The sequence below is a fragment of the Prionailurus viverrinus genome, chromosome B4, assembly GCF_022837055.1.
Source record: "Prionailurus viverrinus isolate Anna chromosome B4, UM_Priviv_1.0, whole genome shotgun sequence".
In the NCBI taxonomy this organism is placed as follows: Eukaryota; Metazoa; Chordata; class Mammalia; order Carnivora; family Felidae; genus Prionailurus; species Prionailurus viverrinus.
The window spans coordinates 106,993,232-107,065,320 of NC_062567.1; positions in this window are offsets into that span (position 1 = coordinate 106,993,232).

The window sequence follows — 72,089 nt, forward strand, 5'->3', positions numbered from 1 at the left end:
AGGTGCACATTTATGAAGCGTATCTGATATATTCAGCAACAGTCAACAGATTAATGTCACTGCTCGCAATCCTTGTTAGAAGAAAAGGGAAAACATTGATATAAAAATAAAAGTACCTCTTCCTTCACACATTTAAAGAACATTTTAGACAATGTGTTGAGATAGTCTCTCCAGACCCCTTAATGACAGCAGGTATTAGATTTCTCAACCTAATTCCTAGACCCATTTTGGCTTTAAATATATTAATCACTTGTTCATTTTCCTTAAATTCAACTGGACTATAGATAGTGGCAAAGACGAAGGAGAATAAAACATAAATTAAAAAGATACAAAAGTTATCTTTCCAGTCTATTTATATTACCTTCTATAAATGCCACATGAATTCTAAAATTGACCATTTTCTTTTTCCTTACTTTGTTCATTATAATAATAATAGTAACAACAATATCCAGGAAATGTGAATATTTTCTAACTTTTCAATCTTAGCAAATTTCCAATTTTCTTCCCTTTTATTTTCCCATCTTTGAATGTAATAGTTTGTTTCTTGTTTAAGGTTGGCATTTTGCTTCTCAGAATAAAGATTACATTTCCCAAACTTGTTTTCAGCTTTATGTGGCCTTGTGACTAGTTTTTGGCCAATGAGATATCAGCCAGAAAGGTTGCAGGACAGCTTCTGGAAACCTTTCCTTAAAGGAAATTCTATGTGTGTTCTTTGCCTGTAATTCTCCACCCCTACCTTCAATATGCTACATGGAATCTTCAGGCTCTTATATTGCGCACTGAGATAGGTGTGTACAATAGGGTTGAACAAATAAGTAAAAGAGTAGATGATAGTGAAAGCCAGGTTTCTTGCTGTCGTAGAGGGAAATTACAGCTGAGTAAGAAAGTAAATTTAGAATAAACCATGTGTTACTGGATTAGAATCATGGACATAAGAATAAACTCATATTTATTTAATATATATATGCATGTATGCACATATATGTGTTTACACATATACATATATTTGTATACACACAGAGGATATATAAGTAATTATAAATATCTGCATATACATACATTAGTATACATTCATATATTACCTAGTTCTGTCCATTGACAGCCTAGAAACATGCACAACTCATGGGGAACAAGCACACCTACCACCCACATATTGATTTCTAAGTATCCTTTTCATAAAAGGAACTAGAGGTAATTGGAGAAATGGTTATTGTAGAGTGTGGCCAGGGAAAACACAAGATTATTCTGGAGTATCCTGAAGTAAAGACAAACAAAAAACAAGATGGTGACATGTCAAAGAAAAATTGAGACCAACCTTAAAAAGCTCCCAATAGTTAAAACTGGAATTATCTGAGCAACAAAATGAATAATTTATCATTAGATTATAACCTATAGTATAAAATAAATATCAATGAACTGAAATGATATAACTAAATGATTAAATAAATAATTAAATGGAAGAGAAGAGATATGTTTTCCTTACTTCCTTATAAACTTCATTTTAATATATGTACATTCTCCCCATGCCAGGAGGTAGAGCTTAGTGCCCACCCCTTAAAGATGTGCTTTTAAATGTGATTGCAAAGACTATAAAGGTATGACTATAAAGAATAGAGCATAGAAAGGAAAACAAGGTAACTTTAGAGTGATGAAATCTGGCAAACACTACTTTAACCAAGTGATGGTTAATGTCAGTAACAATGTCATCTATCCACTTATAGGATGTGATGACAAAGGCACTCCACTTCTAGTATTCTTGCTAAAACCCAATAACCCCAATTAAATCCCCCCCCCAAAAAAAATCAAAAAAAACCTCCAATTGGGGAATAGTCTACAGAATACCTGGCCAGTGTGCCTCAAGATTATCAAGGTCATGGAAAAGTTGGAAAGATTGATAAAGTCTCACACACCAAAGGAGACTACAGAGTCATGACAAATAAATACCATGTGGTATCCTGGATTGAATCCTAGAACTGAAGGAGACATTAGTGAAAAAAAAAAACTAGTAAATCCAAATAAAGTCAGGATTTTAGTTAATAGTAATATATCAATGTTGGTTTCCTTTTTTTTTTTAATTTTTTTTTAACATTTATTTATTTTTGAGACAGAGAGAGACACAGCATGAACGGGGGAGGGGCAGAGAGAGAGGGAGACACAGAATTGGAAACAGGCTTCAGGCTCTGAGCCATCAGCCCAGAGCCCGACGCGGGGCTCGAACTCACGGACCGCAAGATCGTGACCTGGCTGAAGTCCGACGCTTAACCGACTGCGCCACCCAGGCGCCCCTCAATGTTGGTTTCTTACATGGTGTAAGATGTTAACAATGAGGGAAATTTGGTAAACGGTATTCATTAACTTTTTGTATTATCTTTGTAACTTTATGTAAATCTAAGCATATTCCAAAATCAAAAAAAAATTAAAAATGTATAGTAGAACAAAAAGAAACTTAGATTCTAACACCATGGACTCCTTTATAGCTGTGACCCCAAGAAATAAACTTGTAACTTATATAATGGCTACTACTTGGGGTCTTCTATTACTCACAGCCAAACTTAAACTCATATCCATTGAGTAAACAAACACAAAACTTAGCAAAAAGTAATCAATCGGTTTCCAGAAAACATATTGCAAATACAATGTGGTTTTGTTTTCTGTTGCTTATTTTTAGCAGCCCATCAAGCCCTAAATTCACTTTGTAACTATCAAGACTTTCTGTAACTAACTTTGTTCATTCTCATTTATATGTTCAACTGAGTAATAAGCTATAATACATGTCAAATACCCCTATATTTATAAAGGAAACATAGAAACTTGAAAAGCTGAAGCTCATATTCTTTTAGAAAAACATTTACAAAATTAAACCTTAAATGATGTTTGATACTGTACAATAGACTGGTTTAACTTATTATGGTCCCAGTTAAGAGCCTTCCTATCTCCAAACCCTATGTTATGGGACCTCATAAGCTCCTCCCTTCAAGAGGTGGAGTTTTGTTTTATTGTGCTTTATTTTGCTTTGTTTTGTTTTTTCTTCCCTCATGATCCCTTGAATCCGAGTTGGACTTATTACTTACTTTGGCAAAAAAAACAACAACAAAAAAAAAAAAAAAAAAAAAAAAAAAAACAAGCAAACAAAAACAACCAGCAGGAGTGAAGGTGCATCGTTTCTAAGCTCGGGTTTCAAAGACCTTGTGTGCTACTGTCTCCATGGAATTCCCATTTCAGCCACAAAAACAAATCTGGGCCAGCCCACAGGAGAATGAGAGAATATATGGAGGAAAGCTAAAGTCTCCCCATACATACCCCGGAAACAGAGGTAATCCTTGCTAATACATAAGTGAGCCCACTCATGATCAGCAGAATCTGGCTTACATCAGGACTGCCTAGCCAACTAATAGGCTAGTGAGAAATAATAAATTGTTTTAAGTCACCATGTTTTGGAGTGGTTTATGGCCCACTGATAGCTTATTGATACAAGGCTCTACTTTTTCGTGTTTACTGCATGTAAATCTCTTATCAAAATGATTCATTCTCAGAGCAGCGTAAGTCAAAATATCATACACAGAAATAAAAAGCAATGTCAAACTAACTATAATAATGTGAACAAATCTATAAAGCAGTGTGTTTTAAAAATTCTACTCTTGTTCCCTATTTACCACTTAATTCAAACTCCAGCTCAATTCCAATAGGCATATTTCCCCATATCTTTTACTACTACAAACTCTGCATTTAAACCCCATAACAAATCCCACACTAGGACTCTCCTCTGAGGTCGGAAAAGGGCAAAGAAAATAAATTTAAAAATTCCAAAAATTCAGGGCACCTGGGTGGTTCAGTCTGTTAGGCGTGCATGGGTTTGAGCACACCACCCGCCCCCCGCACCCCGGCCCCTGTGCGGCCTCCAGCTAAAGGCTCTGTACTGACAACTCAGAGCCTGAAGACTGCTTCTGATTCTGTCTCCCTCTCTCTCTGCCCCTCCCCCACTCACACTCTCTTTCACAATAAAATAAAGGTTAAAAAAAATATGTGTTTTTTTTATTCCAAAAGTTCTTTAGCAAACAAAGAAAAAAGTTGGGACCACTCATGTATAAGAAAGCTTTCTGATTATAGTCTAAATGCAGTTAAATGGATGAATTACATACTTTGTTAAAAGACAAAATAATACACATTTAATGAAATCCCTATCAAAACACCAACAGGATTTTTTATGGAACTAGAATAAACAATCCTAAAATTGTATGGAACCACTAAAGACCCCGAGTAGCCAAAGCAATCTTGAAATAGTAAAGCCAAGCTAGAGGCATCACAATACCAGACTTCAAGTTATACCACACAGCTGTAATAATCAAAATAGTATGGCAGTGGCACAAAAAGAGACACATAGATCAATGTAACAGAATAAAAAACCTAGAAATTAACCACAATTGTATAATGAATTAATCTCCCACAAAGCAGGAAAGAATATGCAGTGAGAAACAGACTGTCTCTTCCACAAATGGTGTTGGGAAAACTAGACAGCAACATGCAAAAGAATGCAACTGGACCACTTTCTTACACCATTTACAAAGATAAATTCAAAATGGACGAAAGACCTAAATGTGAGACCTGAAACCATAAAAATCCCAGAAGTGAACATAGGCAATAACTTCTTTGACATTAGCCATAGCAACTTCTTTCTAGATATGTCTCCTGAGGCAAGGGAAATATAAGCCAAAATTAAATAGATAGATAGATAGATAGATAGATAAATAAATAAATAAATAAATAAATACTAAAATAACTATTGAGACTACCTCAAAATAAAAAGCTTCTGCATAGGGGCGCCTGGGTGGCCCAGTTGGTTGGGCATCTGACTTTGGCTCAGGTCATGATCTCACGGTTCATGGGTTCGGGCCCCGCATCGGGCTCTGTGCTGACAGCTCAGAGCCTGGAGCCTGCTTTGGATTCTGTGACTCCCTCTCTCTCTCTGTCCCTCCCCCGCTCATTCTCTGTCTCTGTCTCTCTCAAAAACAAATAAACGTTAAAAAAAATACAAAAATAAAAAAGCTTCTGCATAGTGAAGGAAATAATCAACAAATCTAAATGGCAACCTGTGAAATGGGAGAAGATATTTGCAAATGATATATCCAATAAAAGATTAGTATCCAAAATATATAAAGAACCTATAAAACTAAATGCCCAAACAATGAATAATCCAATTAAAAAATCAAAAACACAATGATATATCAACTCATACCTGCCAGAATGGCTAAAATAACAACACAAGAAGCAGCAGGTTTTGGTGAGGATGTGGAGAAGGGGGAACCCACTTGCACAGTTGGTGGAAATGCAAACTGGTGCAGCCACTCTGGAAAACAGATGAGAGGTTCCTCAAGAAGTTAAAAATATAATTTCCCTACGACCCAGCTATTGCACTGCTAGGTATTTATTCAAATAATACAAAAATACTAATTCAAAGGAATACATCATGCACCTCAGTGTTTACAGCAGCATTATCTATAATAGCCAAACTATGGAAACAGTCCAAATGTTCATCAATTGATGAATGGATAATGAAGATGTGGTAAATATATGCAATGGGATCTTACTCAGCCAAAAAAATGAATGAAATCTTGCCATTTGCAATGACATGTTTGGAACTAGAGAGTATTATGCTATGCAAAATAAGTCACTCAGAGAAAGAAAAAAATACTATATAATTTCACTCATGTGGAATTTAAGAAACAAAACAAATGAGCAAAGGGGAAAAAATGAGAGGGAGATGCAAACCAAGAACCAGACTCTTAACTATAGAAAACAAATTGATGGTTACCAGAAGGGAGGTGGTGGGGGGTGGGTTAAATAGGTGATGGGGATTAAGAAGTATATTTGTTGGGGCACCTGTCCAGCTCAGTTGGTAGAGCATGAGACTCTTGATCTCAGGGTCATGATTGAAGTCCCACATTGGGTGTGGAGCCTACTTAATTTTTTTTTAAAGTGCACTTGTGATGAGCACTGGGTGTTATATGGAAGTAATGAATCACTAAATTGTACTGTATGTTAACTAACTGAAATTTAAATAAAAACTTTTTAAAAGGACAAAATAAATTGCTACTGTAAAATGTACATGTCTGTCTGTTCATATCTCCAATATAGACATTTTGCTTACCTCAGTCAATTTTAACTAAGCAGCCAATTTACATTTATTCCCTAGTCAGTGAGGTATCATTTAGAATTAATTATTTTTAAAGTTGCCTTAATTCAGGTGACTATTTTAGGTAGTAATGAAAGAAAGCATAATAGTACAACCAGGGGGAAAAAAGTGTTAGGAATTAGAAGATGCCAGGTTCTCTTCTTAGTAGAGTCCATGTTCTTATTTTTTCCATAAGAAGCCCTCTATTTTGCTTAGCTCAGTACAAACTTCTAGGTATATTTGTTTTTGTCCTAGTACCCCATTTTTTCTTCTTTTTTTAAAAGACATGCTTCCCACAGCATACTCATATTTAATTGTAGTTTGGGATATGTTTAAATTATTATTTTTTAAATGAAATATGGCCTTTTGTAGCAACGTGGATGGAACTGGAGAGTGTGATGCTAAGTGAAATAAGCCATACAGAGAAAGACAGATACCATATGGTTTCACTCTTATGTGGATCCTGAGAAACTTAACGGGAACCCATGGGGGAGGGGAAGGAAAAAAAAAAAAAAAGAGGTTAGAATGGGAGAGAGCCAAAGCATAAGAGACTGTTAAAAACTGAGAACAAACTGAGGGTTGATGGGGGGTGGGAGGGAGGAGAGGGTGGGTGATGGGTATTGAGGAGGGCACCTTTTGGGATGAGCACTGGGTGTTGTATGGAAACCAATTTGTCAATAAATTTCAGAAAAAAAAAAAAAAAAGATTACAATGTAAAAAAAAAAAAAATTATTATTTTTTAAATCTAAGCCTTGGAGAACTTTATTTTACAACTAGAAAAACAATGGCATGTTATTTCTGTTTTAAATTATCCCTTAAAAATTATGACTTCATTAATATAGAATAAAAAAATCAGTTAAAAATTATTTTTGTTAAACACAGATAACAGAAAACCACATGAAACAAACATAGAGCTTAATGAGATACTATGAGGCAAAACACAAACCAGGTTAAGACATACAACTTGAACAATGACTCCAGGAACTCCTCCATGTGCCCTGCTTCTATCTTAACTCCTTACATCTCCATGAAGTAAACATTACCCTGACTTTTATAGGAATCATTTCTTGTGTTTATTTTGTACATACATATACATGTGTATAAACATATACATACACACATATATATAACCAAACATGTTACATAACATAATGTTACATAAACATAAACATGTTTAATGGTGTTTATATAAACATAAACATGTTTAATGGACATATATATGTGTATGTGTGTGTGTGTGTATGTGTTCTCTTTCTTACAGTTTAGCTACAAAAAAATCTGTAGATTTTCCCATATTATAGGTTTTGCTGATTTCATAGTCATGATACATTCAACATGTACCATTGTCCTCTGTATTTTCTACAAATTAGCAGCTAAATTCAGAGTTTTGTTAAGATTCACATTCAATCCATTAGTCAAATCTGTAGGTGATGGTATATATACTTTGTTGTTGTTTATGTTTTAGGGTTTTGTTTTGTTACGTTTTGTTTTGTAGGAAACCCGAAATGTCTAATTTCCTGTTTGTGTATGTGATATTAATAGCTGTTGATGGTAAGGCCTAGATCCATTAATTAATCACGTATGCCAGAATGTTGATCATTTTATTATTTTTTTTTTAATTTTTTTTTTTAACATTTATTTATTTTTGAGACAGAGAGAGACACAGCATGAATGGGGGAGGGGCAGAGAGAGAGGGAGACACAGAATTGGAAACAGCCTCCAGGCTCTGAGCCATCAGCCCAGAGCCCAACGCGGGGCTCGAACTCACGGACCGCGAGATCGTGACCTGGCTGTAGTCGGACGCTTAACCGACTGCGCCACCCAGGCGCCCCGGTCATTTTAATTCTATACTGAATATTAAATATTAAGTCTCTGTATATTTATACTCCCATTTTTCCAATTAAAATCCAGTAGTATAGAATTTTTCTTAATGTTCTCTGTGTTATATCTCTATTTATTTTAATCCATACCAAGTATCCTGGTTATTAAGGACACAGGGATGATCAAATCAGAATTTCTTATAATTAATAATTTACATTATCTCATATTACACAGAGAATAGTAGTAATACTACTACTACCACTATCAAAATATTTACTAAGAATTATTTATTGAGAAATACTTTTTTCTTACGATGTTCCCAAACCCTATGATACTCATACTTTATCTACATTGTTTGAATTTATAGTAGTTGCATACTACATACTTTTTAAGCCTCATTCAACCTTAGCTGTACAAATAACAATGTTTTTCATGCTCACATAAGCTCTTGTTGTCTCCAGGCATTTTGGTTGCCTGAAACTCATTCTGTAATAGGTTCTTAAGAAGATATCATTGTAACAGTATTTCCTGAGTTAAGATGAGTTTGTGAACTTTATACTTCAAAGTAATTTCTATGAGATATTAATTCCTTGAACATGTTTTTCACTGACTGTCTTAAATATAATACTCTATTTTGATCTTTAATGAAGCATCACTGCCAAAGAGCCCAATGATAACCTAATTTTCTTTTGTTTGTAATTTACTTAGTATTCCTGCCTAAATACCCTCCTCCTGGAATTTGTGTGTATGTGTGTGTGTGTGTGTTCTGTAAAAGCCAATAATTTTGTGAAATATATATTGAAATTGGCTCTTCTAGGTCAGTATTCTCATATTAAGCATGTATGCTTTTATTATGTAATTCCATTGTTTTGTTTTTTAACTTTTATTTCAGGAAAGTTTCTTCCAGTTAGTTTTAGTATTTGTTATATTTCTTTACTGTGGTTTTCTTCGTCAGGGAATCCTTTGATATGTAAATTGGATCTTCTTTACTTAATTCATTATGTGTCATGTCAATATAAAGAAGCCATGGCTTTGAATGACACGCTGGACTGGATGGACTTAACAGATATATTCAGACCATTTCATCCTAAAGCAGCAGCATTCCTCTCACGTACATGGAACTTTCTTCTTGTCTTTAAAATTTTCTTCCTTTTTACAATATATCTTTTAGAGCAGTATCTCTTTTAATTTGATATTGTATTTTTTAGGTTATGCCTAAATTCTGAAAATGATTTTTTCTTTTATATTATTCTTTGTTATGAATATAATTTATTGTCAAATTGGCTTCCATACAACACCCAGTGCTCATCCCCACAAGTGCCCTACTCAATGCTCATCACCCATTTTCCCCTCTCCCCACCTCCCTATCCACCCTCAGTTTGTTCTCTGTATTTAAGAGTCTCTTATGGTTTGCCTTCCTCCTTCTCTGATTGTGACTATTTTTTCCCTTCCTTCCCCCCATAGTCTTCTGTTAAGTTTCTCAACATCCACATATGAGTGAAAACATATATCTGTCCTTCTCTGACTGACTTATTTCACTCAGCATAATACCTTCCAGTTACATCCACATTGCTGCAAATGGCATGATTTCATTCTTTCTCATTGCCAAGTAGTATTCCATTGTATATATAAACCACATCTTCTTTATCTATTCATCAGTTGATGAACATTTAGGCTCTTTCCATAATTTGGCTACTGTTGAGAGTGCTGCTATAAACATTTGGGTACACGTGCCCCTATGCATCAGCACTCCTATATCCTTTGGGTAAATTCCTAGTAGTGCTATTGCTGGGTCATAGGATAGTTATAAATTTTTAATTTTTTGAGGAACCTCCACACCGTTTTCCAGAGCAGCTGCAACAGTTTGCATTCCCACCAACAATGCAAGAGGGTTCCCATTTCTCCACATCCCCGCCAGCATCTGTAATTTTCTGATTTGTTCATTTTATCCACTCTGACTGGTGTGAGATGGTATCTCAGTGTGGCTTTGATTTGTATTTCCCTGATGATGACTGATGTTGAGCATCTTTTCATGTGTCTGTTGGCCATCTGGATGTCGTCTTTGGAAAAGCATCTATTCATGTCTTCCCTGGATTATTTTTTAGCGTGTGGAGTTTGGTAAGTTCTTTATAGATTTTGGATACTAGCCCTTTAACCGATATGTCATTTGCAAATATCTTTTCCCATTCTGTTGTTTGCCTTTAGATTTGTTGATTTTTTTTTCCTTTGCACTGCAGAAGCTTTTTATCTTGATGAGGTTCCAATAGTTCATTTTTTGCTTCTAATTCCCTTGCCTTTAGAGATGTGTGGAGTAAGAAATTGCTGTGGCTGAGGTCAAAGACGTTGTTGCCTGCCTTCTCCTCTAGAGTTTTGATGGTTTACTGTCTCACATTTAGGTCTTTCATCCATTTTGAGTTCATTTTTGTGTATGGTGTAAGAAAGTGCTCTAGTTTCATTCTTCTTCATGTTGCTGCCCAGTTCTCCCAGCACCACTTACTAAAGAGACTGTCTTTTTTCCATTGGATGCTCTTTCCTACTTTGTCAAAGATTAGTTGGCCATACATTTGTGGGTCCAATTCTGGGTTCTTTATTCTATTCCATTGGTCTGTATGTCTGTTTTTGTGAAAATACCATATTGTCTTGGTGACTACAACTTTGTAGTAGACGCTAAAGGCTGGGATTGTGATGCCTCCTACTTTGGTTTTCTTCTTCAATATTACTTTGGCTATTTGGGGTCTTTTGTGGTTCCATACAAATTGTAGGATTGTTTGTTCTAGCTTTGAGAAAAATGCTGGTGTAATTTTGATTGGGATTGCATTGAATGTGTAGATTGCTTTGGGTAGTATTGACATTTTAACAATATTATTCTTCCAATCCATGAGTATGAAATGTTTTTTTTTCATTTCCTTGTGTCTTCAATTTCTTTCATAAGCTTTCTATATTTTTCAGCATACAGGACTTTTACATCTTTGGTTAGGTTTATTCCTAGGTATTCTATGGTTCTTGGTGCAATTGGAAGTGGAATCAGTTTCTTTCTTTCTCTTTCTGTTGCTCCATTATTGGCATATAAAAATGCAACCAATTTCTGTACATTGATTTTGTACCCTTCACCTTTGCTGAATTCATGTATCAGTTCTAAGAGTCTTTTGGTGGAGTCTTTCGGGTTTTCTATGTAGTGTATCATATCGTCTGCAAAATGTGGAGATTTGACTTCTTCTTTGACAATTTTGATGACTTTTATTTCATTTTGTTGTCTGATTGCTGACGTTAGGATGTCCAACACTATGTTAAACAGTAGCGGTGAGAGTAGACATCCCTGTCGTGTTCCTGATCTCAGGGGGAAAGCTCTCAGTTTTTCCCCATTGAGGATGATATTAATTGTGGGCTTTTCATATATGGCTTTTATGATATTTAAGCATGTTCCTTCTATCCTGACTTTCGTGAAGGTTTTTAAGAAAGAATGTTGTTTTTTGTCAAATGCTTTTTCTGCATCTATTGACAGGATCATATGGTTCTTATCCTTTCTTTTATTAATGTGATGTATCACATTGATTGATTTGCAAATATTGAGCCAGTCCTTCATCCCAGCAATGAATCCTGCTTGATCATGGTGAATAATTACTTTTATATGCTGTTGAATTTGATTTGCTAGTAGCTTATTGAGAATTTTTGCATCCATGTTCATCAGGGATTTTGACCTGTAGTTTCCTTTTTGTGGGGTCTCTATCTATTTAGGAATCAAGGTAATGCTGGCTTCATAGAATGAGTCTGGAATTTTTCCTTCCATTTCTGTTTTTTTGGAATAGCTTGAGAAGGATAGGTATTAACTCTGCTTTAAATGTCTGGTAGAATTCCTCAGGGAAGCCATCTGGTCCAGGACTCTTTATTTTTTGGGAGATTTTTGATAACTGATTTAATTTCTTCATTAGTTATTGGTCTGTTCAAATTTTCTATTTCTTCCCATTTGAGTTTTGGTAGTGTATGGGTGTCTAGGAAATTGTCCATTTCTTCCAGGTTGTCTTGTTTATTGGCACATAGTTTTTCATAGTATTCTCTGATAATTGCTTGTATTTCTGAGGGATTGGTTGTGATAAATCCATTTTAATTCGTGATTTTATCTCTTTGGGTCCTCTCTCTTTACTTTTTGAGAAGTCTGACTAGGGGTTTATCAGTTTTGTTTATTTTTTTTCAAAAAACCAACTTTTAGTTTCATTGATCTGTTCTACTCTTTTTATTTTTTATTCTATTTGGCTTATTTCTGCTCTGATCTTTATTATTTCTCTTCTGTTGCATTTGGGGTTTCTTTGTTACTCTGCTTCTAGTTACTTGAGGTGTGCTATTAGATTCTGTATTTGGGATTTTTCTTGTTTCTTGAGATAAGCCTGGACTGCAATGTATTTTCCTCTTAGGACTGCCTTTGCTGCATCCCAAAGGGTTTGGATTGTTGTGTTTTCATTTTCATTTGTTTCCATATTTTTTTTTTAATTTAGTCTTGAATTGCATGGTTGACCCACTCATTCTTTACTAGGATGTTCTTTAACCTCCATGTATTTGGAGGTTTTCCAAACTTTTTCCTGTGGTTGATTTCAAGTTTCATAGCATTGTCATCTGAAATTGTATTTGCCATGATCTCAATTCTTTTATATTTATTGAGGGCTGTTTTGTGACAGAGTATGTGATCTGTCTTGGAGGATGTCCCAGGTGCACTCAAGAAGAATGTATATTCTGCTGCTTTAGGATGAAAAGTTTTAAATATATATCTGTCAAGTCCATCTGGTCCAGTGTATCATTCAGGGCAATTGGTTTTTTTAACTGATTTTCTGTCTACATGATTTGCCCGTTGTTTTAAGTGGAGTATTAAAGTCCCCTGCAATTACCACATTCTAACCAATAAGGTTGCTTATGTTTGTGATCAATTATTTTATATATTTGGGTGCTTTCGAATTCAGGGCATAAACATTTATAATTGTTAGCTCTTCTTGATGGATAGACCCTGTAATTATTATATAATGCCCTTCTTTATCTCTTGTTACAGTCTTCAGTTGAAAATCTAGTTTGTCTGCTGTATGTATGGCTACCCCACCTTTCTTTTGACTTTAAGTAGCATGAGATATGGGTCTCCATCCCCTCACTTTCAATCTGAAGGTGTCTTCAGGTCTAAAATGGGTCTCTTATAGACAGCAAATAGATGGGTCTTGTTTTTTTATCCATTCTGATACCCTGTGTCTTTTGATTGGAGATTTAGTCCATTTACAATTTAGGGTTATTATTGAAAGATACGGGTTTAGAGTCATTGTGTTATCCATACGTTTCATGCTTATAGTGATGTCTCTAGTCCTTTGTGGTCTTTGCAACACTCACAGAGCCCCCTTAGGATGTCTTAAAGTCTGGTGATGAATTCCTCCAGTTTTTGTTTGGCAAAACCTTTATCTCTCCTTCTATTCTGAATGACAGTCTTGCTGGATAAAGGATTCTTGGCTGCATATTTTTCCTATTCATCACATTGAAAATTTCCTATCACTTTTTTCTGGCCTGCCAAATTTCAGTAGATAGGTCTGCTACTACACTTATGTGTCTACCCTTGTAGGTTAAGGCCCATTTATCCCTTTCAAATTTCTCTATCTTTGTATTTTGACAATTTCACTATGATATGCCATGCAGAAGATCGATTCAAATTACATCTGAAGGGAGTTCTCTGTGCCTCCTGGATTTCAATGTCTGTTTCCTTCCCCAGATTAGGGAATTTCCCAGCTATGATTTATTCAAGCACATTTTTGGCCCCTTTCTCTCTCTTCTTCTTCTAAAACTCCTATGATGCAGATATTGTTCCATTTCATTGAATCACTTAGATCTCTAATTTTCCCTTCATGATCCAGAATTTTTATTTTATAAATTTTTTTTAAAGTTTATTTATTTTTGAGAGACAGAGAGAGACAGAGTATGAGTGGGGAAGGGGCAGAGAGAGAGAGAGAGAGAAAGACACAGAATCTGAAGAGGCTCCAGGCTCGGAGCTGTCAGCACAGAGCCTGACATGGGGCTCAAACTCACAAGCTGTGAGATCATGACCTGAGCCGAAGTCGGATGCTTAACCGACTGAGCCAACCAGGCGCCCCCATAATTTTTTTTTATCTTTTTCTCAGCTTCCTATTTTTCCATAATTTTATCTCCTAATTCACCTGTTCTCCCCTCTGCCTCTTCAATTCTGGCTGTCACCACCTATAGTTTATTTTGCACCTCATTTACAACATTTCTTAATTCATCATGACTATTTTTTAGTTCCTTGATCTCTGTAGCAATAGATTCTCTGCTGTCTTCTCTGATTTTTTCAAGTCCAGTGATTAATCTGATGACTGTTATTCTAAATTCTTGTTCAGTTATATTTTTTATATCTGTTTTGACCAATTCTTTAGCTGTCATTTCTTCCTGGAATTTGTTTTGAGGAGAATTCTTCTATTTAATCATTTGGGCTAGTTTTCTGTCCCTTATATATTTTAAAAGCTTGTTATGTGCTCTACACCTGGGAGCACTACTATATTAAAGAGGGGTCATACACTGTCCAGGGCCTGGCCCTTCAGGAGGTGTTTTTCTGGGACTTTTACTTGCTCTCTGTTGTTGTGACTTTGGTTACTTTATCTCCCTACACATAGTGATGTTTTGAACCCTCCACTAGGTGTGCTTTGATTTGTTCATTTAAGTAGCCCTGGAAAGGAAAACAGCAAACAAACAAACAAAAAACAGAAAACAAAAAATGCAAACACCCAAACAAAAAACCCAAAAACAAAACAAAACAAAACAAAACAAAACAGAAACACCAGCTACAAGTAAACAACAGGCTGGAGGCAGTGCTGATGGAAGAGTCCTTATCCTGTACAAAGAGAGAAATGACAGAGGTGTAGAAAAAGAAAAAAATAAAAATTTACCAGACAGAGAAACTATATGGTTTAATCTAGAGAGAGAGAAAAAGGAAAATAAAAAAGGGTGGGAAAAAAGAAGATTAAGTTGTCCATAAAGAGAGACTATACAGCCTAATCCAGAGAGAAAGGAGAATAAAGGAGCTGTGGAACATGTATCAAGAGAATGAATTAAATATGTCTGCTTAAATAAGCCAACAAGGAGAGTAACCAGACTAGAGGAGGGAAGAGATAAGAAGGAGAAAGGGAAGGAAGATTATATCTATATAATAATTGTCTGAGAGTTAAACCAGGCAATGCAGCAATGCAAGTCTGGAGCAGGGGCTATCTGGTTCACCAGCATCAATCCAGCTCCAGTAGATATGCAGTTACCAGGTGAAGGGGGAGGGGGGTTGTGTAGGTGGGTCCCACCTAACTGTGGGCTCTGTTGTCTGTTCCCTGAGGCCCCACCTTGGTGATGGTGGGTAGAAAAATGGTGAGCCCTCAGTCTCTCCTCCTCAGACCAGGTGCCCCAAACCACTCTGTTTGAGCTGTCCTTGCTGTGCTGTGGGCACAAATGAGGTGGTTTGTCTTGCTCCCCCAACTCCCATGCCCTGGCGCTTGGCTGGGATTCAAACTCTTGCTCCACACACCCCAGTACTGGGGAAGTGCTGCTCCGTACCTCCCTGTCTGTGGTCTCTCGCTGGTAGGCACAGGCAGGTTTTGTCCGATCCTATAGCACTGTAGGGGGGAGACTGCTTTCTCCTACTGTGGACTGCACCCCTGACCTAGTCATTGAGACTGGAGCTGGCGCCCCTCTTTTTCAGGTGTGTAATCTGGGCAGCTGGCTCCAGTCGGGAGAAAGCCCCTCAGTTAGAGATTGGATCTTTCTCCATGCCGGTCCGTGTTTTTTCTCTTGTCCAGATACAGTCCTATGTTTCCCTAGCCTCTCTTTCTCTTTCTCTTCCCTTTGTCTCTCCACAGAAGGGGATCCCTCCCCTCTGTTCATTTTTGGCCCATCAGGTTGTCCCCGTGTCCCTGGAAGTGACTATCTCTTTGTCTCCTGGGCTCTCAGAGTTCAAAGTCCTTTAGCTTCAATACTCTTTTGTTTGAGATAGGAGGGAACTTCAGATCTCCCTACTTCCCCACCATGTTGGCCCCTCCTCCCCTCTTTTATATTATTCTTTACTAAATTCTATTATCTCAATTTTGGGGTTTTCTAATTCTGATGTGCATTATTATTTTATATGGTGTAGCATGTTCTTAATATCTTCAAGTTCATTTTGAAATAGAAGTCCTGATCTCTGAGCATCTTATTCTAAGGTGATTTTACTATCTATAGGCAACTTATTCTACTAATTCTCCTTTTATTTACAATAACTTTGAATAGGATTTAAACTTGATCATTTTCTGGTGCCAGTATATGATATAAATTAATTTTCCTGAACTTTTAGAAAAAGGCAAGGTTCAGTATACCTTTTCGAATTTTATAAACTCCCTCTTTTAATGTCTGTGTATAGGATACCTAAATAAAGCAAATATTCTTTGAAAGGTTTTCTTTTTTCTTTTTTTCTGCTCAGAATCCCTCCCCTACTCCTATGCGAACCATCTATTTTCTCAGTTATCCCAAACTGTTCAATTTATAACCCATTAAAGCTACAAGACATTGTTAAAAGAAATCAGATACCTAAATAATTGGAGAAACATTCTAAGTTCACAGATAATAAGACTTAACATTGTTAAGATGGCATAACTCCCCAAACTGTTCTCCCGATTCAGAGCAATCACTATCAGAAAACCAGCTTACTTCTTCATAGAAATTGACATGCTGATTCTTAAATTCATATGGAATCACCAAGAACACAGAATAGTCAAAACAATATTGAAAAAGACAAAAAAGTAGAAAACTCACACTTCCTGATTTCAAAAGCTAAAACAAACCAACAAAAGTCAAGACAGTGTGCTACTGGCACAAGGAAGACATACAGATCAATGGAATTGAACTTATAGTCAAGAAATTAACCCATACATATATTTTCAACTGATTTTGATAAGGGTAACAAATGCTGTGACAATTGTATAGTCACTTGAAGAAGAATGAAATCGGACCATAACTTAAACCATAAAAAAATTAACTCAAAATGGCCAAAGATCTAAATATAAGAACTAAAACCATATAATTATTAGAAGAAAACATAGTGGTAAACCATCATGATATGAGATGTGGCAAAGGATTCTTAGACATGACACCAAAAGGCAGGAGCAACAAAAGAAAAAAACATATAAACTGGACTTCACCAAAATAAATAAATAAATAAATAAATAAATAAATAAATAAATAAATACCTTTTGCTTCCAAGGACAGCATTAAGAAAGTAAAAATATAATCCTTGCAATTAGAGGAAGTATTTGTAATTCATATAACTGATAAGGGACTTGCATCAACAATATATAAAAGACGAATATAACTCAATAATATACACAAGTAATCCAATTAAAAATAAGCAAAGGATTCAAATAGACATTTCTTCACATAAGATATACAAATGACCAATAAGCACATGAAAAGATGCTCAATGGTCATTAGTCATCAGGGAAATGCCAATTAAAACTCCAATGAATTTGGGGTTTCATACCCCATTAGAATGTATAACATCAAAAAGTCAGATAACAACAAGTGGTACCTAGTAAGGGTGCAAAACAGTGCAGCCATCTTGGAAAATATCCTGGCAATTTCTTAAACGAATAATATAGAGTTACCAAATGATGTAGCCATTCCATTCCTCAGTGTATACCCAAAATAAATAAAAGTATATGTCAATACAAAAATGTGTACACAAATGTATGCAGCAGCATTATTTATAATAGTGAAAAAGTGGCAACTCAAATATCCATCAACTGATGTATTGATAAACAAAATGTGTTATATTCATACAATGAACTATGATTTGGACATGAAAAAGGAATAAAGTACTGATATATGCTACAACATGACTGACCTTTGAAAACATGCTAAGTAAAAAAAGGCAGGTACAAAACATAGTATATAATATGATACTATTCACATGAAATGTCCAGAATAGGACTCTATAGAGACAGAAATCAGATTAGTGCTTTCCTATGGCTGAGTAGGCATAAATAGCTAAAAGGTATGGGTATTCTTTTTAAGATAGGAAAAATGTTCTAAAACTACCTGTAGTGATGGTTGCACATATCTGTGAATATACTAAAATCCACTTAATTGTACCCTTTACATGGTTGAATAGTATTGTATGTGGATTATATTTCAATAAACTGCTAAAAAGTGTTAAGTTCTTTTGTTTTGTTCTGTTTTTTAACATATGCTGCTGAGAACAGTGTTTGAGAGTTTTGGTTGCTTACTTTTTTCTGTGTATTTTTCTTCAGATATGCCTGATGGCTATGCAGTATTATTATATCATGATTTTAATTTGATTTCTCTGATGGCAAATAAAATGACCACTTTTATATGTTTATTGTTATTTAGATATCATCCTTTGTGAAGTACACATTTAAAGTTTTTGCTGTATTTTCTGTCTTTTTTTTTTTCCTTATAGATTGATAGAAGTTATTCATATATTCTGGAGTCAAATCCTTTGTTTGAAATATGTACTCTAATATCTGCCCCATTCTGTTGTTTGTTTTTAAACTCCTTTAGTAATGTCTTTTAATAAACAGAAATTATTACTTTTAATATAGTCCACTTCACACTTTAGTCTTTAACACTTAATGCTGTTAGTATCTTATTTAAGGAAACTTTGCCTTCAACAGTCATGAAAATATTCTCCTATGGTTTCAAATTGAAACATTAATATTTTGGGGCACCTGGGTGGCTCAGCTGGTTGGGCGACCAACTTCAACTCAGGTCATGATCTCACAGTCTGAGTTTGAGTCCCATGTCGGGTTTTGTGCCGACAGCTCAGAGCCTGGAGCCTGCTTCAGATTCTGTGTCTTCCTCTCTCTCTGCCCCTCCCCTGCTCACGCTCTGTGTCTCTCTCAAAAAATAATCAAAAAAAGAAACATTAATATTTCACCTTTTATATTTATATGTACATATGTATGGTTTGAGGTAATCATCAAGTTTTTTTTTTTCTTTTCCCATATGGATATACATTCGACACTATTTAGGGAAAAAAAGTCCATCTTTTTCTCACTGCACTGCTGGTTCACCTTTATCACAAATGATACAAAACAATATATGTACAAATCTATTTTCTGGCTTATCTATTTTTGACTTGCAAGAAATATGTATTTTGCAATCATTGGTTAACTAGTGTTCTACTAATATTAATTAGGACAAGGTTGATAGTGTTCAGCTTATCTATGTCTTCATGGATTTTTAAAAACTATATGTTGTAGCAATTGTTGAGAAAATAATGTTACAATCTTCATCTATAAAAATCTGAATTGTCTATTTTTCCTTTTATTTTTTGTATTTTCTACTTTGTATGTTTTGGTGCTATTCATTTCTCAAATGTGCAAAGCAGTTAATGAGTGACTTATCTGTGCCTATAGTTTTATTCATAGCAAAGTATTTAATTTCAGATTTAATTGTTAAAATAAATATAAAACAATTTCTACTTTGTCTTTTTGTTTCTATTTTTTCTTGTGTCATTTTTTAAAGTTGGTATTTAAAGATGATTGTCAATTTTATCTAAATGGTCAATTAATTGGCATGAATTATTTGTAATATCCTTTTATTATCTTTAAGATATATAGTGATATCCTTTTTTTCATTTCTGACATTGGAGATAGCTTATTGATTTTCATACCTTCTTCTTTCCTAAAATATAAATTCAAACCTAAAATTTTCTATGGAGTCTTTTGGTTGATTCTTACAATTTTTTAAAGTTTATTTATTTTTGAGAGAGAGACAGAATGCAAAATGAGTTGGTGGGAGAGAAAGAGATGGACAGAGAACCTGAGGTGGACTCTGATATGACAGCAGAAAGCCCGATGTAGGGCTTAAAGTCAGAAACCATGAGATATGACCTGAACCAAAGTTGGATGCTTAACCAGCTGTGCCACCCAGATGCCCTTTACAAATTTTAATCGTATGCACTTAATTATAATTCAGATTCTAAATATTTTCTAATTTCCATTTTTTCATTGATTTTTGAGTTGTTTAGAAATATATAATTTTGTAGTTTTGGGAAATTTCTAGCTAATTTTAATGTGGTCAGAGAATATGCTTTGAATTATATCCACCTACTGAAGTTTGTTGAGACTTTCTTTCTGAACCATAATATGGCCAAATTGATGAATTTCCTAAATGGGTTTTCAGAAAAGAATGTATTTTCTATCATTGTTTGGTGCAATGCTCTATATATTCTAATTAGAACAAGTTCATTAATTTTGTTATTCCTTTGTTCTTTTGTATCCTTAACTGATATTTGTTTTTGTTATTGTTCAGTTTCCTCTATCAGCTACTGAAAAAAGTACATTGAAATCTTGGACTATGAATGTGGACATCTAATCCATTTAGTTCTATAAAATTTTCTTTAGATATTTTGAAGTTCTGCTATGGAATGCATGCAGGTTTTGAATTAAATTGTCTTCTTCCTGGTTTGATCACTTCATCTTTCTGAAACGTTCTTCATTAGATCAAGTGATGCTTTTGCCTAAAGTTTGGAGATGAGCAATAACATTTAGGTTGGATTTGTAATGATGTAAAAGCAATTAAAAGTGTGCTCTCAAGAGGGCATATAAGACTGGGATTGCTGTATGAAGCCAAGGACTGGTTTCAAATTCTGCTATTTTGGAAGATGTGTTGGGACTATGGCCTATAGAAAGTTATGAACTTGGAGAAGTAAGAAGTCATAGATATGGACTCAGGACCAAGATATAGGTCAAGCCATCTTATCATGCTCTGACTTGATTTGCTTAAGATATGTGACTATGGAACTAATGACTACCATTATATCCTGGTGCTTGAATGGGGAAGGCTAGCCATGGTAAAGTCAACTGCTAAACTGATAGGGAAACTACACAGAAAGAAAAAGGGAGAAGAGAGAGGAAAAGAGAGAATAAGAGATCAATCAAAAGGGAGTGTGGAATATAAAATTCAGTAACACATGAAGAGATATAATTCCTCAAAAAGTAGATAAAAATAAAATCAGAAATAAATTCTCTCCAGGTCCAGATAATTTTATTAAGCAGTTGAACAAATACTTCAAAACTGGCATGTTTTCCATGGTCAAAAGTTTAAACAAAGATATGTTACATTTGCAGGGTGCCTGGGTGGCTCTGTCGGTTAAGCATCCGACTTCGGCTCAAGCCATGATCTCACAGTTGATGGGTTGGGCCCCGCGTTGGGCTCTGTGCTGATAGCTCAGAGCCTGGAGCCTGCTTTGGATTCTGTTTTCCTCCCTCTCTGCCCCTCCCCTGCCTGCATTCTGTCTCTCTCTCTCTCTCTCTCAAAAATAAATAAACCTTAAAAAGTTTTTTAAAAAGATACATTACATTTGCAACATGAACTAAAAATAGAAAAAAAAGCAAAAATTCATTGTGGTAAAGACAATAAAATGTTAGAAATAAAATCATAAAGACTAAAATTTTTAAAAATGCAATAAGGCTGCCTTGGTGGTTCAGGTGGTGAAGCATTCAACACTTGATTTAAGCTCAGGTCATGATCTCACAGTTGTGAGATCAAGCCCACTATCAGGCTCAGTGCTGACCATGGAACCTGCTTGGGATTCTTTTTCTCTCCCTCTCTCTCTGCCCCTTCCCCACTCATGTGAATAAATGCACACACTGTCACTCTCTCTCGAAATAAATTTTAAAAACCTAAAAAAATAAGAATAAAATTTAAAAATGCAATAAGTCATATACATCCATAAGTTGATCCAGTCAGGAAGATAATTAATAATTTGGAAATTTATATTGAGATAGCATGCAGTATTGCACAGAGGCACAAAAATAGACATGAAAGACAGGCATGTGGAGGTCGTGAGGATAATTTATGGCATAATTACTTTTTATGTGTTGTTCTCAATTCCCTATTTTTTGTGTTTCTTGTCACTCATGGATTTACCAGGTAAGCTAAGCCGAGGTATCCCATGGGTGAAAAGGCATCTTTCTGTGTTTCTCTAAGAGCCATACATCATTCAAATGAATGTTTCTATGCTACACAAATATCTCTGAAATAATTACAAATGTAGGGGCGCCTGCGTGGCTCAGTCGGTTAAGCGTCCGGCTTCAGCTCAGGTCGTGATCTCGCGGTTTGTGAGTTCGAGCCCCGCATGGGGCTCTGTGCTGACAGCTCAGAACCTGGAGCCTGCTTCTGATTCTGTGTCTCCCTCTCTCTCTGACCCTCCCCCCATTCATGCTCTGTCTCTCTCTGTCTCAAAAATAAACGTTAAAAAAGTTTAAAAAAATAATTACAAATGTAAACAAAATTATTAAAAAATAGGTAAAGACTACTGTCATGCCTTTGATCTCACCATTTCAGACTCTCTTTGCACTGCCAAGCTCTCGCACCTCTCATGGATTTTGGTCTAACCTCCTGGGTTACACCAATGTGGAACCACAACAAAGCCATCATTTCTTGACAAAACTGTGGACATTACCAAGCATATTCCCTCTCCCTTTTAAAATATATTCCGTAAACTTCCATTTGTTTATTCATAATTACTTTGACAATCTAAATTATTTTAAAGAGGTGGTTAAAAATAATTGAGGTTTTACTTTTCCCTATAGTTATCAGGTATCACATATTTTGACTGGCTCCTAAGTAGCTACATTAGGATGTCTATATGCCATACAAGTAAGTCTTTGGAAAGTTATGTTTTATTCTTTACCTATCATACTGCTCTTTTTTTTCTTTTACCCCTTCCCCCTTACACACACACACACACACACACACACACACACACACACACACAAGTACCCTGTTCTGTTTCTTTCAAGGTTTTAATAAGAAAGAATCTTATTATATGTTTCAAAACTTAAGTCTTTAATCATTTAGTAGCATTAGGGTCTCAGTTTAAGACAACCTCCCTGAGATAAGGGACTTAGCAAAATCTTACTACTTATTGAAAGAGTGAAGAAGGCAATTTCAGGCAACTCCAAATATCCAATACTAAATCTAATTAGCTCCATATCAACTCTTCTCTGAAAACCCAAGTGCCATGCTGTTAGCAATAAACAGAGAGTCTAATGCTTTTCCAGAACTCCAAATTACAATATGTAAATCCAAGTGTAAATAATTAAATGTACATATATTTAACCTGAATTTCTCTGTAGACGTGCTGTTCTCACCTCCTGCCTTCTACCAAACCTTGTCAGTTGTTGGTAAAATACTAACATGGCACTAAAGAAGAAGGAGAAACAAAGGTAGTTAGAACATTATAGCCCCTGCAGTGCTTAATCCATAAAGCAGGGAACGCAAATTGGTGAATTGGAGCAATGACATGGTTACACTGAACTACAGAAAAAGGACCCTTAGGGAACTAGCAGGAAGTAAATTGGGTTCTATTTTGAGATGATGGTTCATTTACATTGTTATAATTATTTAAATAATTAATTTTGTAATGAAAGAAGCTTATAAAAGCCAAAACCCCACTGAGCTGCAAATCCAAAATTCTCTCATGCTAAATCAGAGCTGTTTATCCTCCATAATACAACGATAAATCTATTTAGGAAAAAAATGCCTCTATCTATCTATCTATCTATCTACCTACCTACCTACCTATCTCTCTACCTACCTATCATCTATCTATCTACACACACATACATATATGACACAAGACTTAAATTACATATGGCTTAGTTGGTACTTCATTATGAAAATGTTTTAGTCTTACAGTATTGTAGGAGCTGTCATTGTAGAGTCTTCTTCTAACATAGAACAAGTAGATTTCTTTTTTCAGCCAGAAAAAAACATGAAATGTTCATTCACATCCAGCTTAGGTAACCAAGAGCCCTACAGGGAGTGTCAGGAAGATATAAAAGGTCAGGACCAAGGAGACTAAAGGAGAAGAAGGTTGCCAGAATACAGTTAACTGGGTCAGTCAGGCAGCTGGAAGTCTATAATAAACAGGGTCAAGATTAAACTTGAATTAGAGCATATTAAATAAAGCCTGTGGGTTAAACACCCTAAGGTCAAGTTAGATAACTCTAGAAGTTTCTCAAAAGCATAAGGTCAAAAAGGCTGAGAAAGTTGGAGAGGAAAACTATAGAATCAAACACACAGAAAGAGAATCAACTTGACTTTTTTGGCAGTTCACTCTCTCTCTCTCTCTTTTTTTTTTTTCTTGCCCTGTTGGAAGTGGGTCAGGGGGACAAATGAGTGGTACTGGTCTTGAGCACTTAAATAAGAGGTATAAGGGGAAAATTTGAAAATTGAATAAATGTATCACATAATTATTTCCCTTATCTCTGTAATAGCCACACCTCCTAGATAAGTCCTACCCTCCAATTCTTTGAAGATGGTAACACTGATATAATCCTCTTTTTTCAAGAAACTCAACATCTGCCTTGCCCTCCATTCTATGCATGTAGCATTTTGCAACATAAACACGGTTCTTTTCTATTCTATTGATCTTCACCCTGCTGAACTTTAGCCACTCACTCCCAATACCACATCCTCAATTGTCTCATTTCCTTAACTGCTTCATCTCTTAAGTTTTAAACACATGCTACTCTACTTTCAGGCTACAACAGCCTATTCTGCACCTAACTTTAAAACCCCACCACTGTTCTTCAGTGTGGTCAAGATTTGCAAACAATTCATTTTTGTATCCTCTAAATTTTTGTAGTTGATGTTCTTTTTCTTTCCCTTTTATGGTTATTCTTGGAAGCAGGGTAACTCATAGTTGATGGTATAACACATAGGTCAAGAATGCTTGAATTTGAACTCCAACTTCTTCACTTTTTACATATGCAACATTTGGGAAATTTTTAACATGATAAAGATTCAATTTCCTTTCTAATAAAATGGTTATAAAATATTACTTCACCTCATAAGGCTAAAATAAATATTAAAGAGGTATTTCATATAAAGGACTTAACATAGTGCCTGAAACACTGTAAACAGACATTATATTTTACTTGGTATCAGTATTAGTCTTTACCCATATTTTATCCTTTCAACTATTCTAATATACAACTTGGGTATCTAATATGTGTTATTAATTCTTGCCTTTCCATTTCTACTCACTATCCATGGATACATTCATCTAAATATATAATTTCACCCTCAAATGTTGATGACATCCCTTTTATGTTGAGTACTAAATGTCCTCTTTTGGCTCCACAACAGGTATAACGTATTCTTTTGGACTGGTTCCATATGAATATTACACCAAATCACAGCCTCAATATACATAAGTGTAAATACATCATTCACATCCTCACTCTATGTTATTCTCTAGTGTTTTTCACAACTACGATGAATGTGCAAGCCAAATATCCAACCACCAAGAAAAAAATGAGGAAGCAAGTATGAATATCCATTCTTCCTAAATACCTATATATAATCACTTATTTAGTTCTATAGACCTATATTGTACATAACTTGAAAAATATGTCTTCTGTCAAACATCACTACCTCAGTATAATTTCTTATTTTTCTTGTGTAAATTTCTGCAATAGCCTTTAAACAGTCCTCCTTGACTCCAGAATTTCTTCTCAGAACAAAACTAAATGAAAGCCATCTTTACTGCTTTCAAAATGTTCTTTATGAAATTGAAATCCTTAAACTCTTTCAGTGGTTCATCATAGTCTTTAAGAAAAAAAAATCCTCTAGCATATATATGCAGGCTTTCTTTTCTGTTTAGCATGATGGTATCTAACCACCAGCATTCAAGTTCATGCTCAAATCCACTTAACTCTATGGTCTCAGACAAGTTATTTTATCTATCTAATGTTCAATAATCTAATACTGTAATGTAGTTTTATTTATCACTACTTAGGCTTTTAAATTCTGGAGTTGTGTTCCTAACATACATTTTCATATTTATTTAAAGCAATATCTGGTACTTTGGCTCCACACAATAAATGTTGGATGGTGACTAATGTTGATGTGTCAATCGCTTTACAGTTATAACTCATGAGATCCTCTCCACAAGTCTATTTGGTAAGCACTTTAATCTCCTCGTAAACATAAGGAATACTGTGAGTTAGAGAGGTTAATATTTTTCTCAATGTCACATGTCCAGTTAGAATAACTATGATTCAAATTCAGATCTTTCAGTGGCCAAAATCTCTGCTTTTACTTCTGCTTTACTATTAGAGGAAAAGTAGCTGATACAATAATAGATGCTTTCATTACTATTTTTAATTAAAACTGTCAACTGTCATGTGGGATTTTGAATTGAATTGAATTTTCAACTGGGTAAGCACATGAGAATTTCATGCCCCTAGATCAGTGTTTCTCAAAGCATCACTTATGAACAACTTTCAATAGACTCCCTAAGGTGATTTAAAATACAAACCCCTAACCCACAACCTCCATCTTCACATTAAGAATTACTGGGACTATTTCCCAAGAGGATGCTAATGGACACAAAGAGAACCACCGACTAAAAGTGAGGAATAAATACGCAAGATGTAAGCTCCAATTTTCCAGTTGCTAAATGTGATTCCCATAAGAGTAAAGAATATGCTTATTGACAGATGCTTTTATCAACTTTATGACTAGAAAGAGATCAAGAAAATAACTCCAATAGTCATTCTCTGGAGTCCACCTAAACTGGGAAAAAGAAAGAGAAAAGAATTTGATCTTTTTCTCTTTCTTTCTTTCTTTCTTTCTTTCTTTCTTTCTTTCTTTCCTTGTTTCTTTCACTATGTGACATACATTGAAAAAATTCATTGGCATCCTATTTCTCTCTAATCCAGGAAAGTGAGGGAATTGTATCTTCCCATCTCTGAAGACATGGTCACATGAATTGTTCAGAGCAATGAGTGGAATTTATATTTGATACGTCTGTGTGGAATAATTTGTTTTCAGTTAACTTTCCATGTATCTCTTCCCTGACTCCATGTGTAGATATTGACATAGACAATGAGCTATCACATGGATAACCACTCTCTGGGCTGAAGATCACACTGACATCAAAGAAGTGGGAACTAAACCTCTGAGATTTATTTTATATTTTTTCTTTTATTTTTTGTTACCATAATATAAACTGTATCTGTATCCTAACTGATACAGGATGTTTATGTTTATTAAATGAATTTTAAAAAATGAAACCTCAAGTAACTAAATGAAAATATTCAAATTAATTATAACCAAAGGAGACCATTGGTCAGCTGATTCATTTCAAAGAGTAGGTTCAATTACCTTTAGAAAGAAAAAAAAGATTCTCCTAACTTTGTTTCAAATAGCAGAATCCCCAAAGAGCAAAATGAAAACAATTAAGTGAAATAATCTTCAATACTGGAATTGTCATCAAATAATTAGATTAACTTCAGGATGCATGCCACCATGTGAGGTGTCATGGGATTTTCAAGGCTTAAAATTAATCTCTTTTGAACTCCATTTGACTCGGAACAACCTTAATTACAATAGCATTTCCCAAGACTAAGCTTCCTAATGCTATTCCAGACAGAGCTGGTTATTAAAAGATTTCAAAGATGTTTATTGATATGTATATGGCACAATCTTAAGAAAAAAAAACGATTAAAGAGAAAATGTAAAAAAAGGTAATATAATGCAAATTATTTTATGTTTGGAATACCTTTCATATACAGTACAGTGCATGAGGAATGAGTTTAAATGGATTCCATTTAAAATCTGAGGTGCCCACAGAGAACTCCCTTCAGACGTAACTTGAATCGATCTTCTGCAAGACATATCATAGTGAAACTGGCAAAATACAAGCATAAAGAGAAAATTCTGAAAGCAGCTAGAGACAAACGTGCTCTAACATATAAAGGGAGACCTATAAGACTCGTGACCGATCTTTCTACTGAAACTTGGCAGGCCAGAATGGAATGGCAGGAGATCTTTGATGTGATGAACAGAAAAAATATGCAGCCAAGAATCCTTTATCCAGCAAGTCTGTCATTTATAATAGAAGGAGAGATAAGGGTCTTCCCAAACAAATAAAAACTGAAGAAATTTGTCACCAATAAACCAGCCCTACAAGAGACCCTAAGGGGGATCCTGTGACACAAAGTACCAGAGACATCGCTACAAGCATGAAACCTACGGACATCACAGTGACTCTAAACCCACATCTTTCTATAATAACACTGAATGTAAATGGACTAAATGTGCCAACCAAAAGACATAGGGTATCAGAATGGATAAAAACAAGACCCATCTATTCGCTGTCTATAAGAGACTCATTTTAGACCCGAGGACACCTTCAGATTGAGAGTGAGGGGATGGAGAACTATTTATCATGCCACTGGAAGTCAAAAGAAAGCTGGAGTAGCCATACTTATATCAGACAAACTAGACTTTAAATTAAAGGCTGTAACAAGAGATCAAGAAGGGCATTATATAATAATCACAGGGTCTATCCATCAGGAAGAGCAAACAATTATAAATGTCTATGTGCCAAATACTGGAGCTCCCAAATATATAAAACAATTACTCATAAACATAAGCAGCCTTATTCATAAGAATGTGGTAATTGCAGGGGACTTTAACACTCCACTTACAGAAATGGATAGATCATCTAGACACACGATCAATAAAGAAACAAGGGCCCTGAATGATACATTGGATCAGATGGACTTACAGATATATTTAGAACTTTGCATCCCAAAGCAACAGAATATACTTTCTTCTCAAGTGCACATGGAACATTCTCCAAGATAGATCACATACTAGGTCACAAAACAGCCCTTCATAAGTATACAAGAATTGAAATCATACCATGCATACTTTCAGACCACAATGCTATGAAGCTTGAAATCAACCACAGGAAAAAGGCTGGAAAACCTCCGAAAGCATGGAGGTTAAAGAACACCCTACTAACGAATGAGTGGGTCAACCAGGCAATTAGAGAAGAAATTAAAAAATATATGGAAACAAACGAAAATGAAAATACAACAATCCAAACGCTTTGGGATGCAGCAAAGGCAGTCCTGAGAGGAAAATACATTGCAATCCAGGCCTATCTCCAGAAACAAGAAAAATCCCAAATACAAAATCTAACAGCACACCTAAAGGAAATAGAAGCAGAACAGCAAAGACAGCCTAAATCCAGCAGAAGAAGAGAAATAATAAAGATCAGAGCAGAAATAAACAATATAGAATCTAAAAAAAAAAAAAAACTGTAGAGCAGATCAATGAAACCAAGAGTTGGTTGTTTGAAAAAATAAACAAAATTGATAAACCTCTAGCCAGGCTTCTCAAAAAGAAAAGGGAGATGACCCAAATAGATAAAATCATGAATGAAATGGAATTATTGCAACCAATCCCTCAGAGATACAAGAAATTATCAGGGAATACTATGAAAAATTATATGCCAACAAATTGGACAACCTGGAAGAAATGGGCAAATTCCTAAACATCCACATGCTTCCAAAACTCAATCAGGAGGAAATAGAAAGCTTGAACAGACCCATAACCAGCAAAGAAATTGAATCATCAAAAATCTCCCAACAAATAAGAGTCCAGGACCAGATGGCTTCCCAGGGGAGTTCTACCAGACGTTTAAAGCAGATATAATACCTATCGTTCTCAAGCTATTCCAAAAAATAGAAAGGGAAGGAAAACTTCCGGACTTATTCTATGAAGCCAGTATTACTTTGATTCCTAAACCAGAGACCCAGTAAAAAAAGCGAACTACAGGCCAATATCCCTGATGAATACGGATGCAAAAATTCTCAGTAAGATACTAGCAAATCGAATTCAACAGCATATAAAAAGAATTATTCACCATGATCAAGTGGGATTCATTCCTGGGATGCAGGCCTGGTTCAATATTTGCAAATCAATCAATGTGATACATCACATTAATAAAAGGAAGGATAAGAACCATATGATCCTGTCAATCAATGCAGAAAAGGCCTTTGACAAAATTAAGCAACATTTCTTAAGAAAAACCCTCGAGAAAGTCGAGATAGAAGGAACATACTTAAAGATCATAAAAGCTATTTATGAAAAGCCCACAGCTAACATCATCCTCAATGGGGAAAAACTGAGAGCTTTTTCCTTGAGATCAGGAACACGACAGGGATGTCCACTCTCACCACTGTTGTTTAACATAGTGTTGGAAGTTCTAGCATCAGCAATCAGACAACAAAAGGAAATCAAAGGCATCAAAATTGGCAAAGATGAAGTCAAGCTTTCACTGTTTGCAGATGACATGATATTATACATGGAAAATCTGATAGACTCCACCAAGTCTGCTAGAACTGATACATGAATTCAGCAACGTTGCAGGATACAAAATCAATGTACAGAAATCAGTTGCATTCTTATACACTAATAATGAAGCAACAGAAAGACAAATAAAGAAACTGATCCCTGGGGCGCCTGGGTGGCGCAGTCGGCTAAGCGTCCGACTTCAGCCAGGTCACGATCTCGCGGTCCGTGAGTTCGAGCCCTGCGTCAGGCTCTGGGCTGATGGCTCAGAGCCTGGAGTCTGTTTCCGATTCTGTGTCTCCCTCTCTCTCTGCCCCTCCCCCATTCATGCTCTGTCTCTCTCTGTCCCAAAAATAAATAAACGTTGAAAAAAAAAACAAAAAACAAAAAACAAAAAACAAAAAACAAAAAACAAAAAACAAAAAAAAGAAACTGATCCCATTCACAATTGCACCAAGAAGCATAAAATACCTAGGGATAAGTCTAACCAAAGATGTAAAAGATCTGTATGCTGAAAACTATAGAAGAAAATTGAAGAAGATATAAAGAAATGGAAAAACATTCCATGCTCATGGATTGGAAGAATAAATATTGTCAAAATGTCGATACTACCCAAAGCTATCTACATATTCAATGCAATCCCAATCAAAATTGTACCAGCATTCTTCTTGAAACTAGAACAAGCAATCCTAAAATTCATATGAAACCACAAAAGGCCCCGAATAGCCAAAGTAATTTTGAAGAAGAAGACCAAAGCAGGAGGCATCACAATCCCAGACTTTAGCCTCTACTACAAAGCTATAATCATCAAGACAGCATGGTATTGGCACAAAAACAGACACATAGACCAATGGAATAGAATAGAAACCCCAGAACTAGACCCACAAACGTATGGCCAACTAATCTTTGACAAAGCAGGAAAGAATATCCAATGGAAAAAAGACAGTCTCTTTAACAAATGGTGCTGGGAGAACTGGACAGCAACATGCAGAAGGTTGAAACTAGACCACTTTCTCACACCATTCTCAAAAAGAAACTCAAAATGGATAAAGGACCTGAATGTGAGACAGGAAACCATCAAAACCCTAGAGGAGAAAGCAGGAAAAGACCTCTCTGACCTCAGCCGTAGCAATTTCTTACTCGACACATCCCCAAAGGCAAGGGAATTAAAAGCGAAAATGAACTACTGGGACCTTATGAAGATAAAAAGTTTCTGCACAGCAAGGGAAACAACCAACAAAACTAAAAGGCAACCAACGGAATGGGAAAAGATATTTGCAAATGACATATCAGACAAAGGGCTAGTATCCAAAATCTATAAAGAGCTCACCAAACTCTACACCCGAAAAACAAATAACCCAGTGAGGAGATGGGCAGAAAACATGAATAGACACTTCTCTAAAGATGACATCCGGATTGCCAACAGGCACATGAAAAGATGCTCAACGTCACTCCTCATCAGGAAAATACAAATGAAAACCACACTCAGATATCACCTCACGCCAGTCAGAGTGGCCAAAATGAACAAATCAGGAGACTATAGATGCTGGAGAGGATGTGGAGAAACGGGAACTCTCTTGCACTGTTGGTGGGAATGCAAACTGGTGCATCCACTCTGGAAAACAGTGTGGAGGTTCCTCAAAAAATTAAAAATAGACCTACTCTATGACCCAGCAATAGCACTGCTAGGAATTTACCCAACGGATACAGGAGTACTGATGCATAGGGGCACTTGTACCCCAATGTTTATAGCAGCACTCTCAACAATAGCCAAATTATGGAAAGAGCCTAAATGTCCATCAACTGATGAATGGATAAAGAAATTGTGGTTTATATACACAATGGAGTACTATGTGGCAATGAGAAAGAATGAAATATGGCCCTTTGTAGCAACATGGATGGAACTGGAGAGTGTGATGCTAAGTGAAATAAGCCATACAGAGAAAGACAGATACCATATGGTTTCACTCTTATGTGGATCCTGAGAAACTTAACAGAAACCCATGGGGGGGTGGGGGGAAGGAAAAAAAAGAGGTTAGAGTGGAAGAGAGCCAAAGCATAAGAGACACTTAAAAACTGAAAACAAACTGAGGGTTGATATGGGGTGTGAGGGAGGGGAGGGTGGGTGATGGGTATTGAGGAGGGCACCTTTTGGGATGAGCACTGGGTGTTGTATGGAAACCAATTTGACAATAAACTTCATATATTGAATAAAAAAATAAAAAATAAAAAAATTGCTTTACCAAAATTAAATTACAAAAAGTAAAAAAATAAAATAAAATAAAATAAAATCTGAGGTGCCCAGCAATATATAGTAGAGGAGCTGCTTTGGAATAAAGTTTTATATCATTTTGTTTGGGAAATAAATTTGGATTAATCTACATGTTGATTATAAAAGTCAACAGAAAAGTCAATCTTCAAATATTTGTCCTAAAACTCAATGACGTCAAGTCTGTGTTGGAGGGGGGGCCTGGGGTGAATTTTATTTTTCTTTCTCATGAAGCAGCTGATGTCAGTCTGTCTGGAAGAATATGGACAACAAAGTCTAAAGAAATACTCTTACTTTTTTTCTACCTGTTACAGGGCTGTTTCAGTTTAATGAGGCAAGTTGTCTTTTCATTCATTCCACAATTGCTTATCTTGGATTTATTATGTGCAGGCAGTGATGAGGCAGTCAGGGGTGTGCAATGTACAAAACAAGATAAAGTTCCTGTTTCAAAGATGTTTTCATAGTAGTGTGTAAGATGGACATTTAATCACTCACAAAAACCAACTGAAATGTGAAAGTGTTAAATGAGCCACAAAGGCAAGACGTAGAGTATTATGAAAGCATATAATAGAAAATTGACTTAATCAGGAACATCAAAATAAATCATTTTTGAGGATGGGACACACAAACTGATTAGAAGTTAATTAAGCTAAAGTGTGTGCATGTGCACAATTCAAGTGTGTGCTCATACACTTACGTATGTACCCTTACCATTCTAACAAGAGAAAGTGTTGTATTAAAAGGAAGTTCAGCAGTAATGGGTTACTGGTATGCAGCAATACAGCTGGCTAGAGTGAAGGAGTATAGAGAAATGTGGCCCATGTGGAGACTAGAAGGATGAGTAGAGGCCTGACAACACAGGGCTTACTTACTAAGATATTACGATATTTTGACACCTTCCCTGATTTTTCTAAACTAAAATCCCCATGCTTATTGTCAATCACATCTATTCAATTTCTCAGAAAACAGAAACAAAAGCAAAAAAGTCAACCTCCTGTTTAACAATATGTGATTCAAGTATGATCCTAAACTTTACGTTATACTTTATGCAGGCATAAATGATACAAGACCCTTGGGCGTGGGGGAAGGAAGAAGGGAGGAAAAAAACTATTAATCAGCAGTTAAGGAAATGGTTAGCAGCGACAGTTCTAAAAATATATGGTCATTAATTATTCACTAACAATGAATAATTAAAGCACATTGAGCACTTACTCTATGACACAGCTTTACATACCTTATTTCTAGCATTCAACTCATCATCTGGCCAGGTAGACAGCACTAATCAGTACCAATTTATCAGTGTGCAAACTGAGGCACAGTGAGGGTAGGTTGTTTACCTAAAGTCACTGAGTTATTAATATAAGGACCAGGATTTAAACTCTGCATTCTTGGAGTTCAAAGGCCATGCAGTCTCCCACTGTACATATCCAGCCTGTGTGATGAGACTGTCATTATTGTAAGAGAGAATAAAAGCATGTTGCCTATGAAAGAAATATGAAGTGTTTTCAAATATGTACTTTCAATCCCTAAAATTATATTTACATTAATATCAAGAGGTTTCAGGGCTAAATATATCCTGATTAAAAAAAATAGTTTTCTTTTTTGTTGAATTCTTCCAACTAAGTAGGTCAAACTGCTTTCCAATTTCCAGAAGTGCTTATTCAACATCTTGATGATTAAATATGCTAATAATATGACATGGACACAATATAATTTCCTAATATGTCGGCAATCTGATCCCATAGTAATGTAAGTGGATCTAAATGATCCACTTACATTATTACTAGTGTTTGGAATGATATTAATAGTATTCACGTGGAAAGCTTACTATTCAGTGTAATTATAAAAGCATCATTGTGTATTACCTACAATTCATATTCCAGATTGAAAAGGGTTTTCTATTATTGTTACATATTTTCTTCTTAACTAGCTTTTATTATGAAGTATTTCAATAAAAGTTATGTAATAAATAAGTCATGAGGATGAAAGGTATGGCATAGGGAATACAGTCAATGGAATTGTAATAGTGTTGTATGGTGACAGATGGTAGCTGCATTTGTGGTGAGCATAGCATAGCATAGCATATAGAGTCGTGGAATCACTATACTCTACACCTGAAAATATTGTAACATTGTGTGTCAACAGTACTTCAATTAAAAAAATAAAACAAATATTTCAATAACAACTAAAATATGTATGTGTCTACCCATAATAATTTCCAATAACAAAGTTCCCAAATCTGTGGAGCTGCAGCTTGTTTAGGGGTGAAACACAATAACATTGTTTATATCTTTTATAAATATGAAGGAAGATATTATCCATCATAGGAAAACTTTTATAAGTAAGTTTGAACCTTAATCATTGGTATAAACTCCTTCAGAACAGTGAAGTACAAATTAGCAATATTAAAATAGAAATTCTTAAAACTACCCAACCAATTTTCATTAATAAATTTTATCTTTTAGAATTGAAAAAAAAATTAAGCACACAGTACAGAAAATCTCCATATTACACCCACAGTTGCACACAGTTTCTCCTATTATTAATATGTTAGCGTGATACGTTTGTTATAATTAACTATTATTGATACCATATTATTAACTAAAGTCTCTATTCAGATTTCCTTATTTTTTATTTAATTTATTTTCTGTTCCAGGACCCCATCTAAGCTACTGTGATACACTTAGTTATCATGTCTCCTTAAGCTCCTCTTGGCTACGATATCTTCTCAGACTTATTTTTGCTAACTTTGATAGTTTTGATGATTTTCAGGTGGTATTGGTCAGGTTGTGTAAGACTCTCTACTGGAATTAATTTGATAATTTTTCATAATTAGACTAGGATTATAGTTTTTTGAAAGGAAGATCACAGTGATATCATTTTAATCATGTCATATCAAGGGTACATGCTATCAACATCATTTATAACTTTTGAAGTTGACTTAATCACCTGGCTGAACTGAAGTTTGCCAGATTTCTCCACTGCAAAGTTAGTCATTTCCCCTGTTTTTCACACTTTATTCCTTGGAAAAAAAATCACTGTACACAGCCCACATTTAAGGAATGAGATATACTCCCTCTCCTCAAGGTGGGTTATCTGCAAAATTTATTCAAAATTCTTCATTTTTTTATCTTCTCCTACATGTATGCATTTATTCAGTCATATATTTTTAACAGCAGGGACCTACGGGTATCTATTTTATACTTTAGGTTATAATATAATACTCTTTTTTGTTTTGTGGCTCAAATTGTTTTCTTTAGCCATTGGGAGCTCATTTAGTTGGCTTCAATGCTCCTTTAATATATCCCCATTAACAGTCTTTTTTGTTTGTTTGTTTGTTTGTTTGTTTGGATTTCTTTTTAGCACTTTCCTACTTTTTGGCACTATAAGATACCTTATTTGTAAATTTCCACTCTGACATTAAGAAACCTGAATTCCAGATGAGAGCCAGGTGAGATGGATCTGCCATTCAGTTACATTTTTTTTTTTTTTAGTTCAAGAATACATGCACAGCAGTATCAGAATTGTTAACTCATGCTCTCATCAAAAACAGCTTTATCAAATAGAATATAGTGCTTATGTGCAGTTTATCTGTCTTAGTTCCAAAGTTACTTAGATCAGCTCTTTTTCCCTCTCCCTATTCAGGAGGTTCTTTCATATATTATAATACAATTAGGGGTCTCTGGGTGGTTCAGTGGGTTGGGCGTTGACTTCGGCTCAGGTCATGTTCTTGCAGTCTGTGAGTTCAAGCCCCACGTCCGGGTCTGCACTGACAGCTCAGAGCCTGGAGCCTGCTTCAGATTCTGTCTCCATCTCTCTCTGCCCCTCCCCTGCTCTCACTGTGTGTGTGTCTCTCTCTCAAAAATAAAATAAAAATATAATAAAAAATTTTATAATACATTTAAATTATCATCATGGTCTGAAACCTTCCCTGAGATTCTCTAACCTGCCAAAGATTTTTTTTTAATTTATTCACATTAACATTCACTCTTTGTGTTATAAAGTTCTATGGGTTTCAACAAAAGCATAATATCATATATCTACCATTACAACATCTTACAGAATAGTTTCATTGCAGCTATTTTTAATCATTTCAGAAAAATAAATCTTTTCTAAATGTTTTTCAGGGCTCTTGAAAAGTTTCATCATCACAATGAATTTTTTATTCTTTGTTAGATGATGATTAAAAACAACCCTAAATTTATTATTGTTGATGTTATTATTAAAATTATTACCATTATTAAGGCAAATTCTATGTAGAAACTAATCAATACACTGGGCCCTCACAGTGAACTTTTGGACAATATAATATCAAGAAACATACAAATTTTGAGTTTTCCAATAAAGTGTTGCATTATAAAGCAAATTTATCACAATTGCAAGAACAGCTTGTATATATCTTGTCCCAAAAAAGAGTTCTCTCACATTTTGTTTGAAATGCCTGTGTTATCAGTTTATAGCTTGGGGATATTTTGATTACAATTTTTGTTTGAACAGTGTTTTTATTACTTTTCAGTAAGTCTTTGTGCTGACCATGAGTTCATGAGACTTGTGAACAGCATTATGCTTTGCAAGCAACTAAAGAAGTAAAGAACACATTTATTTTATTGAATCATATAGTAATAAAATAACTGATTTATAAAATAGTTTGGAAGAAAAGCAATCAAAATGATATCTCCAAATTTTAACAGACTATGAAATAAGCATGATTAGTTCCATAATTCAGAATTTAGGGCTTCATAGGTTTGGGAATTTCAGGTTGAAAATACAAACACACACACAAAAATCTCTTTTTAAAAAAATTGTTGTCGGGGCGCCTGGGTGGCCCAGTCGGTTAAGCGTCCGACTTCAGCCAGGTCATGATCTCGCGGTCCGTGAGTTCGAGCCCCGCGTCAGGCTCTGGGCTGATGGCTCAGAGCCTGGAGCCTGTTTCTGATTCTGTGTCTCCCTCTCTTTCTGCCCCTCCCCCGTTCATGCTCTGTCTCTCTCTGTCCCAAAAATAAATAAACGTTGAAAAAAAAAATTAAAAAAAAATTGTTGTCACTTTCAGAAAGCATCTTCCACAATACCAAAATATTTCTGCACAAGTCACAATGACCGCTTTCATTTCTCTGTACCTTAAAAAGTAGCCCCAGGTTTTATGTCTCAAAGAAATAACATAATAATAATAATATAGATTCAATTACACAAGACTATACAGTGACACAGGATAATATTGGAACCCATAGTAGGAATAGGTCAAATTCAAATATTAGTTTTTATCCATTTCTTCCTTCTTTTGTTTTTTTTCTTCCTTCAGAACAGAGGTAAAGAAAAGAAATGGGTGCACATAAATAAACACTTTGAAGGAAACTCTCTGTGGATGTTTTAAATTTTCACTGTAAAATATGTAGGCTATATATGTGTTAGGTGGGGAGGCATATGAATGCTGGAAAGATAAGCACATTAGTTTTGGATATCATGTTAGGTGATTAATACTTTTAAAATCAGTGACTATTATTGAAGTAAAGTAGTATCATCTACCACTGTACCCAATAAAAAATCAATGATAAACCAGAAAAAAAAATAGTGAACTACAGGATGTAAGTTTGGATATGGCAGAGGAGAAACATAACCTTAAAGACATGTGGCATCTCTCAATTCATTTCCTACCACTTTCTCCTTGCTTACTCTGCTCCAATCTTATTGACATCTTTACTCATACTCATAAAAATTAAACACATTTCTTCCTCAGGCTTTTTGCTGTTCTTGTGTTTAGAAACACAGTCCCTCAGATATCTGCATAGTTCACTCCTTAATAGCCTTCAGTTCTCTACGTAAATATCCCTTTATCAGGAAGCCCTTACTGGGCTACCACCTATTTTTTTAATATAGGCATATTTTCTCTCTATTGCATTATCTTGTTTTGTTCCTCTCTGTAGCATGCCTTACCATTATATATATATATATACATATATATATATATATATATATATATATATATATATATGTACTTATTTTCATATGGTCTCTTCCCTGACTAGAATTAAAGCTAAAGGAGGGCAGTCATTGCTTGGTTCATTGTTGTATTACTGTATCTAGGATAGTACCTGAGAAAGAGTGGGTATTCATTATATGTTTTTTGAATGAATGGACACAGTCTCTCCGACAATGAAAATAAAATGAAGGTGAAAAAAACTTAGATTACATCTTTTATATAGTCCATCATCTTGTCCCGACTTGGCAAGGATGTAGGTAAAATACGTGAATTGGGAAATTAGAGGTGAGTTGAAGAACTGCATGTCACAAAATAGATGAAGAAAGAAAAGAATAGTAGATTTAAGAATAGATGACTGGTTAAATAAATATTCAGAGCTCTGATTCAGCTCTTGAAACGAGATAGATTTTTGCAGTGAAATGTTATAAAAATACATTTCTGGTATGTAAAATATAGTGAAAGAAAAGGCAATACAAGCACATGGAGTAAAGGAACTAAGAAATCTTAATGTTATAGGAGGTAGACAATGAGAGTCTGGGAAGCCTGTATTCACTTCACTGAAGCTTAGATAAATGTTTCTATATCTTTACAAATAATAGTATTGATGATGGGTAGAAAACTGGATTGACACTTTGAGTGAATTTTTAGAAGGCAAGGTTTGTGAATTATGATGGCAGTAGAACCATGGCAGACAAATAGCAGTAAGAAATAAGATAGTTCTAATCTTCTTCTGAAATGAAAGATGGAATGCTTTCTCTTGCTGATTTCACAAGAAGTTGTATTTTTACAGCATAGCAAAATATCAGTAAAATGTGAAGAAATAAGAATTTTTTTTTAATATTTATTTATTTATTTTGAGGGAGAGAGAAATAAAGAGCAAATGGGGGAAGGGCAGAGTAAGGGAGGGAGACAGATCTGAAGAAGGCTCTGCACTATCAGCACAAAGCCAGATGCAAGGCTCAACTTCATGAACTGTGAGATCATGACCTGAGCCAAAACCAAGAGTCCAACGCTTAACTGACTGAGCTACTCAGGTGCCCCTAAATAAGAATAATTTTTAAAATTAAAAAAGAAGAGGGTGCCTGGGTGGATCAGTCAGTTAAGCTATCAGTGAAGACCCTGCTTGAGATTCACTCTCTCTCTCTCTCTTTCTCTCTCTCTCTCTCTCTCTCTGCCCCTTCCCTGCTCATGCTCTTCTGCTCTCTCAAAAAAACTAAATTAACTAACCAAATAAATAAATAAATAAATAAATAGGAGATTTTGAAAGCATCCATTCATAAAGTAAAGAAGGCTAGAAACAATGTGTTTATGAATGGGACTGAGCATGGATTCAGGAAGGTTTCAAATATAGGAGGAGGAAAAAAATGTGTAAGAAATGATCCTAGAATGGTAATTAGGAGCAAATGGAAATACTGGCATGAAAACTCACTTTATGATCTAAAATGCCTTATATAAGTGCAAGGGGATAAATTATACACAAGATTAAAAAATATTATGTTGGCAAGTATGCACACAATTTCACATCCCTCTCCCTTGCCTGACTACATTTTAACCACATTAGCTCATTGTTGCTCCTAAAACACAACAAAATCTTACTGACCTCTAAGTCTTTGCAGTTGCTATCTCTCCATCTGCTTCTTTGACTTCCTGATTTATCTACATGAATGGCTCTTCCTAATCTTATTTAAATGTCACCTACTTACTGTGATAAGGTACAGGAGATACCACATCAAATAAGAACCTTCATATAGTGCAAAGTAAATTGGTAACCAGACAATATAATGGTAGGAATTGAAAGCATACATAAATTGCATGTTACCCAAGCTTTAGAGGTGAGGAAGTAATCATCTGGACTACATCCTAGTAAATGAGTTGATGTTAGAAGCAAGCAATGAATGGATAGAGGACAGGATGTAAGATTTTCAAAAGTGAGAGAGAATATAGCCCATCCAAAGAACTACATAATGATTGGAGAACAGTAAGTGTGTATGTGTGTTTGTGGGCAGTGAGCACTCTGAAACTATTCTGGGCAAACTCCAAATCAATTTCTAGTACAAAGCAGGCATTTATTTATTATTTTTTTCAAAGCAGGCATTTAAAAAGGCATCAACTTCTCCCTCTCCCTCTGCCCCTCTTCCCTCATTTGTGCACGTGTGCATTCTCTTTCTCTCTCATAAAGCAGAAGCAGAAGGAGAAGCAGAAGCAGAAGCGGAAGAAGAAGAAGAAGAAGAAGAAGAAGAAAAAGAAGAAGAAGGAGGAGGAGGAGGAGGAGGAGAAGAAGTGCACATGAGTGGCTCAGTGAGTTGAGCATCCCACTCTTGATTTTGTCTCAGGTCATGATCTCAGGGTTGTGAGATGCAGCCTACTGTTGGGCTCTGTGCTGGCACAGATCCTGCTTAAGATTTAATCTCTCTCTCTCTCTCTCTCTCTCTCTCTCTCTCTCTTTCTCTCTCTCTCTCTCTCAAAAAAAAGTATCAATTTTCATTTAATGCTAAATCCTAACTGATCTCTCTTATCTCCACTCTTGCTCCACTAGTATCTATCCTCTACTTGGCAACCATAGAAATATTTTTAAAAACATAGGTCATATCTAAAGCATATCTACAACAGAGGCTCTGCACTGGTTATTTTCTTTATCTGGAAGACTCTTCCCTGAAAATTTCCATAGGCTACTATTTCACTCCATTCACTTCTCTATTCATATGCTAACTCCCAGGAGAAGGCTAAACTGATCAGTCTGGACAGAGAGTGGCAGCAGGAATGCAGAGAAGTGATCAAATTCTGGAAACATTTTAAATATGACTTAGTGACAGACTAGTTGGAGGTGGGATAGATATTGAACCAAAGGAGGGAGGTCATCAGTTTACATAGGATTTAGCTTAGGTGGCTGCTCTGGTGGTAGAGACATTTGCCAGACTCAGAAAAGAGAAAGCATTAGTTGAGTAGGGGAAGTATGTGCATTTGAGTCACACTGCAATTTAAGTGTTGCAAGAAATAATAATAAGCAGTTGAGTAAATAAGACAGGAGCTTGGGAGAGAAAACCAGAGTAGAAATATTTATTTAAGTGCCATTAATAAAGAGTTGGTAAATGAAGTCTTTGAAACTAGTATCTTATCTCAAAGAACATGGGTAAAGATCTCAGAAGGCAATGTTGATGAGAACACAGGAATCTGAGGGACTGGAAAAGAACAAGAAGCCCACAAAGGACTGAAAATCAAATAAGAGAGAAATTCAAGAAAGAAGGATTAATCAGCAGTCTCAAAAAATGCAGTAAATGAAAGGAAGATAGAGACCAAAGTATTTTCATTCTCTTTAGCAGCAGAGAGGCCACTGAGATGAGTGAATAGGAGTAGAACACAGATCTTAGGAAGTATAGCAATATGGAGTAAAAAGGTAAAAAACACACATTTAAGTAACTTAGTCATGAAGATGAAGAGAAAGAGCCCTAGATAAAAAGTGATGTCAGGTGGAAACAGCGTATTTTGTGATGGAAGATACTCATGACTGCTAATGCAAAGACTGGGGGGAAAAAACAATAGACAAAAAAATATAGCTAATACATAAAAGTAAGGATATATTTAATAGGCGAAGGAAAAGGGGATAACATCAAGGACATAGGTTGAGTTCTTGCTCTTGCATTTGAAAAAAGAAATCTATTCATTGTGACAAGATCTTAGGAAGAAATAATGAATGTACTAAAATTTGAAGAAATGTTTACTGAGGGCACTCATTCCAATAAATAGGTGAAATCTTCCAAGTATTGAAAGATAAGTTGTTACCAGATTGGATGAAGAAAGTTTAAAATAGTCGCTGGTAAAAAATAAATAAATAAGTAAATAAATAAAATAAGTTAAATAAATAAACTAAAAACAAAACACACACACAGAAAAAAAAAAAAACAACCAACCAAACAACAAAACCCTCACTAAAGAAATCAGAATAATTTTACAGCAGAAACTTGAAAAACAATTGAGGGTAGACACAGGTAGTAGCACCAATCTGGGGGATACATATATTCCTTGAACACAACACTTAAACACAGAAGCAGAGAAAACAGTTATTTGTTGTAGTTAAGCATTTTCCCCACAAGTAGAAAACAAAAGCAAAGACAGGAAGGCAAGAAAATGTAAGGTATCATCAAGAGTATAGTTGAAGTAGTAAACATTGGGACCTAAACTGCATAGCAAAGGACTTACATACAAGAGGGAGGTGAAGGGAGGTGATGGATGTGAAGAATGAGAGACATCGAAAGAGTCAAAGTTTAATCAAGTTGATTGAACAGAACCTAAGAAATGATATGATATGATATGATATGATAGCAATTTTTTGCAGCCTAAAATTTAATCAGCATTCTGGAGCAAGGTATAGTGATTAGAGTGAGGGACAGGAGTAATCATTTGAGTGGGTACTTGTCCCAGCTTCACAGGCTTGACCCCTGCAGGTGGTGGGACTTCTCTTTGTATCTACTTGATTTGCAAAGTATTGGTTTTATGGCAAACTATTATGATATACCTGAGATTGAAAGGCAGCTGAAAATTACTATAATTCTACTTAGCATTATACAGACTTTCCTTATCAAGCTACTCTCTGGGACCCAAAGTGCTGATGACAGCTCAAAATTCTTTAGGCACTGTCAAACTCATAGAAAAATATTTTGTATTCTTACTGGTATTTCTACTTTGGCAGAGTTCCCAATTCCTACATCTGCTTTTATTCTAGCAAAGTCTATTTCCACCTGGGAGTCTCAGAGTTCTGACACATGATGCCCTTGCTATGTCAGTAAAAAAAAAAAAAGGAGTTGTCTTATTTAAAAATAAAAATGTTATCTTGGTTACAAACATAAGAAAAGTACACTTCATCTAAATTGTAAATCACAGCTTTGAATTAGCTGATGTTTCTTCATCTCTATATTCCCCCAGTGTAAAGGAAAATTGGGAACAAATGGGAAAAGAAGGAAATTTTGTATAGGAATAAAATACTTTTTCTTTTTTTTTTTTAATTTTTTTTTTCAACGTTTATTTATTTTTGGGACAGAGAGAGACAGAGCATGAACGGGGGAGGGGCAGAGAGAGAGGGAGACACAGAATCGGAAGCAGGCTCCAGGCTCTGAGCCATCAGCCCAGAGCCCGATGCGGGGCTCGAACTCCCGGACCGCGAGATCGTGACCTGGCTGAAGTCGGACGCTTAACCGACTGCGCCACCCAGGCGCCCCAAAATACTTTTTCTTTAAAAAGAAAAAATACACGGACTCTCTTTAAAAACTAGTAACCATTAAATGTTTCTATTTGATGCTACTTAATGCATAAATTATGTGTGTGTGCATATATATATGTGCATATATATACATATGTGTATATATGTGGATAATGTGTATATTATATATAGTATACTGTATATACTACTACTATTTATATACTATTATTAATGTGTACATATATGTATTAATTTTAATTATAAAATTATTTTAATTTTTCTCATCTGTCATCTTGATGAGCTCAAAATGAATATGTCATTTTGCCACCTGGGTGGCTCAGTCAGTTAAGCGTCTGACTTCGGCTCAGGTCATGATCCCATGGTTCATGAGTCTGAGCCCCTCATTGGGCTATGCGCTGACAGCTCCGAGCCTGGGCCTACTTCAGATTCTGTGGCCTCCTCTCTCTCTGCCCCTCCCCTACTCATGCTCTCTCTCTCTCTCTCTCTCTCTCTCTCTCTTTCTCTCTCAAAAATAAAAACATTAAAAAAAAGAAACCTAGGATTTCTTAAAAAGAAAAAGAATATATCATTCATATTTCTTAGTTGCAAGCAACAGCAACTAACTTATTTAATTAACAAGCTCCCCCCCCAAAACGAAATGCATTACAAGGATACTTGGTAGCTCACAGAATATCAAGAAGGTAAAATATCCCAAATATCCCACTACTATAGCTATAGAACACCTACAGTGCTGATTATACCACCAGCCCTTGAAAATATACCACCCATTGCATTACTAAGTCTTCTCCCTTTGAAAATAGACACAGATTGACCACTGCCCCCACCCTTCATTGAAGGGATCTAGTATAATCCTTATTTGTTTGCCATCACTAGTTTACGTCCAAAATGTGCTGGCAGATGCATCAGGTTGGTAAAGCGCTAGTCATAATGATGCACACTAGATACAAAAAGCCTAGGAAAGTAGAGATTGCCTTTGTAGAACCCAATTTCACTTCATTTACAGTGAAACTTCTATTTCATTTGGGAAAGAAAACATATGTCATAAGACTTTATTCTGCTACTACTGATCTTTCCACCCCACAAATTCATAGAATTGAGGAGTAAATACAAGTATTTTAAAAAAAGTGTTTACCTTTTCCAAAAGAGAGGGACTTTCAAATTTCCCTTTTCAATCTCTAAAAATCAACAAATTATGACTTGAAAACAAATAAAAATATGGCAGAATTATACATATGTTCATATATTCCTGAACATATAAGAAGAGATTTATTCTGAAAATTCCATAATTTTATGAGCTGTTAATTAAAATACTATAATGCCTTTTCCCCTCTTTTCCAACTACATGTCCTCCTCTACTCAATTAATCAGTTATAAATTGGCCAACCAGATAAAAACTACACCAGTTATTCTATTCCCAATCATTTAATACATGGAATCAGTTAAATAAGAAGAACTTTAAAACAAAAAGGGAACACTGCCCTGACAAAGATACAGTAACTGCAGGAAACAGATACCACCCACAGGGATGGGGAAACAAAAGAAAGGATGAAATTAGTGTTATTAGAACCAAGGAACCTGTAAGAGAAGATCCACAGAGATGGAACACAGGACATTGAGGGGATTGTTTAGCTGATGCTGCTGCCTCTGAGGTAACACAACAAGGCTAGTTCTGGGAGTATCAAAGGGAAAAAATGATAATTAAAAATAAATAAAACAAGAAGTAAGCCAACTGCTGCTGCCAAGGTGAAAGGTCATTCCTGGCTTTCTAGTTTTCCTTTAACTAGAATCCTTACTGGTGGAAAGAACAGAGAGCCCACTGGGAAAAGAAAAGTGTAGTTTGCAGAGACATAGCTCTACTATCATAAAGCAGAGCATAAAAGGAGAGTTTGGATCTCAGAGATAATAGCTTGGTAACTAAAACCCCTTTCTGATTCAATGGGGTATACACACACACACACACACACACACACACACATACGCACACATATATATGTGTATATATATATAATATAATAACATATAAAATGATGCTCTTTAATTCTATCAAAACAAAAATAATTTTACTTTTCTAAATGTTTTACCAATGTTAAGTATATGTGGCTCAGAAGATACTCTAAATATAGAAAAATAATTTGCTTTCTAAAAGTAGTTAAACTTCAATCATTTTCCATGAGACATTGAAATGTAGAGTGGACCTTTACTTTTAGCCTTGGCTGTGTTGCTTATTTATGTATTGTATATCTTGTATCACTTATTGACTTCTCTGCCTGCAAGTATTTTTATATGTAATTTACAAATACTTTCCAAGTTTTTCACAGAGGTATTATAAGGATCAAATTAGAAAATGTAATGTTAATTTTTTTTAAATAAAGTGTACAAATAAACCATACAAATATTTGGGCATAAGATAGCATTTGACTTTCTCTCCATTTTGTTCCAGATCTCATTTAAGTCCCTGATGCAAAGGCTATAATCCCAGGGGCAGAACTGTTGCAAAATGTCTGCTGGGTTTACTGCAGATGAGAAGATTCTGCAGGGTGACTTGTAAACATACAAGCCGGCTGGGAAGTAGAGTATCTGATAGAATTACCCATTGATTCCCATAATTGTAGAGGGGGATAAAAGATTATAGGCAAAGTGAAGGTGCTGGATAGAGAGGGAACAATTAATTTACCACTTTTACTGCTAAGGATGGGTAGAATTTCAAAACAGTTCAAAAGATTCTTTAAGAATGATTTTGTGGTTGTAGCCTGAAGAACATCCATAGTAGAAGGAAATTAAAAAAAAAAAAAAGCTTTTACACTGAAACTTCTATTTCATTTGGGAAAGAAAGCATATGTCATAAGACTTTATTCTGCTACTACTGATCTTTCCATCCCACTAATTCATAGAACTCAGGAGAAAATACAAGTTTTTAAAAAATCTTTCACCTTTTCCAAAAGAGAGGGACTTTTAGGACACTGTCCTTCATGAAAATAGATGCAAAAATTCTAAACAAAATTTTAGCAAATAGAATTCAATAGAATGTAAAAACAATAAAGTATCATGACTAATTAGGGCTTATCCCATACATGCAAGATTGTTTTCAAGTTTAAAAATTAGTATTATTTGCCATATTAATAACCCCAAAAAAGAAAACTACATTATCATCTCACTAGACACAGAAAAATGGTTTGGAAAAATCCAACATCCATTCCTGAACGAAAAACTACCAGGATATTAAAAATAGAATAGAATTTTCTGGGGCACATGGGTGGCTCAGTCAGTTAAGCATCTGACTCTTGATTTCAGCTCAGGTCATGATCTCACAATCATTGGATCAAGCCCCAAGTTCAACACAGGCGTGCTTGGGATTCTCTGTCTCTTTCCCTCCTCCACTCAGTGCAGGCATGTGCTCGCTCTCTCTCACTCTCTCTCTCTCTCTCTCTCATTCTCTCTCTCTCTCTCTCTCAAAATAAATAAATAAACTTAGAAAAAGTAGAATGGAGTTTTCTCAACTTGATAAAAGTTATCAACAAAGAAAAATCTACAGCTAACATTACAATTGGTGGTAAAACACTTAAATTTGCCCCTATATACAAAAGATCAAAACAAGACAACATGCCTGCCTTTAATACTTAACAATGTACTAGCAGTTCTATCCAGTTCAATAAGGCAAAAAACATTCATACTGAAAAGAAAAAAGTAAAACTATTTGCTTGTTTGTTTATTTGTTTGTTTTACAGATGATCACGTCCTCCATGTAGAAATTCAGAGGGAGTATATAATAAAGCTACTACAACTAACAAGTAAGTTTATTAAGGTCACAGAATACAAGTTAAATATAAAAAATCAATTATATTCAATCAATTACATAAAAACAATCAAAAATCAATATTAAAATTATTATTTAAATAGAATCAATAAACATGAAACAGAAGATTTTAAAAATCTATATGCTAAAATTAGGGGGGAAATGGTGATAGAAATTAAAGAAAACCTAAGTAAATGAGATGTTCCATGTCTATGTGTAGAAAGACTAATATTACTAAAATGTCAATTGTCTCCAAATTTATTTGTAGATTCAAGACATTCTTAATTAAAACCCAAGAAGGATTTTCACATAAATTGATAAGCTGACTTTAAGATGTTTGCAAATGCAGAGGCTCCTGGGTGGCTTAGTTGGTTAATCCTATGACTTTTGGGGCACCTGGGTGGCTCAGTCGGTTGAGCATGGACTTCGGCTCAGGTCCTGATCTCACAGTTGGTGGGTTCGAGCCCCGCATCAGGCTCTGTGCTGACCGCTTGCTCAGAGCCTGGAGCCTGCTTCAGATTCTGTGTCTCCTTCTCTCTCTGCCCCTCCCCCGCCCACGCTTTGTCTCACTCTGTTTCTCAAAAAATAAATGTAAAAAAAAATTTTTTTTTTAAAGCCTCTGACTTTGGCTCAGGTCATGATCTCACGGTTTGTGAGTTCCAGCCTTGCGTCAGGGTCTGTGCTGACAGCTCAGGGTCTGGAGCCTGCTTGGGATTCTGTGTCTCATTCTCTCTCTGCCCCTTCCCTACTTGTGCTCTGTCTCTCTCTGTTTCTCAAAAATAAATAAATGTAAAAAAATTAATATACGCAAATGCAAAGGACCTAAAATAGGCAAGATAACTTTGAAAAATAATGACAAAGTTGGTGATCTAAAACTACCTGATTCTATAGTTATTAAGATGGTGTGGTTTTGGCATAAAGATAGATAAATAGAACAATGGAACAAAATAGAGAATCTAGAACTAGATATGTATGAATAATTGGTTTTTAACAAAAATCTAGGGGCAAATCAGTGGAAAAATAAATGGCAATCTTTTGAACAAATAATACTGGAACAAATGGATATATACATTTTTAATGCAAATTTTAAAAAGGCTAACACAAAATAGAACTTATACCTAAAAATGAACACTAACATTATAAAACTACTAGAATAAAACATGAGAAAAATTTGGTAACTTTGGGTTTGGCAAAGATATCTTAGATAATAGTACAAAAGAAAAACTTGGTATATTATATTTCATCAAAATTAAAAACATCTGCTTTTCAAAAGATACTGTTAAAAGAATAGAGACTAGCTACAAACTGGGTAAAAAAAAATATGGAAAATGCATCTGACAAACCACTTGTATTCATTTATAAGAAACTCTCAAAAAGACACAATAAAACTAATAAACTAATAAAAATAGACAAAATATTTATCTTTATCAAAGAAGATATATGGATGACAAGCATATGAAAAGATGCTTAACATCATTAACAGCCATTATTAATCTTATATTACTATGTGAAATAAACAGCTAGATTATCTAGAACTTCATTCAGGAGAACCAATTCAGTGGAAAGAGAAGTACAGAACCAGAGGTGCAGAATTTCCAGAAATCATGGAGAGGAATCTGGATTTTCAGAATGTAATTTTCAGGGGTGTTTTGAACAAATCTTATCCAATCTTTTCTATATCTTAAAGCCGGGGGAGTTTATCTTTAAACTAGATTACTTATATATAGGGATTAGATAAAATGTATAATGATTAGCTGCAATTAAATCTATAGGACTGATTATGATTGATTTGTATTGTCTTGTCTGTACTTCTGTGTATATTCCATACTTATCGCAGTAAAACTGTTATCATTTTTATAATTTAAAATACTTTTCAAATATGTCTAAATATAGACATACACTCCAAACAAACAAAAACAATATACTAAATTATCATTAGCATTTTGGAGATTAAAGTTGGGGACTCTATAATCTTAAAATGTATGTCTATAATCTTAAAATATATATGAACACATAAAACTTAAAGGGCAATTTTATTTTCTACTTTGTCAGGAGACCTAAAGAAAGTAGCACCATCCAAGCAATTTTACTAATTACTTTATTTTTATTAGCAATAAGAGCTTTTGAGATTGACAGAATGACAAAGCAAAGGTGAAGGGCACAATCAATCTCGGTAGACATTTATCAGCAGTACATTGTAAATTGATTAAGGGTACTGTTTAAATCCGTACAGTTTATCCCCTTGAAATGAAAGTACACCTTGAGAATACAAGGGCCACACCCAATTTGTCGGTGTTCTTTTTTAAAATTCTTTTACTGTTTATTTTTGAGAGGCACAGACAGAACACAAGTGGGACAGGGGCAGAGAGAGGGAGACACAGAATCTGAAGCAGGCTTTAGGCTCTGAGCTGTCAGCACAGAGCCCGACGGGGGCTCAAAGTCATGAACCGCAAGACCATGACCTGAGCTGAAGTCCCAGCGCTCAACTGACAGAGCCACCCAGGTGCCCCTATGTGTTCTTAATATAAGTCAGAGCTAATTAATACATATGGAAAAGATGACTGATAAAAGGGAAATCAGTTAGTAGGCAATACTTGATAATGAAAGACTAAGTGGAAAAAAAGGCTATTTTAAAAATTTAAATTTTGCATGAATTTTATTTAATTTTTTAATGTTTATTTATTTTGAGAGGGATGGGGGTGCAGAGAAAGAGGGTGCAGAGAGAGAGGCTGCCAGCTCAGAGCCTGACGTGGGACTCGATATCACCAACTGTGAGATCATGACCTGAACTGAAATCAACAGTCAGTTGTTTAAAAGACTGAGCCACCCAGGCACCCCTGCATGAACTTTAAAAATGTAATTGTTGCAACATAAAGGATGAGTTTATTATAAAACTTACTATGAATTGTTCTTTGATCTGATTACTTTGATATATTTAAAAGAGTTCATCAAGACAAATAAAGTATGAATCTAGGCCATCAGTTGACAATAAAAGGTCATCAGCTCAAGCTGTGTACTCTTCCATAAAAAGGATCAGCTAAGACATGCCTGATGAAACATTTTGGCTCAGTCACAAAAGATGAGTAGGCAAGACCAGCTGCATAGGTATGTGAACTATGCAGTTGCCCAGTAGCCTCATTTAGCAGGGCTTACACCTGGCTTATTTTCTGTTGTCATTCTTTTGAAATCCTTACTATTTTCTGCACAGAAGTCCTGTAATTTTGTTTTATGATGAGCCTTGAAAATTATATAGCCCTTCCTGAGAGTCATAGTAACTAAATTAAAACTGAGGACATAAAGAAGAAAGAAACTCCAGGCAAAATAAGAAAATATGTAAAGTTCATAAAATGTTACATCATATAGGTTCATAAAAATAAAAATAACTCTGTATCCCTAAAGATCAAAAGGGAAAATTGTACCTGGCAAGGCCAGTGCCACAGAAAATTCCAAATCATTAAGTGCCTTTTAGGTCAAGTTACAGATTTTGTTTTAGCTCAAGTTTTCTAGAAAGCAGATGCCAAGACAGAACTAGAAGTGCAAGAGATTTGTAGGCAAAAATGCCTGTAAAAATTTAAGAGTATGTAGGAAAAGCCTTCGGACCATGATGCAGAACTGACATTTGGGGAAAAGGAGGATTGCATGGGAATAAAGATTGCAATTAAGCTTTATTAAACTTTTATGTAGGCTCTAGCAGCCCTGGAGTATGGTTCATCCATTAGAGGAGTAAGAATGGCCCAGTTCTAGTACCCTCACTATGTTCAGTCATTAGCCAGCAGCAGCTTCGGGAGAGAGAGCCACCTTAGCGAGAACCTTGAGATGAGTATTGTCAGTTAATGCCACTCTTCATAGCAGGTTCTCTCTTGAAAAAAGATCTAAGTGCAGTTTCAGAAATGTGAATCTGGCCTTCTAGAATTTGACAATTCCTTATCCCATGAGCCAAGCATCCAATATGGGGGTTATAAACTGACCAGTATGTCATTCCAATTATACACAAAGGTACTGGTAACATAAATAACTGGTGGATATGTTGACACTGTGGATCCAAGGTAAGCTGAATTTTAGCTAGAAATTAATTTATTATCTGACTATAATATGTACCCAGTCTAGCAGGAAGCTATAATGATGCTTTGTATCTTCATGTATCAGTGTCAACTAAGATCTTGGTGTAATTGCCCTTTAAATGTTGGGATATCCCTCTTTCTCCAGTGTTCATTAAACTAAGTAAATTTCCATAGGTTCCACTGGGGGAGGCACTGATAGAATCTTCATAATATGTCCTTATCGTGATGCTACAGAGTCCTTCTTATAAACCTAGGCATCTCTTTTGTCATTGTCATACAGACCTTAAAATTGGGTCAGATATGGAGACTGAGCAGGGGATTTTAACCTTATATTGAGACAACTGTCTTCATCTTACTGTTCCTAGATTCTTGACTTTTTCTGATTAGTAGATGCTAAACAGAATCGTGACTATCCTTTTGTTTGTTTCTAGGGATGCCATATTATATTGATCTCCACAGCCATTTGTGGGTTAAGATCTCATTGTTTGTGCAAGTCATGGTGAAAATTGTAGAACTCTGCCTTCTGGTGGTTAAGCACTACCACCACTACTTGACATCTATTGCTTTTGGGCCTCCTGATCCCCATTGTGTCATTTAATAAGACAAGTTCTAATTCTGAGACTGCTTCGCCTACTGATATCCTTGGGCTGCATGTGAGAACAACCACTCTATTTGGTGATGTTGGTAACCCCCACCAGCATATTTTGGGTGACCTTAATAAAAATTGTGTCTTCTGAGTCTTCTTGAGTATATCCTGTGGCAGCTCTAGTAGCCTTGTGTATTATTTCAACTTGCCCATATTCTTAAACTTTTTCTCTACCATATGACACTGCAACCCAGACATCTTACCTTTGCTCAGTGCTAGCCTCTACATTCTCTATTCTAAAGGCTATCCTAACCATAAATTTTCTTTATCATGTGGGGTATTTGACAGGATGTTAAAGTCCATGTCTCAAATAAGTGACTCTCAGTTAATTAATTTTTGATCGTACAGTCTATTTAAACTGGTGATATATTTAGTATCATAAGCTTCTCTACCAATACCTGTTTCCTTCTCTGGTGGTCATTTTGGATTGATGTTAAGTCTCTCTCTCTTCCCTCTGCTATCTTCTCTCATTTCTTTCATGTGTATTCCATCACAAATCCAGGAAAAACACGTGCTCTTTTCCCTAACAATCTCTAAGAGTTCATAAATCATTTGGCTGATCTATCAATTAAAAGCCATTTCTCTGTCCCTTTAGATTTACTATGCAGAAGTTAAACCTATTTTCAACCACTGTGGACAGATACTATACTCTCTAACAGCCTCTCTAAAGTTCTTATCTCTTGTTCTGAGATAAGGAAGTAGCGGACTTACAGTCTCTCATTTGGATGGAGGCAGGAAGGGGTAATCACATTACTGTGGCAATTCTCTTTAAATAAATCTTCCTCTTCAAATTCTCCCCAATCTTCAGATCCTTTCATAATGTCTGTGGGTTTGAGGACTTTTAGGAGTGTTCTCTTCAAAATTTCCTACCACTTAATTATCAAATGTTAGTACTAGATTAGTACCTCACTTCAGGTTATCATATGGATTATATCTTGGTTTTTCAAGATACTGCAAATTTAACATCCAGTTACAGTTACACAGAGTGATTTTAGCACTTTAAGTTAAGTGACAGATTGCAGTGAATGTGAGGTGAAAAATTAAGAAAGGGTAACATACTCTGTCAAGAGTTCTGTTTCTTATAGGGGATCGATAAAAGAATCTTGAGGGGTATTGGAGTTATCCCAGTAAGACTGTCTTATTTGGCTTTATTTTTAAAATGTAATTCAAGCCTGTTAAATGATTTTGAAAAGAAGCAAAGAGAAAGAGATTGATGATAAACAGAGAGAAGATAATGGATAGTCATAGTCCTTAGAAATATAGAAGAGTATTGGTAGAGGGATGAGCTTTAGAAAGGAAAAGATAAGGAAAAAAAGAGGAAAAGACAGATCAAGTAGAAATAAATCAAATACATGGAATTAGTGATTATTCCTCTCTGATTTCTTCTTTCTCTGTAAATTAGAAGTTGAGGACAACTAAAGTGAGTGAAAGATAATTCTGATGACAACCTGAAATATGCCCCATAGGGTTTAGGAATATATATGAATTACCTGATACATTTTTCCCTTCTGGAAAAAAAGAAAACCCTGCATACAGAAAGTTGCCTGTAGCTGTCAGTGATTATATGGTAAGGAGTAAGGATGGGGACAGTTGATCAAGCTGCACTTCCATCATTTTACATTGTGTGAGTTCTACCATTTCACATCATGTGTGAATCCCTTAAGATGAAAAAACAGGTGTCTATAGTCAGACTGATCTGAGAAGCTTACATCTGAGAGAGCTGTTTTCCTGAAAAAGTGGCACCAGAACAAATAGCAGGGTCGACCATTGATGGTAATGATGGGGTTTTGAAGTGATGGTGGGATCAGAAGCCGATAGCCAAGAAAGAAATCTTGAGACATCTTGGTGCAAAAAGGTGATTTTATTAAAGCACAGAAACAGGACCTGTGGTAGAAAGAACTGAGGGGTGACTGTTTATATACTGTGGAGTTGGGGTGATAAAGACCAAAGGAAGTTTCTTAAAGTGATTTCCATATGCTAAAGAAGACTCACAGATTGCTGGAGGCCTAGCTATTGCCAAGCTAAGGTTGTTTTTCCCTCTGGCAAAGCATTGACATTAAGACAGTAGGGAGTTCCTGGAGAAATGTTATACTCTGTCAAGTATTTGTTAATGGGCTACAGGTTATAAGGAAATTTAATTTTACCTGCCATTTCCTTCTTGTCTTTGTTTTCCACATCACTATGGAGGAGAGGGTAATGTTGGGGCTATAGGTTTCTGGAGATTAGGCTATTGATAAGATTGCCTTTTTCTTATAATTTACTAAGATATTTGTAAACTGATGGAGACTCAGGTCCTGTGATCTCTATCAATTCACCATTTGTTTTCTGTCCTTTCCTTTGTCCTTGGGCAGCCAGGAGTGCCTGAGGAATATCACACATATCCCATCTGGGTGGGTAGCGGGGCTGTTGCTAGCTTGTGCTTTGCCCTCAGCTTGCCTTATCTACCTCTCAGTAGGACCTGGAAGGTGGGATACAATCATAAAGATAGAGTAGTGGTGTATTACAGAATGTGGCACAGGAGGGTGTCTCTGCACTCACAAATGTGTGGTGCCTCCTGGGTGGCTCAGTCAGTTAAGTATCTGACTCTTGATTTCAGCTCAGGTCATGATCTCACAGTTCATGAGATTGAGCCGCACATCAGGTCTGCACTGACAGTGTGGTGCCTGCTTGGGATTCTATCTCTCTCTCCCATTCTCTGCCCCTTTCCCCACTCACACATACTCTCCCTCCCTCTCTCTCTTTCTCAAAATAAATAAACTTAAAAAAATTCACAAATGTGCCTCCAAGAAACAATTCAGATGCTTGCCATAATAGAGAGTATAATGGCCAGTAATAGTCAGTAAGGAGAGAGTTAAAAATAGCATTAACAATGTAAAAATATCTAATCCCACCATTTTTCCCTTTCCCCCCATATTTGAAGTCTAAAGAAGATTCAGGAAGGAAAAGGAAATAGAACAAGAGGAAAGAACAAGTTGTAACCTCCTTACCCATTCCTTAGCCTCTAATTGGTTTTGATAAATGGGAACAGAAGACTTGAATTGGATATGCAACTGGAACTTTTATTTACACAGAATGGGGGCTTTAATATCTATAAAGTGAAACTGGCCCTTTATTTAGAAACTGGTCTTATGCTTAAAAATTACCACAAAGCTATAAGATCACTCTAGCGGTGGAGAGTCTGGCCAACAGGATGGGAGTGAAACTAGATAGAACGTAGTAGAAAGTATTAATGGGAGAAACATAGAACCACTTTCTGTGTTTACCCTTTCAGCCCTTCAATAAGATGTTTATATTCATAGTATTTAATCTGCACTGCTGACCAAAAATACCCATATCATTATTTAAGTTTATACCTAAGTTTTATAAGGAAATGAAAAGAATTTCCAATACTAAAAATTAAAACAAAATGCTTATATATCCCTTTTCCAAGTCTTAAAATGATAAGTAGAATTTTGCCAGCTAAACATAGAACAGTTGGGTTAAGAAAGAGCAAGGGAGGATTCCGAGTAAAGTTTAGTGTGAATAAAGAAAAGTAAGCAAATAATCTGGCTCTATTTTATCTAGAGCATTTAGAGGCCACTTTTGACAACAGGCTTGAACAATGGAAATTCAAGCAAGACAAAAAGGCCCATAGTGACCACCAAGCTGAATACAAACAGCCTCATTAAGCAACCCAGCTCCAAATACCCAGACCCTAACTGACCAAGCATGGTTCCTAAAATTACCAATAAAAGGAATATTCCATACATCTCCATACCCACTTACTCCACTCTATAACTGTGGCTCCTCACCACTGCCTCATGGCAGACAGTCTCTTCCTTTGCTGTCTTACCCACTGCTCCCTTGCAGTGTATTTAATAAGCTTTTATCTCTTTTGTTCTGCCTTGGATGAATTCTTTTACCACCCATGCCACCAGCCTCCCCATCCAATTGGGACACCCCCACAGAGCAGAGGTCAGCAAACTTTTTCTCTGTAAAGAACCAGCCTAAGTACTTTAGGCTTTGACAGTCAAATGATCTTTGTTGCAAAGACTCAACTTTCCCAATGCAGAGCAAAAGCAGCCACAGACAAAACATAAATAAATGGGTGTGGCTGTATTTTACTAAAACTCTATTTACAACAACAGGTAGTGTGCAAGATCGGCCCATAAATCATGAAATACTGACCCCCTCATCTAGAACATAGAGATAAAAAGAGCTAAGTAATAGAGGCTGTGTAATGAGAGGCTTCCTTTTATTACTATGATTAGAGCTTCACTTTGGTGACAAGTGTGGATGAGTTGATGGACAGTAGGGATTAGGACACAAAAATTCTGGGGACGATTCCTCTCTGTTCAGATGTTTATAACATAAGCCAATTAATTTACTTCAAACTGTCTCGTATTCCTCCTATCAATCAATGGCATCATACTTTATTAATCAAGATAATTCAGAACAACCTTATCTTCATTCTTCTATACTTCATAGCTTACCTTACCTCCATGCCTTCAAAGCATCACTAAACTTAGGAAGATATTTCATATGATAAAATATCAAGAACTATGCATAGCTTTTGTAGGCTGAATTAGGAGGGGAAAATGTGGAAATTGCTGTAAGAGAAGAGACCTGATGGACAGTCATTCTCAGAGGTCTGTGGAAATATATTTTCAGTAAATGATCTCCTGCTAGGGTAAGGAAGAACATGAAATTTTCTTATCCTTTCCACAGGGAAAAAGAAAAACAAAAATGTAGAAATCCTATCAGCATAATTACAAATAGCTCAGTAGTCTTACCAGCAAATGTAAATCCCTGAAAATGTGCCAGGTGTTGGGGAGAGATTTTAGGGAAGAGAAAAGATGTTAAATAGGCTTAGCAGTAACTGCAGTCTATGTTTTTCAGAACTGGGCAAATTCAATGCCGAACACAGGGCCTAAGGGAGCTCCATATGTTGTCTTCTAGCCTTTCCTGAGTCAAGTAAGACATGGGCCAGTCTAAGAACCTTGAGAAATTCCTAGAGACCACAGTCATATGGCCCAACATCTATTGCAATGTTGCCCTGTTAAGGAGTCAGAAGAGAATGAGGTTATGAGAATAATTTACCCCAGAGAGCCACTGCTGAGCCAGAGAGAAAAGCTGACCCTGAAAACCTGGATAAAAGATTAGTTGCCATATATGCACATAAATAGTCTTGAGCATGTGCTGATACCAGACCCTCACACCAAGGATTTTAAGGAGATATTTATAACTATTAAACCGGGCTCCTCACCTTCTCAGGGAATCTGGGAGATTAGGAGTGAACCGTGAGAAAGATATTCCATGGTAGTAAAACTGACAAAAAGCTTTTAATAAGATTTGCCTATCAAAAGGCCAGAGAAACAACTTCTAATTGCAAGTTCTCAAAAGTAAATGCTCTAAGAAAAGGGAGGTCAAGGGCCTACAGGAGAAAGGAAAAAAAAAAAAAAAAAAAAAGGGCCTTCTTTGGAAGCTTCCAGAAAGAACTTCTCTGCCACACCTTGATCTCAGACTTTTAGCCCCAGAAGTATAAGAGAATAAATTTCTGGGTTTTTTTTTGTTTGTTTGTTTTTGTTTTGTTTTTTGGCTTTTTTTTTGTCTTTTTTTTTTTGTTTCGTTTTTTGTTTTTTGGTTTTTTTTTAAGTCACCTAGTTTGCAGTCATCTGTTACAGCAACCCTAGTAAATTAAATAATGCTCTGCCTGTGAAGACACCTCTGGAATAGTGATAATGGTGGATTGTCACTTTAGTTCCAAAAAGAAACAGAAAATCTGAGTAATAAAAACATGTTGCCAAGAAAAAGCAGAGTCATGAAGGGCTAAAATGAGACATTTCAGAGATAAAAGTTATCTCTAAGTTTAAATGGATTAAAAACTTACATGTGAATTGTGCTATAACTTTTTTTATGTTTATTTAGTTTTTGAAAGAGAGACAGAGAGATGGACAGAGCAAGAGTGGGGGAGGGGCAGAGAGAGAGGGAGACACAGAATCCAAAGCAGGCTCCAGGCCCTGAGCTGTCAGCACAGAGTCCAATGTAGGGCTGGAACTCATGACCTGGGCTGAAGTCGGACACTCAACTGACTGAGCCACCCAGGAAGCCCGTATTTTTATATATATATATATAATTTTAATCATCTCTTCTTTAGATTGTTTATGTTTCTATTTTTCCCTACAAGACATGAGGAAACTAAGTCTTATTCAGCTCTTTCCCAAATGCCTGGCATGTGATATTACTAACAAATATTTTCCCAATGCATGAATGCAAGAATTAAGATAGACAGTTACCAAAGCACAAGGCTGCCCCTTCTTCATCTTCCAAAACTCAAAACATCCAGTCTAAAGTTTGCTGTCCTAATCTTCTGTATATCACAAAATTCCAATTTCTCTTTGTTAGCTAGGATGCAACAGGAAGTTACTCAAATAAAAGGACTGAAAGCTACCCATAGAAGGGAGATGGTGAAGGGAAAAAAAAAAAAACAGGAAAGGAAAGTGTTTTGCAGAAGCAACAGCTAGAGTCAAAGAGGCACCCAACTAGGTGCTTCAGGCATAGCTTTTCCTGGTGTGTGTCACCTGGTAGTCCCTGGTATAAACCAATTTGAGCTGGATTGGAGCTGAGGACCTGCACAGAAGCCTCTAACATTGTCCTGAAACTACCTTTAATTCATTATAATACTAAGGATAACCCTAAGGATAGAATTTTCTGCCATTTTTTGAAAATAGGATGTATGCACAAGCATATTGATGTGCTAGACATATACAACTGAACCAAGGTGCCTATGCAAGCTCTCTGTCCCCACCCCCTAAGACACTGAATAAAAGCTTTCTGTACCAACCTCATGAGGAGACAGTGCTTTGAGAGCTATCTCCCTGTCTCCTTACTTACAACGAATAATGAGAAGTTCTTTGCTTTCAACATTTCCTTGGGTTGTATTAAATTTGATGCATCCCAAATAGCAAATCCCTTGAGTTCCATTACAGCTGCTCCATCTGCTTTTCTATGGCTTTAAATTACAGGACACCTGACATCTTACTCCTACACTATTTCCACTATTTTCATGTCTCTAGTTTTTACTCCTCCACTTCATTCATTAAAGTGCTTCCAATTATTCATCTAAAATTAAAGTGCGGTTATTCAATTCCCTTGATCAATACATTTCATGCCCCTTCTTTATCAATACAAAATACAAAAGCTCACCTCTCACATGCCATTTCTAACTCCATGATACAGGAAAATATCAATGCCTTTTCATACTCCATTATCTTTATCTGCCATGCCCACCCTCACTTTCTCCACCCTATTGATGTGGAGAACAAAGGCCAAAGAAATGTGGATAAAATTAAATTTTCTCATAATATGCAGCCCATTGACAAATACACAAGGCAGAGTATAACATTCCTCCAGGAACTCTCAGTCTTAATATTAATGCCTTGCTAGAGGGAAAATTAATCTTAGCTTGACCATAGGTAGGCCTCTAGGATCCTGTAAGTCTTCTTCTTCTTTTTTTTTAAGATTATGAATCTTTTTTAAAAAATGTTTATTTATTTATTTTGAGAGTGGGGAGGGGCAGAGAGAGAGGGACAGAGAATCCCAAGCAGGCTCCACACTGTTAGCACAGAGCCTGACACAGGGCTTGACTTCACGAACTATGAGATCAGGACCTGAACCAAAATCAAGAGTTGGATGCTTAACGGACTGAGCCATCCAGGTGCCCCTTCTTGAACATATGGAAACCCTTTGGGGAACTTCCTTTGTCTTTACCTTCCCTAACTACAAAGTGTAGAATCAATTGCTCCTCACAATGCCAGTGCCATTCTTTCTCCCACAAGTCCTGTCCCTGTGCTTTAATAAACCACCTTTTTGCACCAAAAAGTTCTCAAGAATTCTTTCATGACTGTTTGCTCATGAACCCGCTTCAAACTGCATCATTTTGCCACCCAAATGTGTGGCTTGAGTCTTCTTATCTGGATTCTGAGGCTTGGTACAAACTTGATAAGTAATTCCTCACTTCTCCCTTTAATTTCATTTCAGGGACTTGGTCTCATTGGAACACTAATATGTCAATTGCTTAGGCTGCAATCCCCTATCCCATAGCTATCTACAGGGAGGAGAACACCTGCCATTGGCTGGAAGTTAGTACCATGGTCAGAATGGTAATAAGACCCAGAAACGTGATGCCCTCTCTTCATTCCTGTCCTTATACAAAGTTGTCTGTCTTGGGCATAGGACAGCCACCTAAGTCACCAGGATGGTTGCTAATCTTAAGACTCTTGTTTGAGGTTTCCTTAGGAAATGAGGAAAACTGGCCCACTAATGGGACATGAGACTTCAGTATGATCTATCAGTTCGATTTCTTCTGCAAGAAACAGGGCAAATGGACAGAGGTACCCTATGATCAGGCCTTCATGGCTGTAGATCTGGACCCCAACCTAAGAGCCTCTTACAGAATGTACTTGGTCAATAACTACACTGATAACCCTCCTCCTTACATATTGGATTATAATGACTAAACAGGCCTATGAATAAACCAAGGTTGCTGGAGGAAACACACACTATCCCTAAGGAAGGGGACGCACTCTCACTGTTCCTCCTCTCTAATAGACTCAGGTTACTGGACTGTATGTGGGGACTTCTCCATCATTTATTTCCTGGGCTACTGGCTATAATAATTGGAGATAATTGTCTTTGGTAAGTCTATCTCAGGGTGGGGACTTTAAGGAATATTCCCAAGCAGTTGCAGAAACTCCTTTTGTTTCAGGGACATTCCCAGTCTTCTCCAGCCAGACATGGACTACATATTTCCAGTTTAGTAGAAAGAAAACCCATCTTTTCATTTGTCCAAGTTGATAAGACTTATGAATAGGAGACCTCTCTCTCTGCCCTCTGGGCTTTGATCCACCTTCAGCTTTCCTGGCAGCACCTCCCCTCTTCTTCCTTCCCCTCCGCTCCTCTTGTTTCTCCACCACCTTGGTGTGGCCTGCATAACTGGCTCTTATTCTATCCTCAGTGCTTGCAGTACCATTGGCTCTTCCTACCCTTGCTGTCATGTGAAGAGCACCTCCTTGAATTTACACCACCCACTTCAGATTTCCCGACCAGTGTCCCAGGTAAAAATTGAAAATGGGGATCAAATTGATTGTCATTTAAGTAGACCCAGGTGGAACACATTCAGTACTTAAACTAATTTAAGTGTGTTGGTTTACTTAAGAAAGACATGTCTTTAGTGATCAACACTAAATATGAAACTTTTATTTTACCTAGGTTTACTAAAGGTGAAATAAGCTCCTATGTTATCTCTGTTGCAATTTATCAGCAAAAAAGATGACTTAAAATGATGGTTAATTTTGTCTGTCTCAAAGTTTTCAAGAGTAATTGTTAAAATAGCTGTCAAGTCTTTGGTCACACGAAACTTTAAAGTTTTGCTAGGATGATAGATGGGATTAAATTATTGAACATCTCTTTTCCAAATGAGATAAAATACTAAAACACTGATTACTGAATGTAGGTTTTGTGCTTTTGGCTTCTTATTGCAAAGAAGCTGAGGGTACTGGGGTCTGTTAGCAAACATGCTTTGTGCTTTATTGAAAGATTGCACTATTGAAAAACATGTTTTTAAAGTTATGAATTATATTTATAAATTTCACATCCAAAGGATTCTGGTGCAACAGACCATTCACAATCAGTTACTACTTAGTTTTCACTGGAGACTAAGGTTTCTAAGAATTAAAATTCTACTAAATGTAATTAAGACTGATGGAAATAAAGACAACAACTCTGAATAAAAAAGTTGTTGAATAAAAAAGTGCCCTACAAAGAGAAATCTTTGCAAAGGAATTTTAGATGTGGTAAGAATTAAGGTTAAAAAGAATGGATTTTTAAAAGTATACTGGTAGAAGTTTGAAATTCTGCTTTTCCCTGTGTTCAAAAGACAAAGTTTTCTTTTATTGTTGCTCTGCTCTTGATAAGAGAATGTAAACAAAGATTTTTTTTTTCTCTTTTTTCTGCCCAGAAAACCAGTCTATGTTTTGTCTGGATCAGGTTTTTTATTACTTCGTTCAAACTTCTCAATATTAAAGCATCTAAGTTTTGCTAACAACCAAATAACACTACAAATTTGCATTTGGAATCTCTCGTTAACACCTTGGTTAAATAAACAATTAAGTTTTAGAATTTGTAATGATCTGTAACCCTATTTAAGCATGTGCTTTATAACTTTCTAAGGTTTATAACAAACTTCTCCCAGGATTTAAATTAGAAATGAAGTCTCTTTGACTAATTAGACCTTTTTATTTGGTATGTAAGTGACTCTGGTAGCACTGTTAAACAAATAATACGCCTTAGGTTATGTTTGGGTAAATGCTATAACTATTCTAGAGATTATATGCAATTCCTAGAGTTTTCATATGTTTTGGTATGAGCACATCACTTGATATTCTGATCGTCAAAGTGTTGTGTGTCACAGAAATAACTTGATTTCCTTGCCAGCTATAATATGACCTCTGATCAGATATTTAACCATGTCCATTTTTGAGTTTTCTGTCATTCATAGTTATTGTTCTTATTTCTCTTGTGAAATGTATTTCATCTGCAAGGAGATTCCTAAAAAGAACAAAGACAGGTTTTTGACACCTTTGAAATCATAAAACTAAAATTGGTCAGAATTTCCAGAACTAACTAAAGCCCTGCATTCAAACTGAACAAGAATTAATAACATGGGACTAAACAAATTAAGGAAGATGATTATAGTTTTTGTGACTTTTGTTTGAAACATCGCTGGTTCTCTAATGTTTTTGCTCTTCCAAGTTAAGGAAATATTCTCTTAAGATATCTATGACTTACAGAGATGTAATAAAATATTCATTTGTGGACAAATTGAAGCCTTTAATATTTCTCTCTACCTGAACCCTCTGAAATTCAGAAACTCTCATTGAGTATTCTTTCTTTCATGGCAATTACAGTTGTTTGCATAAATTCAATAAGAATCTGTTCTCCTTGTAACAGGACACCATTGGAAACATTCATCATTTTTCAAAGGCTTTGACTGTAATGTCATATTTGAGATACACGCATAGACTCAGATATAACCAGACAGCTTTAAGGAATTGAGGTTGACTTTATGAAACATGGAGCCAATAAAACCCTGTGGTAGAGATCCTCCCTAAGGAATGTGGTGAAGTGCTCCTCAGGACAAAGAAAGGCAACACGGCCTAATCAACTCCTATACACAAATGCATAGCTCTGACACAACTCTGTAACTTGGACTATGTCCAATCAGACTACATGTCACCATATGTGGGAGACAAAGAAGTAGAAACTGCTTTATAAAAGGTACACCCTGCTGCATTCAGGGCTCAGTTTTTCGGGAGTGAACCCACTGGGCCCATGCTGGCCCAATGAATAAAGTTGCTTCCTGGACAGAAAAGCTTCGCTAGGTGTCCCATCTCTCTGTGTGAGAATCCTGCTACATTTCTTGGGGGCTTGCACCCAGAATTCAGAGATGGTGCCTTTCCACCTTCTTTGTTGCTGGGGTGCGAACCTCTGAGCACTGGGAGAAACGACCTTGCCTGGCACCAGTGGACCATTTGATCCATAAAAGAATAGACCCTCCTGGGTTGCAGAGGTGAGGACCCATCAATGCACAACGGAACCTGGTGAGGCCCAGGAACGAGTTCAGAAATGCCGCCAGTCAGACTGGTAAGAACCCAGGTTCATTTTGGTAGACCTGTCCCCAAGAGGCAGAAGGGGAGCCTGATCACCTCCCAAAGTTACCCGAGTGGTTCCATAAGGAATGAAACTGCAACTTCGAGGTGCTGGATGCTGGGTGTTGGCTTGGAATTGCTATGTGACTGTGTGCCAATAAGATACCAGTGGAAAGGTTCCAACCTGACCAATGGGCCAATGTGAGTGTTGAGTGACAATCCGCAGTTCCTTGGTGACCTCATAAGGCTTAAGGCAGCTTCAGACTTCCTCTGGAGTCTGATCTGGGTCAGGGATTGATACTGAACCCGCCAATGCTAAGAGGCGCCTGAAATATCTCCTGGAGAATGGAGAGTCCTGGTCTCCTAAGGGAAAAATTCAGTACAGTGCTATCTTATAGTTAGATCTATATTGTAGAAGAGAGGGTAAATAGTCAGAAGTTCCTTATGTGCAGGTCTTCTTTGCCTTAAAGGGGCCAATAAAGGCAAGTACTTGCAGACTCGCCCCTGAGGCCTCTCCTCAGGAAAAGGCACCCGTTAGACCCTCATTCCCTCCTTATCCAGGATTGGCAGGGATAAAAAAAACAAAAAACAAAAACAAAAACAGAAACAAAAAACAAACACAAAAAAAACTTTCCCCTCTAAAATCAAGGTATGCTCAATGTATCTACTGACTGAAATGCCTCATGGTGGATTAGGCCCCATAAAGGTTCTGTTCTCCTTGCAAGATTCTAAGCAAATAAAAAGGACCTGGGCAAATTTTCAGACAACCCTAATAAATATATAGAAGTGTTCCAAAACCTAACCCAGGATGCTGGAAGCAAACAAACAAAACAACACCACACACACACACACACACACACACACACACAGGCCATCAATAACACAGGAGACTCTAACTCTCTCACTTTTTCTCCTAATACACTCCGGTTACTCTAACTGTATGTGGGGACTTCTCCCTCATTCATTTCTTGGGTCAATGGCTATGATGGTTAGAACCAACTGTCTCTAGTTAGTCTACCTTGGAATGGAGACTTTAAGGAATATTCCCAAGCATCTGCCAAAACTCCTTTTCTTAGGGGAAATTCCCTATTTTCTCTGGCCTGACAAGGACTGCCTAATTCCACTTGTTGGTGGAAGAAATTTGCATCTGCTCATCTGTTTGAGCTGATAGGCTTTAGGTTCAGGAGACCTCTTTCTCTGCCCTCTGACCTTTTATCTGCCTCCAGGCATCTGGGTGGCACCTCACCTCTTCTGCGTTCTCCTCCCTATCCTGTTTCTGCACCATCTTGATGCAGCCTGCATAACTGACTCCTAGACCATCTGGATGCTTCTGGCACCATGGACTCCTCCTTCCCTTACTGTCAAAGAGCAAAGAACACCCACTTAGACTTACACCACCCACTTCAGATTTCCTCACTGGTACCCCAGGTAAAAGTTGACAATGGTGGACTTCTAAGTAAACACGGGTGGAACATAATTAAGATACCTCTGCTACAATTTGTCAACAAAAAAGATGGCTTAAAATGATGGTTAATTTTGTCTGTCTCAAATGGGTAATTGTTTAGATAACTTTCAGGGTCTTTGGTAACCTAAAACCTTAAAGGTTTGCTTATATAATAAACAAATTAAATTCATTGGACACTTAGGCCTCTTACAAATCAAATAGAATACTAAAGCACTGCTTACTAAGCCTTTTGTTTTTTTATGGCAAAAACAAAACAAAACAAAACACTTCCCACACACAAAACAAAACAGAACAACAACAACAACAACAACAACAACAACAAACAACTAAGGATATTTAGATCTGTTTAAAAACATGCTTTATGCTTAATGGATTCATAAATTGTCATCTAAAAAAAATCTAATGTAACAGTTCACAATTAGTTACTACTTAGTTTTCACTGGAGACTAAGGTTTCTAAGAGTTAAAATTCTGCTAAATGCAATTAAGACTGATAAAAATAAGGAAAATAACTCTGTATGTAGAAAAGTAGGAGATATGTAAGAAAGATATAAGGAATGGGAATACATTTTTGTTGAAGGTAAAAGAAAGTAATTTTGTCCTAAATGAGACTGGTTGTTTGGAGAAAAGGGGCTTAGGTCCAAATCTGAAAGCAAAGGGAAGTTGTAGGCAGTTTGTGAAGGGAAATCTTTGGAAAGAAATTTTGTATGTGGTCAGGATGGACTAAGGTTAAAATAAATGGATTTTAAAAATACAGTGGTATAAGATTAAGATTCTGCTTTACTCTCTGTTAAAAAGGCAAAGTTTTCTTGGATTGTTGGTATGCTTTTGATCAAAAAAAGGGGTAAACAAAAGCTTTTTTTCCTCCCTTTTGTCTGCCCAAAAATATGGGGAAAATATATGATTTTAACCAAAAGGCAGGGCAGCCAAATAGCATACCCTTATGAGTTGTTTCACGCAAGCCTTAGTTGAAACTGTCCCTCCCTCGATCCAAAGGCTGGAGAGATGGTGACGATGTCCTCACTGCCTGCTTCTAAAGGCTCCACATTTGTGTAGTTTCTGTTTAGCAAAGGAATGGATACCTGTGCCATATAAAGGATAGATGACTGTAATATATGAAGGGCTTTTACTGGAATACACAGGAGCTATTTTGCTACATTTAGCCTAGTGTATGCCAATTTGTAACAACTTAGATACTCTAAATTGGATATCTACATCTTTGGAACATTTTTATGTGGGCCCTGCTGAAAAAGGCAAGGGAATAGACTTCAATTTTGGCCCTTTTAGCCCATTTGATGGCCAATTTTGTTCTTACAAAAACATTGTTTAGGATGTGGAAAACAAAGGCAGAAAGAAATGGCAGATAGAACTAAATGTCCTTAAAACATGCAGCCCATTGAAAAATAGTTGACTCAGGAAGAAGAAAACATTTCTCCAGGAACTCCCTACTGTCTTAATTGTAATGCTTTGCTAGAGGGAAAAACAACCTTAGCTTGACAATAGCTAGGCCTCCAGTAATCTGTGAGTCTTCTTTAACCTATGAAAATCTCACCGGAAACTTCCCCTGGACTATACCTCCCCCAACTCTGGTATAAAACAAGTCTCTCCTCATGGTCTTGCGGCAGATCTTTCTACCCATGGGTAATGTCCTTGTTCTTTAATAAAACTACCTTTTTGCACCAAAGATGTCTTCAAGAATTCTTTCTTGTCGTTGGCTCTGGACCCCACAACTCCCACTATCACCCCAAAAAACCTCATCAGTTTTCACCAGCCTTTTAAAATATTTTTGTAAAGATGACTACTATTGGGCCAAAATAAAATTAGCACATGCTTCTACAACCAGGGAAGTCCTGCTTGGTCACAGTAGATAGCCCCAAATCCTGCAGGTGGAAAATAGAGGGATAGGAGAAATCAGGAAAGACAAGGTCAGCTCTCGGAGGCAGGGTACAGTCTGGATAAGAGTGACTGCTCCCAGTACTTTGTGAGACTGACAGAGCTTTTGGCTGCCAGCCGAACAGCCAGCCAAAAGGCAGGGCCAGGAGATGAGGCTTCTCCTGGCCACCAGTAGGTGTCAAGAGATGAAGTTTCTCCTAGCCAGCTATAGAAAATTGGGATAAGGGACTTTTTCTTATAGATGGGCAATTGCCCAACCAAGACCATACTCCTTTGGGATGCATTCTGAAAATGTGGAATGATTTTGATCCATAACTCTGAAAAACAAACAAACAAACAAACAAAAACCTCACTAATTGTCACGGGGCTGGAGGTCCTATAGAGAACTTCTCATTTCCTACTGGGGTTCTGGTAATTCCATCCCAAGATTCTAACTGGGACTATGACCATCCTATTTAGAAATGGTATTGCCACCACTTCCAAGCTTGTGCTTCAGAGAAATTAAGGAGGTCTAAGGTTAAGCCCTTAAATTATGCTAAATTAGCCACAATTTTACAAACACAGAATGAGAGCCCAGTGGCTTTGTGGAGAGGTTGGGGGAGGCTCCCATTAAATATATGGCTATCTTCCCTGACACCCCTAAGGCTGAGATGATTTTAAATGACAAATTTGTCACTCAATCAGTCCTAGATATTCACAGGAAATGCAAAAATTGGCTGTTGGCCTGGAAGGGACCCCAGAGGAGCTCTTATGAGCTGCCAATCAGGTATATTACAACCAAGATCAAAATTTAAAAAAAATAAAAAAACAGGAAAGGAGGCTTAAGAAAAATCTGAGGCCTTAGTCATGCCTTATGCACTATGTCAGTCCAGATTTCCCCAAATCCTATACCAAATGCCACTTATGTGGCCAGTCAAGGCACTGGAAATGAGACTGCCTTCAGAAGGGACAACAGAAGTCAAAGCCCCACAAGCCATGCCCCTTATGTGGAGATAACCACTGGAAGTCTGAATGCTCTCAGGGACCTCGATCTGTGAGGGTTCAGATAACCAGTGTCCCTGAAAGGGACTGATGGGACCTGGGGCTCTTCGGGGTGGCTCTCCGGGAACCCACTGTCTATTAGAAGCCTGGAGCCTTGGGTAAGTCTGGAAAACTCAGGTAACTAAAAAGCCTGTTCATTTCCTTTTTGATACCAGAGCCACCTTCTCTGTCCTCCTTTCTACTCCAGGCCAACTATCCAAACTCAGCATAACGATTAGAGACGTCTCCAGAAAACTTATAACTAAATTTTTCTCCCAGCCCCTGGGATGAATATGGGGAAAGCTAATTTTTCCTCATTCTTTCTTGATAATACCAGAGAGCCTTCCTCCCTTGCCAGGAAGGGACATTATAAATGAATTGGAGACTATAGTGCTACTAACTCCAGGACAGATAAGCAATTGTGTGAGTTTTTGGGAATTACTGGATATTGTAGGCTGTAGATACTGGGGTTCAGGAAAATAGCTTGCCCACTATATCAATTATTAAAAGAGACCCAATCTTGCTTACTGTCCCAAGTAAATGAACTGGGGTCTGATTCATGCACACTGTCTCCAGTCCGAGGGATGGTCACATACAGAGCAGAGGCAATTACTATTACCTAGCTCACAGAGTTAAAAGATGATTAAAGCACTGCATCAGGACTTTCATTTAGGGAGGGATAAAACTTATCAAATGGCCCAAAGGAGGTTTACCAGGAAACATTTGTCAAGGACAGTTCAGCAAGTAGTATCAGCTTGTGAAGTATGTCTTAAAAACAATCCTCTCAACCACAAACTTGCTCTCCCAGGCAATCAAGGAACTGGAGGCTATCCAGGGAAGACTGACAATTAGTTTTCACCCATATGCCAAGGTCAAAGGAATTCCAACATCTGTTGGTATGATTTGATACTTTTATTAGTTGGGTAGAGGCCTCCCCCCCTCCAAAAACAAAACAAAACAAAACAAAACCGGAAAGGCCCAAGAAGTAATAAAAGCTCTGCTTTATAAAATAATACCCAGGTTCAGCTTACCCTAAAAATTTGCAAAATAATAATGGCAAATGGCTGCCTTGACTCTTTCTCTGGTAGGACTGCCAGCTCTTGAAAGTTTTACACCTCAAAATAAAGCAAAATGTCTGCTTATACTCAGCAAAACTCTATAAAACACCTCACAAACATTAGATGCTTTAAATAAAAAATTAAATAAAGTTAGGGCTGGACTCTTGGAGAATAGAGCTACTATTGATTAGTTACTGCTCCTCCATCACCTGGGTTATGAGAGATCCCCTGACATGTGTTGTTTCAATATAACTGATGATTCTCACAGAGTCTTAGAACTGATAGATGACATTCAGGCATAATTGGACAAAGTCAGGGTCTCTCCTGGATTGTTTGACTGGTTTGGGAACTGGGGACATTATCTTAAGATGCTATGTTGTTGGTCAGTATAACCTTTACTTTGTGTTTTTCTCTTTGTGTCTGCCAATGTTTGTGCCACCTCATGCCTGCCAGCCTGCCTGTAGAACCATACCGTGGGCCACTTGACTGAACTTTGGGTAGACTCTAACTGCTGTACTCCCACACTTCCCCTTATCAGCTTGAAGAAGACAGAAGGGGCATTGTCCCTGTTCTGGAGCATTAGTGGCCCTATTCCAGGGGGAGGGATGAATAAGGAAAGTGTTAACATTAGGCAGGGAGAGAAAAGGGAACTTCAGGGAGGCAGACTGCAGCTGCAAGTGGGAGGCTGAAGAAGCAGACAGGGTTCTCCCCTTATGAAATCCTTTTTGGGTATCTCTCCCCATTATCCAGGACATAAGGGGGTATCTAAATGAGATAGGTCATCTAACCCTAAGGCGACAGATGCAGGCCCTTGGGTTTACCCTAACCACCTTACACCACTGGGTTAAGAAGCAATTACCTGTGAGTCTGATCACAGATGCTCACTCCCTTAAATCAGGAGATGCTGTAAGGGTGAAGGAATGGAATGTCCAACCCCTCTGGAGGGCCCATTCACTGTCATTTCGTCCACCCCTACAGCAGTAAAGGTAGCCGAAGACAGGTACTGCTGGTGTGGGCCGACTAATTAACAAAATACAAATTACATATCCAAATCAGCCAGTGTCCATATTCTCTGATGTATGTACAGCCATAGGTGACACATTGCCATATGGTTTGCCATGTGGAGGTCTGACATGAGAATGAGAGTACCGACTCAATGATAAATACATGTGTGAGGGGTCTGGTATGTGTGGTTCCTGGCCCCGGGCACTTGAATTCTTCTATCTTTATAGGAACTGTGCCCATGGGCTACATGGGCACACTAAAGACAAAACAGCACTCCTCCAAAAGGGTATGGCTGAGTCAAACTACCAATCGGGAACCTGTAACCCTGTTAATTTTACCATCGTTGGGGTGCCTGAGTGGCTCAGTCGGTTGAGCGTCCGACTTTAGCTCAGGACCTGATCTCACAGTTTGTGAGTTTGAGCCCCACATCAGGCTCTGTGCTGTCAGCTCAGAGCCTGGAGCCTCCTTCAGATTCTGTGTCTCCTCTCTCTGCCCCTCCCCCTCTTGTGCTCTTTCTCTCTCTGTCTCTCAAAAATAAATAAATGTAAAACAAAAAAAAATTACCATCCTTGACCCAGGAGACTCAAAATGGAAAACAGACCGCCAGATTGGTATACTTATCTATGGGCAGGGCACAGACCCAGGAATCATGTTGTATTTTATGAGAGCTACAATCACACATAAGGCCATGACCCACCAGGTCTTTCATTCCTTTTATGAAGAAATGGAGAAGGGTCCTCCTCCTGTCTCTGCCACAATGAAAAATCTATTTCTAGCCCTAGCAGGGTTTATAGCCCAGACTCTAAAGATCTCTACTTGTTTTCTATGAGGGTTAGGGGGAGTAACATAGGGGATCAGTGGCCATGGGAAGCTAGAGAATTAGAGCTGTGCAAACCTTATAGTGGAACAGAATACCCCAGTCCTACTACCAGGGTTTGGCTCCTCAAAACCTCAATTATTGGAAAAAACTGCCTTGACTGGTGAGGAAGGAAGTTCACCATCTCTGTTGGAAGCTTAACATGCCTAAGCCAAAGATTTTATAACTGAACCACCTGGGAAACCCAATGGTGGGGGTTCCCAGAGCACCTTGAGCCAGATCCCTAACCCTTGTCTTACTTCTCTCATATCTGAGAGGCTGGGGCAGTGTTGACACAGCCATCAAATAGCAAGCCCCAGATAGATTATACTGGATTTGTAGGAAAGCCTATACAGTACTTCCCTCGGGCTGGTCAGGGTCATGTGTCCCACTTGCCAGAGGGGGACATTTGGGAGTCCAAGAGTATGGGGACAGGGAGACTCAAAGGAAATAATGTGCCTTACAAATTGGCAATTGGAAAGATAATGAATGGCCTCCCAAGCATATAATCCAATATTATGGCCCTGCCTCCCGGGCAGGGGATGGGTCCTGGGGCTACTGCACTCCCATTTACATGCTAAAACCGCATAATCAGACTTTAAGCAGTTGTAGAAATTACAACCAATGAAAATGTCAGAGTCTGGCCTTAGATTACTTGCTTGCTTCTGACACAGGAGTTTGTGGAAGGTTTAACCTAAGTAACTGCTGCCTACTGATAGATGATCAAGGAAAAGTCATAGAGGAGATCACAGATCGAATAAGAAAGGTTTCTCATGTCCCAGTCCAGACCTGGAAAGGTTGGAACCCTAGGGAGTTATTAGGAAAATGGTTTTCAATTTTTGAGGGATTCAAAATAATACCCTCATAGGTATTATTCTCTTCATTTGGGGAGCTTGCTTAATCCTACCTTGCCTAGCTCTCTTGGTTATACGGTCTGTCTCCAGCCTCACTGATCCAATGATGGAAAGGGAAACAGCCACGT